The sequence below is a fragment of the Salvelinus alpinus genome, chromosome 9, assembly GCF_045679555.1.
Source record: "Salvelinus alpinus chromosome 9, SLU_Salpinus.1, whole genome shotgun sequence".
NCBI lineage: Eukaryota > Metazoa > Chordata > Actinopteri > Salmoniformes > Salmonidae > Salvelinus > Salvelinus alpinus.
In genome coordinates this window covers 37271373-37342968 of record NC_092094.1, presented here as the reverse complement: position 1 = coordinate 37342968, position 71596 = coordinate 37271373, and the positions used below count along the sequence as shown (strand labels likewise).

Sequence of the window (71596 nt, the reverse complement as noted above, 5' to 3'; positions counted from 1 at the left end):
CGCACAAAATGGCGGCCTTGTGAAAGTTAGTGCGCCTGTGCATTGAAGGGGGGCGGTGGCGAGAGGGTGGGTGTAAACCGTTCTAAACATTGAATTATGGGGATTGGCCATGTGGGGCGCTACTTTTGAAATACAGTACACCGTCATGAATATATCATTTATGAGGTTATTTGTCATAAATCTGATTGAATTTCTAACTTCATACGAATGTCAATGTCTGTTTTATGATCTTCACAGGCAGTTAAAAGCGGTTGTCACAGGCTGTATTCTATATTTATTCAACAGGCCTATAATAAACACTCCAAATGTGTAGTTGTACCCAAATTATTAAAAACCTATACATTTTATTGAGCCATTCAATTTTGTCATCAATAATTTCCAGATTTTTCTATCAGTTTGAACAATCATTTAAGTATGTATACCCCGTGCCAAACACCAAGGCTACAATATATAGTTCGTATCACATTTGATGCCAGGCAAGATATTTGCTCGACAATATAACAAATATGTATATTTTAAAGCTGCAGTCATAAGGTAAATACATATAATTTGTTTCTATTAGCACTGTATCTATTCATTCTTAAAGTATTTAATCTCAAGTCTAATTAAACCTCGCTCCACTGTAACTTGAGCCACTTATACATTGAAGAAGCCACTGAAGTCCATTGTTATTTTGAAGTGCTATATAATAAAACTGATCAATCTGCAAACTTAATAATGTACAGTGAATGCCGGTTCTCATCACACCCTGATTCCACTCTATATGGCCAGCACTTTGGTGCTTACATTTCATTCTCTATTGTCATAGATTTGGTGGGCACTGTCATCTGTGATCTTTGTGATATGACTTTCTTTAAGCACGTACTGATGAAACTGTCACTTAATATATATTTTTTAAAGTCTACAAACGCTCTACATTTATTCACTCTGTGATAGGGTTGGATCCTATATGCTACTTTTATTATTGTCCTGTAAATGGTTCAGTGCCTATAATTTAGGCTGTGTGTGTAGAATGGGGCATAAAGGAAATGACCTCTATTACTAAATTACTACTAGATTATAGTGATAAGGAAAACAGCATACACATTTGGCTTGTGTATTCATTTGCCTATAACTAATCCGAATTCCATTATGCTTACATAAAAAAGAGAATATTTCAAAATGAGAAGATCCTGCCATGGAAAAGACGACTGGGTGGACATAAAGTGGAAAGGAGGGGAAATAACTCACACCATGCAGCAGGACACCTTCAGCTGCGGGGTCTTTGTAATGCAGGTTTGATAGTTATATTTTCAATAATGAATGGTTAACTGTTATGTGACAATTAGGTCAAAAATTATATTTTAGTTTTTGGTGTAGATGGCCAAGGAAGTTGCACAGAACTTCCCCAACATCCCCTCCCAAATTAATATGGAACCTTCAAAAACACATGGAGCAACTGTGAAAAGAAATGACTGAGGATATACCAAAAATGTCTGGAATGTAATGACATTTAATTCAAAGTAAATGTCAATTCTTTATTTGTATGTAGTTGTGTCGGACAGCCATATGTTCAGTTCATGCCTATGATTTCAGAGTTCAACAAAGCCAACAACTGCTTCATGTGTGCCACTGATAAAGAACCTGTATGTGGCCCAAAGACTGACTGGGTTAGTAACTTTATTTAACATGTTAATAATCTTTTGACAACAGTGACGGCATGTAAGACAATTTATGATATAACACAATGGATGGCTAATTCGTCATTCGTCATACTACATTGATATTTGATATGATTTATAACGTGTTATGCTTTGTTTTGTTTTAGATTGAATGTTTTGCATGCCAACGGTGGTTCCATGTGCTGTAACTAGGAATGAAGACAAAATAGTTCAACAGAGTAAAGAACACAAACTGGAAGTGCAGTCTTTGTTGTTGAAAATGTATGCTATACCCCATCCACACTGAAGAGGCTCTGGGATAAAGAGAAAGTTAACACTGTGAAATGTCACTGTGAAATGTTTCATACTTATTTGAAGTTAAGTGTCTGTTGACATGTTGGAAAATATTAAAGGTCTACAAATTCTGTTGAATTTGTCAATATTATATTTTTATTCATTGATTTACTGGCCACCATTACTGTGGTTACATGTTCAGGATATGTATTGACCAGCAAACCCACTGCAGCCTACCTCACTAGCTCACTCTCCATCCCTGCTTTGGACAATTAATAGCATGACTCTCGTACTTTGCCCTTTTCCTTTATGGTTGATATTAACGACGAAAGGAGATATTATCTGTCTCTCTCCTACTGTGTACCGGTGTTAAATACTGTGGGGGAAAAAAACTGGGAAAATAAGTAATTATTATGGATAAATATTAAAGAAAAGGGTAAACACAACACTGGACTGAACCCCCTAATTGTCAAACTAATATTAATGTACAACAATATAGAAGAGACATAACTAGAGGTTATGCAATGTGGGTGTATATCCACGGCAGCTTCTTAGGTGTGTAATTGACATGACCAAGGAGCTATTGAAATGTAAAACTATGAAAAATGTACGTTAAACCGTGTGATTTTACAGTTCACAAGCAAGAGTGTGCAATATAGAAGGGTACATTCTGCACCATGTTTGAAGTCAGTAGGTCACATGACCAAGGAGTGATTGAAATTCATTTTTTTTTTTTTTTAATTCATGTAAAATCTTGTGAGATGAAAATGGACTAACTAAAGGGTGTGCAATATAGAAGGGTAGTCAGTGAACATACTGAACCTTGTTTGAAGTCATCAGGTCACATGACCAAGGAGCTATTGGAATTTTACATTTGGAAAAATTAATGTAAAAACGTGTGAGATGAAAATGGACTAACTAAAGGATGTGCAATATGTAGACCCACTGAGTGGACATTCTGAACCTTGATTGAAGTCATTAGGTCACATGACCAAGGAGCTATTGAAATTTTACATTTTGAAAAATTTATGTAAAGTCTTGTGAGATGAAAATGGACAAACTAAAGGGTGTGCAATATAGAAGGGTAATCAGTGGACATACTGAACCTTGTTTGAAGTCATTAGGTCACATGACCAAGGAGCGATTGAAATTTTAAATTTGGTAAAATTCATGTAAAAACGTGTGAGATGAAACTGGACAAACTAAAGGGTGTGCAATATAAAAGGGTAGTAGGTGGACATTATGAAACTTGTTTGAGTCCAGTAGGTCATATGACCAATGAGCTATTGAAATTAAAAAATGTAAATAAATAATTTAAAATAGTGCGAGATGTAAAAAAAAAAAAATGTGTGCAATGTGTGTCTATGCCATCGGGTTAGCTAGAACCAGTTTTGAAAGTTTTAGGAGTAGTGGTTAAATAGCTATTGAAATTTGAACATTTTGATTTGTCACTATGTTGACGGTCCCTAACTGCTGTTGGTGGACGTAAAGAAAACTAAAGGCGAATATCCAATCTGAAACTGTCTTTACCTCGGTTACAATCTGCTAGCTAAAACCATATGTTGGTTCCCACCAAATAACACAGCCACGAAGCTATACAAATTAGCTTTTTGGTATTCATTTAAGGTTGGGGTTAAGCATAAGGTGAGCAGTGTGGTTAAGGTTAGGTTTAAAATCAATTGTAGAAATGGGCGGGGTTTAGCCATAATTATGATTTTTGTGGCTGTGTTAACTAGTGATAACCTTGTATGTTTGTGTGGCTAAAATGTGATATACCAACTTATTTCAACGTGGTTAGAAATAGGCTATATTATGTTTTAATGTGATGTGATTTCCATGGCAAAGTCATTTGAATACATTCCAGGGTCAACCACACATACATACACACACACACACACAGGGCAGGGCACGTCATCGTTGATAAATGATTCTGAAAACCCATTTGTTATTGTTGCAGCATCCTCTATGCTGATTTACTTTTGCCGGTGGCTACTTGCGCTTTTGAACATCGCTTCGGAGGCTGCTAGCCCATCTGCAGTAGCAGCTACATGTATGTAGAGGAACGATGATGATGCAGGACCTATGCAATGACTAGGCTACTGTCTTTAAATCAAGAATGGTGTTAACCTTTTGATCACCAAATAGATAGGATGCTGGATCTTATTCGGTTTGATATCAGAGCATTGCTTGATAATCTGTTTGTGTAGGCTACATCAGGAGCGTCTGTAGAATATACAATCTCTATAGCCTATATTTGACAGGCAGGTGCTTGTTTGCTGCGATGGTTCGGATGATGGAGTCTCAGTGCGAGTATTTCATGTATTTCCCCGCGGTGCCAATCTCCGACCTTTCGGACCCGGCCCGTTACAGAACCCTACCCCGGCGCAGTCACCTCTACCTCGGTGAGACGGTCCGCTTCCTCCTGGTGCTCCGGTGCAGGGACGCGTCCAGCGGAGAGACACCGACAGGCCCGGGGATTGGGATAGTGGGATGTGGGGGAGGTGTTGCTGGGTTCGGCTCGGAGACCCCAAGTGTCCGGGCATGGAGGGAGCTGGCGGGTTCTTTGTGCGCGGTGGCCAGCGTCAGCCCCGGAGAGAGCAGGCACCGGTCGCATCATCTCCACCACGATTACCAGAGCAGCGGTGACGAGGGCACGGAGGAGGCCGAGGATGAGTACGGGGCTCCGGCTTTGACAGGCAGGGTGGATGCGAGATGCCGGGGCTTCAGGGACTGCAGGCCGCTTCTCATCCACAACAGCACGGGGAGTGGGGTTCGGGAGTTCCGCAGGGCGCCGTTGCAGGTATGGAGATCATTATGGGTTATGGGGATCGTTATGGGTTATTTGGTATTGTGTGTGTTTGTTGTGTAACTTTGGTGTCCTAGATTTTGATATGAACATTTTTGATAGGAATCTACTTATGTCTTTCTTTCTTTCTTTCTTTCTTTCTATATGCCCTTCTAAGGGAATTCATCTCTGTATCTGCCCCTATCGGTCTATTCTGCACTAACCCCTTACCTTAGCTATATTTACTCTGACCTGCTCTCACAAGTCACCTCAGAATGCAAACTGACAGTTTTTTTTAACGGATGGCCTCTCATCTCTATTCTGTAATCTGCATCATAACATCAACACCCAGCAGCATCCGCACTGTATATTGGCTGACATACTGGGAACTTTCTTATACACCCCATATTAGTGTCAGTATAGAAATTATTTCTATTTTCTACTTCTATGATAGAACCTAACATGACATCATAAGGGGTTGGTTGGTTGGTTGGTCAGTCAAGAGTCTTTCCTACTGGCCTGTGGAGATGTGTGATTTCTATAGGTAAAGTCCCTTCGTTTGAATGAGTATCATAGAGTTGTAGCTAGCTAGTAAAGTATCAGCAGCAACATCACAGATCACACTAACTAAATCCACTACTGTACTGTTGTATCATAGGCATGGAGATCAGAAAACATCTACAGTATTTGTGTCTGCCTCTGTCTTTTGTTGACCCCGTGACAATAGTGTGTGTGTGTGTGTGAGAGGAGAACAATAGGAACTCCCTGTGTTGTCTCTTAATGACTGACTGAAGATGGAGAGGCATTTTGGAGAGACAAAATGCCTCTCCATCTTCAGTCAGTCATTAAGAGACAACACAGGGACCTCTCTCTGTGACTGCAGTAAATAGAGCATGGGTAATATTCACCCTCTGTCTCTTTCTCTGCCTCTTGTCTTCTTCCATCTCTCTTTTTTTGTCTTTCTTTTCCCCTCTTACTTCCTCCCTACCTCTCACTCTGCTGTCTGTCTCTCTCCCTCTCCCTCCCCCTTTCTCCCCCTCACTCCCCCCTCTTTCTCCTCTAGTCTCCATTGGACGAACCTGTTGTGTTGACTGATGAGGTCATCTTCCCCCTGACCGTGTCATTAGACAAACTTCCCGTCAACACCCTCAAAGTCAAGGTGAGAGGTCAGACTAATTCTGTGTGTGCCAAATGGCACTCTTTTCCCTATGTAGTGCACTACTTTTTATTGCACTATATAGGGAATATTCAATTTGGGATGCAGCCTCAGTGTTCCATTAATGCTTTACATTTTGCGTAAAGAAATTGCATTCATACAGTACCCTTGGAAGGCTTGGTTTTAAATCAAGTGTGAAAAGTGAACAATGACAGCTTTTAAGGGGCTCATTATCTGCATATTGTGTGTGTGTTTGTGTGTGTGTGTGTGTCCAGGTGATGGTGACAGTGTGGAAGAGAGAGGCAGAGAAAGCGGAGGTTCAGGAACATGGCTACCTTAGCATCCTACAGCAGCGAGTCCCCACACACACCTTCAGACAAGACCTTAACACCTTCAAAGCACAGGGTACACAAAAACACACATACACACACACTTGTCAACACCTCATCACTGACAAAGCCATCCTACACTCTCTTTGACCATATTAGATATGGATATGAATCAGTTATCTATGTTTATTGACTTAATAAAGCATCTCAGATTTAACTCAGCACCCCCCCTCTCCTCAGTGAGCACCACTCTGACAGTGCTACCGCCCCCTACTGTTCGCTGTAAGCAGATGACTGTCTCTGGGAAGCATCTCACTGTGCTCAAAGGTATGAGGGCCAGATGGCCAGTACTGACAACTCATTTGAGAGTCAATACTAGTTCCACTGACACAATAATTGGATTAGATAGATGGATTAGATTGATGTTACTTAAACTGCTGCCTCCTGACCATATTTCTCCTCTCTCTCCGTATCCACCTATTCCCATTTCAACACTTTTCTTTCCCCCTCTCTTCTCTTCTCTCCCCACTTTCCAGTATTAAATGAGTGTTCTCAGGAGGAGGTGACTGTGAGGGACATCAGGATTCTGCCAAACTTCAATGCCTCCTACCTGCCCATGATGCCAGATGGATCTGTGATGCTTGTTGACAACGTGTGGTACGACTGTGTGTGTGAGAGGGAAAGGGGGGCGGGAGGGGGGTCTGTGTATGTGTGTAACTGTTTTATTTGTGCATTGTGTTGACTGGACAATGTTTGTACCCTACATTGTAAATTGGTGTCCACACATAGTGTCTTTACTGGTACATCTAATTATTGTCTTCCTCACATCCGTGATGTTATATTTTGTCTATCCTTCCAGCCACCAGTCAGGAGAGGTTGCCATGGAGTCGTTCTGCAGGATGGAGAGTGTAGCCTGTCGACTACCCAGCATGCTCAGCGCCCTGGAGGAATACGACTTCCTGTTCCAGCTGCAGCTCAGCGACATGCCCCAGGATGACTCCAAAGAGGTGTGTGAGTGAGTGAGTGAGTGAGTGAGTGAGTGAGTGAGTGAGTGAGTGAGTGAGTGAGTGAGTGAATTTGGTCAGTTCCCCAAAAAGTAACTTTTGTCACCTCAGAGTGTGATGTGTCACTATGTGTTTATTCAGGGTCTTGAAGTTCCTCTAGTAGCAGTGCTTCAGTGGTCAACTCCCAAGATGCCCTTCACCAACTGCATCTACACACACTACAGGTGCCACTGAATTGCATGTTTGTTGCATGTGCACAATGTCACTTCACTACTCATCTCTGTCTGGCCTACAACTGTTTATGATGTTGCTACCATCCACCCAGAAACGTCAGTTTTCTTAGATTAGTTTATTAACTCTCCTTCCCTTCCCTTTTCTCTCCTCCATCCATCCCACTTTCCCTCCAGACTGCCCAGTATCCGGTTGGACCGTCCCAGGTTTGTGATGACCGCCAGTAGCCCCAGCACCGTGCAGACCAAGGACCAGTTTAGGGTCAGATACACTCTGCTCAACAACCTGCAAGACTTCCTGGCTGTACGTCTGGTCTGGACACCTGAGGGTGAGGGGGGTGTGTGTGGAGGCTCTGGACAGCCGAGGAAGGAAGATTCCTTGACAAATGTACAATCATTGTGACCAATTAGTTTATTAAGTTGTTTTTGCCAATGGTGACGGGTGTCTTATTTCTGTGAAGAACAGTTTTCAAGCACCTTTCCATTTTCTCAGTTTCTTCTCTCCTTTCTCTACCCCCTTTCCCCTCCTTCACCTCCCCCTCCAGGTCGTGGGCAGAGTGAGGATGCAGCGTTGGGGGCTGTAGTGTGTCACTCCCCCCTCAGTAACCTGGGCCACTGTCGGAAAGGCTGCACTCTCTCCTTCACTGTCGCCTTCCAGATACTCAAGGCAGGACTCTACGAGGTACAATACACACTGGATGGGGATACACTATTCGGGTGTGTCTGATGATAAAAAAACATTGTATACTGAACAAATATGTGAAGTCAACATGTTAAGTGCTGGCCTCATGTGTCATGAGCTGAAATAAAAGATCCCCAAAATTTGACATATGCACAAAAAGCTTATTTTTCAAAAGTTCTAACTAGCAGGTGTGTAAACAAATTTGTGGACAAAATAAGCTTTTTGTGCATCTGGAACATTTCTGGGATCTTTTATTTCAGCTCATGAAACATGGGATCAACACTTTACATGTTGTGTTTTTACAATTTTTGTTCAGTGTAGTAATAATCATTATTATTATCTTATCCTTTCTCCTCTACATCCTTCTCTCGCTCTATAGCTGAGTCAACATATGAAGCTGAAGCTGCAGTTCACAGCATCTGTCTCCAACCCTCCTCCCGACGCCCGCCCTCTCTCCCGTAAGAACCTAGAGAATCTACAGAGCCTATAGAATGGCATGAAGGACAATCTATACACTATGACATGTTAATGAAGGACAATAGGCTATGATACATTAATGCGTCATTTTTGGAGACACCTTTAAATATGCATATCGATAATGTTAATCAGAAATTGTGAAAACTAGATTTTTCTGTTCTATTTTTGCTTGTTATGTTGCCATGCATGTTGCTAGACTACTATTGCTATTGTATCTGCATGATTCTAAATGTACAGTGCCTTCGGAAAATATTCAGACCCCTTGACTTTTTCCAAATTTTGTTATGTTACAGCCTTATTCTAAAATGATTAAATAAATAAAAATCTCAGCAATCTACACACAATACCCCATAATGACAGAGCGAATAATTTTTTTTGAAATATTTGCAAATACTTATGTAAATGTGATGTTTCCATTTTTTTAATTTTTTTTTATAAATTAGCAAAAATTACGAAAAACCTGTTTTTGCTTTGTCATTATGGGGTATTGTGTGTAGATTGATGAGGGTGGAAAACCAATTGAATCCATTTTAGAATAATGCTGTAACCTAACAAAATTTGGAAAAAGTCAAGGGGTCTGAATTCTTTCCAAAGGCACTGTTGTTTTTATTGTATGTTTAAAAAAAATCCTCAGTAGAGCTCTGAGATAACTTTAATGAAAAGCGCTATAGAAATTATACACATTTTTTACTATTATTAGTAAATGACAAATCCTTTTTTAACATGAACTGAAGGAAAACAAAGAGCAACTGTATCTGTGTTTCTAGGTAAGAACAGTCCATCCAGCCCTGCAGTCAGAGACCTACTGGATAGACACCAGGCCAGTCTGGGACGATCACAGAGCTTCTCTCATCAACAACCGTCACGCTCTCACATCATGAGGTTAGCAGGGAGGATACACACACACACACACAGTCATTATGTGTCCTCTGTACACTTATTTATTGTATCACATGCATCTTTAAGCTCATACTGGTGTGTCTGTGTTTCAGGACTGGCAGTGCGATGGAAAGGCGAGCCATCACCCCTCCGGTGGGCTCTCCTGTAGGTCGGCCCCTCTACCTGCCCCCCCAGGAGAAAGCTGTGCTTTCATTGGACAAGATCGCTAAGAGGGAGTGCAAAGTCCTGGTGCTGGACCCAATCAGCTAGGAGAGGGAGGGAGATGAGAGGTGAAGAGGGAAGGGAAGATACAAGATGTGGGGTGAGGGAGGATGGGGGGGAGAGAGAGGATAGGGTGGAGAGAGAATAAGAGATAGATAAGATGAATGGAGAGAGAAGAATGTTGACAATGGTAGGTGAGCGAAAGATGCAGATAGAGAAAAATTTGTGTGACGATGAGGGCCTAAGATCTAAACTGAGGATGAGGCAGAAGCCACAGTATTATCTAAATGTAACTGATTTGATCTCTAACACTCATGCTGCTACTGATGTGTGAACCATAGAAGTAGTTTATTCTATTTCTATGGTCAGAACAACAAACCTGTTGGGGTGTGAAGAGAACCCATGTGAAACCATGTCGCCTTCTGTGAGGTCACAGTGGTCATTTTGATGACATTAGAACAGACTCCTCTCTTTGGGTCGAATGAAAAACAACATGAGAACATTTGTAATTTAGCCTTTCTTTATGGTTAGTTCTATCTGGTATCCTTGGGACGTCCCTGCCCTAACCATAACCCCCACCCTTACCTAACTCTAATCTTAACTCTCACCTTAACTGTTTTAAATTTAAACTTCAATGGGGTGACGTCAGAATTGTGATGTCCCAAGGATCCCGTTTAGACTTTTCCCTTGATTCATTTCTTATTTAGATAGAACTATCCTTTTTAAGGAGAAATACTACTGTACAGTTATCTCAAATACTGTATGTTATACTTTGCTAAATGCTGCCAGTTATGCAAGATATACAGAACATTATTGCACTGTACAAACTTCACTGTCCATGATGCCTTTTACAGTGTTCAGCTCTATTTATTTATTATTCTGATCTCTTACTCTTTCCTCCCCCTTTCTTGGCTCAGTGTCAGTATAGTAATATCAGCAATGTCATACTTTTTAAGCTGCTGCTTGTGAAAGCATGTTTTGATTGTTTTTAAAGACTTTTGTTAATATTGACAGTTTAAAATGCTCAGGCACTTTAATTGAAGTCGCTTTACAGTGAATCAATGCTGCTCCCTGTTGTGGAAACTCTGTGGGATGCATCTCAATAGTCTTAGGGGGTGTGCGCCCATCTTCTTTCCTCCATCTAAGTACACTGACATTAAGAAACTGGAAAGGTGGAAGCTAAGTCCTAGTCTGCCTCTCGCTCAGCAAAGATGGAGGAGAAAAGGACAGGATAATAGGAGAGGAGGCCACTATATCCTATTGAGATGCAGCCGGTATTCTTTTCTGCTATTGTTGATTCCTGGTTTACATTAGGAGAGGAGAGTGAACTACCTGATCTCTGTGTATCGCTGCATCTCATCAATATCATTAAATCCCATCAGCAGCACTACACTGTGTCATTTTAAACTGAGGCGAGTATGTAGTGCCTTCAAACTCAACTCTGGACCTCGAAGCCAGTTCCACTGCATTTTTTCATCGTTCCCCTCTAATCAGGGACTGATCTTGACCTGGAACACCAGGTGTGTGCAATTAATTATCAGGTAGAAAAGAAAAACAACAGGCTCCGGACCTCGTAAGGTAAGAGTTGAATACCCCTGGTGTAGTGTATAGGCCAGGGGTGTCAAACTCACACCTAGTGTCTGCTGGTTTTTGTTTTTTCATTTCAATTAAGCCCTAGACAACCAGCTGAGGGGAGTTCCTTACTAATTAGTGACCTTAATTCATCAATCAAGTATAAGTGATGCTCGAAAACCCGCGGACACTCGGCCCTCCGTGAAATGAGTTTGACACGTGGTATAGGCTATACAATAGTGCAGGGGTACTGAACTCTTACCCTACGAGGTCCAGAGCCTGCTGGTTTTCTGTTTTACCTAATTGCACACACCTGGTGTCCCAGTTGTACATCAGTCCCTGATTTAAAGGGTAACAATTAAAAAACTGGCTTCGAGGTCAATAGTGTAATGAGAACTAGAGTGCAGTCTTAAAAATGACTATGTAAAAAGACAATAACACCATCAAAGCAGTTACGTTTCAGTGTTTAAAAATATTTTTGTAATCATGATTATTATAAACTGAACAAACATTGTGGTTGATAGAGTAAAATCATTATGCTAGTGTGTGCATGTGGCTATAAATGTGTGTCTGTTGGTCTGGAAGTGTGTGTGTCTGTCTACGTGAGTGTGTATTACAGCAGCTCAGATGGCCACACTGTTCTCGGGTGACATGTAGTCGTAGGGCATCTCCAGCTTCTTGTTCCTGTCTGTGATCTCATCAGAAATGGCCCTGAGCTCAGCCTGCACCTTCTCCACCAGCCTGCAAGGAGCGCCACTGCTGAACACAGGCTCACAATACTTACACACAGAGGCACCTAGGAGAGGAAAGAGGGGATGGAGGTAAAAGACAAGATTTTAGTGGATAAGAGACAAGATGTGTGTGTGGATTGTACATAGTCGGCAGAGGGCTGGGACATCAGTCATCAGAAACTGTGTGTGTCTTACGTAGTCTGCTGCGGGCTGGGACAGTAGGGACAGTGATGTGGAGTTGATGTCCGGGAGGATGGAGAGAATCTCATCTTCGGTCAACGTGACTTTGGTCTGGGGAGGGGGGTGCATCATGGAGGCTGGGCAGTTAGGCATCCACATGTCAATATCTACCTGGGAACAAGCTCACTACTTTTATAGCTCACTACTTTTCACCAGAGCCCATATGTGTCTCAAGTGAAGATTTAGCCATAAGTACTGTATTGATTGATACAGTTTATTGGTAAATCATGTTGATGTATGGATTACCTAAGTGAAGTTGATGGCTGAGCAGCTGTATATCACCATGGTAACAAACTGACAAGAGTTCTGGTTTGGTTTGGTTTGGTTTGGTTTGGAATTACTGTGGGCAACCTGAGAGGGGTAAAAAGGTATTCAGTCATATACTGAACAAAAATATCAACACAACAGGTAAAGTGTTGGTCCCATGTTCCATGAGCTGAAATAAAACATCCCATAAATTTTCCAAAATCCACAGAAAGCTTATTTCTCTTAAATTGTGTGCACAAATTTGTTTACATCCCTGTTAGTAAGCATTTCTCCATTGCCAAGATAATATCCATCCACCTGACAGGTGTGGCATATCAAGAAGATGATTAAACAGCATGGTCATTACAAAGGTGCACCTTGCACTGGGGACAATAAAAGGCCACAGGATCTCCACATCTGGCTTCTTCATCTGCAGGATCGTCTGAGACCAGTCACCCAAACAGCTAATGAAACTGGGGGTTTGGACAACCAAATAGTTTCCGACAATTTGTGCAGAAATTGTCTCAGGGAAGCTCATCTGTGTGCTCGTCGTCCTCAGGAGGGTCATGACCTGACTGCAGTTCGGTGTGGTAACCAACTTCAGTGGGCAAATGCTCACCTTCAATGGAGAAGTGTGCCCTTCACGGATGAGTCCCGGTTTCAACTGTACTGGGCAGATAGCGTGTATAGCGTCATGCGGGCGAGCGGTTTGGTGATGTCAATGTTGTGAACAGCGTGCCCCATGGTTGCGGTGGGGTTATGGTACGGGTAGGCATAAACTACGGACAACAAACACAATTGCATTTTATTCATGGCAATTTGAATGCACAGAGATACCATGATGAGATCCTGAGGCCCTTTGTAGTGTCAGTCATCATCTGCCATCACCTCATGTTTCAGCATGATAATGCAAAAATCTGTACATAATTCCTGGGAGCTGAAAATGTCCCAGTTTTTCCATGGTCTGCATACTCAGACATGTCACCCATTAAGCATGTTTGAGAAGCTCTGGATAGACGTGTACAACAGCGTGTTCCAGTTCCCGCCAATATCAAGCAACTTCTCACAGCCATTGAAGTGGAGTGGAGTGAAACACCCTCTCATCACTCATAATTATGTAGGGAGACTTGAACAACACCTCAGAGTGTATAGCGGTGAAGTTTCCTGTTAAGCTATGAATATCAGCTACGTCCAACTTTATCTGTCTATTTGGAATGAGAATCAATGTGTTTACACAGCGGGAAATGCAGAAGTATTTTATTTTTCGCTATGATCAGCTCATCAAAAATGTATGAATACAAACTTGAAGCCTCTGATCACGTCAATTTAGCCCACGGTTGAAACTCCTGGACAGCAGTTGTGAGTAGCCTGATTGTCCATTGCATATAGTCAATTTTACTTTGACCTGTCCTGTTTTTAGGATATGGTGTTTGTTAACATGTCAGCCCGTTTTTTATTTGATTGGGCGCCATTTAGGTTAGGCTATTTGATCTGAGAAACTTGCACGATGTAAAATGTGTAATTTTATCTCCAGCCTGTAGGCTACAGAAAAGGCTACATTGTCTTTCTACCATAGGCTAGATCTGCTACATGATTTGTTAGATAATTCTGGAGCGCCATAGCAATGAGTTTTTTCAACAGCACCCTGGAGAGGCGCGCTGGGAATTGGCAATATTTTGCGCCCCTGCCTTTGACATAGTGGGCACTGGTTATCACAGGGCGGCTTCAGCACTCACATAAAAAGCCAATATGTCACTGGTTGAGAGAAATTGTTATTGTTTTAGGGCAGAATTAGTCTGTGAGTTTTTATATGTTGGAGGTGCGTCTTGGTCAGCCGCCCGCATCAATCTGCCTAATGGGTGGGTCCGGTCTTGGATTCAATATAGCTTCAAAAATTATCTCCCGATATGTAACTATACATTTTATTCCCCATCACTACAATATAACGTTGTGGATAAAGTTTGGAAGGAAAAATTGAGATTTTGTTGTAAAAAAATGTATTATCCTTTAACAAAACAATTTTACAACATATATCAATATCAAAATAATTTCCATATGAACACATTTTTTATAATTCATTCTAAGTTAAATTAACTTCTCCCCAACTTGTCTCATTGAGTCAGAACAAAGTTTTGGCCAACTCAAAATGTGAATTTCACGCGACAAGGCTGTGGAACTAGTTACAAAAGAAATATTTTTACAGTGTATATTGGAGATATAAAACTGTGCCAATTGTCATTCATAGTGCTGCCACTACTACATTGCAAATCATGAATCCAAATACAGCACAGTGGATGACAAACTCCATAACAACAAAGGAAAGAGGAGAATTGAAACCAGGTCTACCGCGGCCAGACAGAGATACTGACCACTATACTAACACGGATTGGCCCCTCGCAATCAAATAACCAAAAATTATTCTGACACCGCTCAGTCAGAGAGGCAGAACCAATGGGAATTACAATTTATAATAGAAAGTCTGACATCACGTATCTCCCCACCTGAATTAGGAAGAGTTCTTCTTCCATACATTTTATATATGTATTTTTGTAACTTCAGTGTAAGTACACTAAATAAGGTAAATATATTAGCTGCCTGTATGAAGCAAATTATTTTTTATTTAATTTATTTATTTAACCTTTATTTAACCAGGTAGGCTAGTTGAGAACAAGTTCGCATTTGCAACTGCGACCTGGCCAAGATAAAGCATAGCAATTCGACACATACAACAACACAGAGTTACACATGGAATAAACAAAACATAGTCAATAATACAGTAAGAACAAAAGAAAACAAAAAGTCTATATACAGTAAGTGCAAATGAGGTAAGATAAGGGAGTTAAGGCAATAAATAGGCAATGATGGCGAAGTAATTACAATATAGCAATTACACACTGGAATGGTAGATGTGCAGAAGATGAATGTGCAAGTAGAGATACTGGGGTGCAAAGGAGCAAGATAAATAAATACAGTATGGGATGAGGTAGGTAGATAGATGGGCTGTTTACAGATGGGCTATGTACAGGTGCAGTGATCTGTGAGCTGCTCTGACAGCTGGCGCGTAAAGCTAGTGAGGGAGATAGGAGTCTCCAGCTTCAGAGATTTTTGCAGTTCGTTCCAGTCATTGGCAGCAGAGAACTGGAAGGAAAGACCAGTGAGATATACCTGCTGGAGCGCGTGCTACGAGTGGGTGCTGCTATGGTGACCAGTGAGCTGAGAAGGCGGAGCTTTACCTAGCAGAGAATTGTAGATCACCTAGAGCCAGTGGGTTTGGCGACGAGTATGAAGCGAGGGCCAACCAACGAGAGCATACTGGTCGCAATGGTGGGTAGTGTATGGGGCTTTGGTGACAAAACGGATGGCACTGTGATAGACTGCATCCAGTTTGTTGAGTAGAGTGTTGGAGGCTATATTATAGATGACATCACCGAAGTCGAGGATCGGTAGGATGGTCAGTTTTACGAGGGTATGTTTGGCAGCATGAGTGAAGGATGCTTTGTTGCGATATAGGAAGCCGATTCTAGATTGAATTTTAATTATATTAGTAAGCAATGTTTTACAATTGGTTTAAACAGAATTGTAGTAGTAGTAGAAATAAACAGTAGTAGTATTAGAAATAAACAGTTAACCTATACATCTAATCCTGTAGTTGCAGGGAATTTATTCCAGCACTAAATGGCGATGCTCAATATCATAATTTTCATTAAAGGAATAACATTTTAATGCTGAGATTTCATTGATGAAGTACTAAGAAGAAAAGGTAATTGATTGAAAGTGATAAGGGTCTAGCAAACTGCGTAACGGGTAACTTGTGGGTAATATGATAAGGATGTTAGGGAAAAAGAAATTCCTCCCCGTCGGGGAATTGAACCCCGGTCTCCCGCGTGACAGGCGGGGATACTGACCACTATACTAACGAGGAGTGACCTATCTCCATTCAGATTAGTTGACTTTTTAAATTTGCATAAAGTAAAAGGCGTTTAGTATGTAAATAATTTATATTTGTCATTCTCCAAATAAAACCATTATATATGGAATGGGATACAAAAATGCGGGTCCATGATCCTGGAGGACAAAACACGTAAATGTACAACAATGACGCATAAGACAGTGTGTGGCCAAAGCTATAATAACTAGTTTCCGTAGTGTAGTGGTTATCACGTTCGCCTCACACGCGAAAGGTCCCCGGTTCGAAACCGGGCGGAAACAATATTGTTGATCAGTCGATTTATATCTATTACATTTTTAACGAAACTATTAGTGAAGTGACTAGCTGGAAATGGCAGCTTGCACCGATGCGACCAATTCACATTTTTACTCGCAATGTCAAAGGGTCACAAAATGCGACTAGATGCCCACGTGAGGGTAGCCTCGTGATATCTTTCAATATTGGCCACCATACATTTTATATTTTTGTGATATATATAACTATAACTGACAAGTATGAGTGGTTTAGGTTCATTTCCCCATCCTTTGTGGGCTCAGTCAAGTAGTAGAAGGGCGCATTTGCCGATGTACTTTTAGCTGATGTTTACCCTGCAAGCTACTGGCAGAAAATTGTACAGTTGACTAAACATAGTAATAAGTAGACCCAATGTACTATTTTCTCCAACCCAACGTAACCTACCTAACAAAGTTAGCAAACATTGCCCTTTTTTCAACATTGTTTTTAATAGTGTTTAATCGCGATTGCTGCTGACAGACATGATAGGATACATTGATTGATGAACCATGTCAAATTGGCTAGCTAATAACAGATCACATCAATATGGCTAGTTAACAACCTAACTTTCAGCGGATAAACAAGATGGCTATATTTGCTTGCCATCTATAGTGGCGATGACAGTAGTCCGACTGACCATTTATCAGGAGGAGGATTTGTTGACGTCAAGCGCTTTCCAAAATCCTAATCTCTGATGAAACTAGCTACATGCCAAATGGATAGGCTACCCTGTGTATCTGAAAATGGGTCAATAACGTGATATGCATATTTTGGTGTCTGATTTAAATATTTTCCAAAATCAACAACCAATTTATACACATGTTATGTTATGTAACTATGCCCTTTCTCTTTTATTGAGTCTTAAAAGAGTTAATGGTTAAATGTGAAAAAACTAACTTTCGGTGTTCTAAAGTTTAGAAAAAAGTTATACTTTTTATTTTATTTTTTATACTGTCCGAAGACAAATACAATCTATATAAATGTTAATAAAACATCTAAAATCATAACACAACTGTCAAACGATTATTCTGACTTTTTTTTAGGGGCTATTGCACTATACGTCTGTATGGGTAAGACAGTTTAGGCAGAAAGGTTTTAAATACTTTAAATACTTTTGTCCGGAAAAATAGCCTTCATGATTATCATTCGGTGCGACGGTCATAAAGTCACAATTTTGCATCAAATCACATGATGGTACTCGTGTGACATCATGAAGATGCCTGTGAGCTTCCCTTTGGTGAAGAATAAAGGTTATTTCCACTCCCTGTCAGGTTTACCCCAAAAATCTGATCATTCGGTGAGGACCGGTGAAAACATTTTTTTGGGGGGGGATTATCTGAAAATCGTCTATTTTATTTCGATACTCAAGATACATACTTGATGTCAAAGTCAAGTGTTCACATGGGTGCAAAAGCAGTTGCCTCTAATACATGTTTATGTAAGAAAAATCATATGTGTAACCAAAATGATCATTCAAGTCACCAGAAATTCCGGTTACACCATATGACTAAACGGTTTCACTGAATGATGTCAATATGTTTGTCTTTGTATTAAGTTATCTATTAATCTATATATTCATCTATATACACATCTCCTTTTAAGTAAAAACACAAGTGTTTGTAGGATAAAGGAGTTGTCAGTTTATTTTATGTATTGTAGTGCACATCAAGCAGCTAATACTGAAAATATGTTTAAGTAAATAACTACTATCCTATCTATATATACAGTACCAGTCAAAAGTTTGGACACAACTATTCATTCAAGGGTTTTTCTTTATTTTTACTATTTTCTACATCGTAGAATAATAGTGAAGATATCAAAACTATGAAATAACACATATGGAATCACGTAGTAACCAATAAAGTGTTAATCTTTGCTTTGATGACAGCTTTGCACATTCTTGACATTCTCAATTTGCAGATGCCTTTATCGTCAGGACACAGATTACTGCTGACTCAGTTGTAAATTGGCCACAGAAATCCAGGTGTTCTACTTTGGGGGGAGTGGACAGCAGGCTACAATCCATACAATTGTGGTGTACAAATCAGAGGGAAGCCAGTCCTACGCCACCATATCTGTCTCCCTTAGACATGATAAGAGAGCAGTATGGGCTAACCTGGAGCCTGTCCTAAGAGATGTCAAGAACAAGAATCCACAAATCATGACACTCCACATGATGAGTGATGGTCCCGTCAGCCAATACAGAAACAAGGAGAACATGTACCTACTCAGCACTCTGCCGTATATTCACAGTTTCAAACAAATCAACTGGAACTTTTCTGAAAATTCCAGGAGAAGGGGGCACCAGATGGCGTGGGTGGGGCTGTGAAACGTTGTGCAGACAAACACATTCAACGGGGGAGGATGTGCAGACTCCCAAGGAGCTCTTCGAACTACTCAAGAAGAGTGGATCGAGCATTAAGTTATTTTGGATTACAGATGTCACTAATTGCGGTGAAGCTGTGCCAAACAACTTCGCTGGAGTTAAAGGAACCATGAAAAGGGCTTTATAAATACGTTTTATTGATTTATTGATTGATTGAGGTCACCTCCACAGTGGCAGGGAAAATAAAACACAGTGAAGTGTCTTGCTTCTGCAGCAGACCAAGCAACACCTGTTTCAGTGCTGTAGAAGTGAACTTCAATGAAGAACAACATAAGGAGAAAACCATCACTGATGAACAGCAAGATGAAGCTGCAGCTTTGGCCAAGTCAACGCTGAAAGTCTAGGCAGTTTTGTCATTGTCAGCTATGAAGACCGCCCCTTTGTAGGCCAGGTGCTGAAGGTGATTGGGAGGAAGTGCAAATCACTTGTATGCAGGAGCATGGAGTGAGGAATGTTTTTGTCTGGCCCCCTGTGCCAGACATTACCTTCTACTATATGAAGGAGATGTGAATTCAATGATCAGTGAGCCCGAGCCCTTCAGCTCAAGAGCATCTCGGCTGTCTGACACAGACTGGGCTGCTTTCATGTCACACTAGTGCAACAACATCAAACACACTGTTTTAAGAATGCAAGTTTTATTATTTTCAACTTCAATGAGTTAGTGTTACAACCTTTGCTACAAAGTTATAATTTCTTTGTCTTTAATGTTTGAATCTTATGAATTGTTTACACAAACTTTTTTAATTCTCATTTTTAATCTTGCACTGTTCTGCACAAACTTAATCACATCTGTTTATGTTTTAATATTAGAAATATAAAAACTTTATTGTCCACGCAATGTATGTTTTTAGAAGATATTGCGCAAACATTTAACTTTTTCTTAATATTGTAATGTAGAATAACACTTTTTTATGCATTTTATATTTTAATGTTTGAATGTTGAATTACTGTATTTCAGTATCTTTAATATACATTTATTACAATGATTCTTAACACTATTTTTAACATTGTTTGAAAAAATCATCATAAAGCACCATTTTAATCCTGTTTTTAGAAGTTCATTGTCATGTTCATGATTAAATGTTTCTGTGTGATACTCATTTGAGTCACCTTTGTGATATTTCACTAAGCATTAAAGGCATCATTGTTGTTGAATAAGAAACCATGTTTACTTGTTATGTGTGTGTGTTTGATTAAGAGGGAAATAGAGAGAGATCTGCCCAAAAAATTACACCATAACAAAATACTCATGCGGTGTGACCGGCAATGATCATTCGGTATAACTAGTGTTATTAATGTTTAAAAAACTATTCAAATATGTTATTGTTTAAAAAATCCAGAAAGAAGCTCAGTCTATAAGAGAAAAATTAATTTCTGTAAAATGTTATGGTTTTCTCATTTATTTAACAGAAGTTGTAGTTGACAGTCATTCAAAATGAGGGGTGGTCCAGTGAAAAGTGAAAAAACAAAGATACAGTATAATTTATATATATTTTTATTTCATGGTGGCACCGAATGACTTTTTAGGAGGTCAATTTAACAATAGCATAAAAAAACGTGTTTTGCGACAAGCTCTGAATGTGAATGTGCACTCAAGGGTACATTAAACGTATCTCAAATTAAATAGTTTTCCCTTTTCAAATGTTTTCACTTTTGAAAACCTTATACGTCATTAACCCAAATACATTATTGATGTTTACTGATCATGAAAAACATGCAGTTACTTGCTGTATAACTTTGATAGAGCTAAATGCAGTGTATAAAATCTGCTGTCTCAGCCACTGCCTGACACCTAGGGAGTACCCCAAGGCTCAATCCTAGGCCCCACGCTCTTCTCAATTTACACCAACAACATAGCTCAGGCAGTAGGAAGCTCTCTCATCCATTTATATGCAGATGATACAGTCTTATACTCAGCTGGCCCCTCCCCGGATATTGTGTTAAATGCTCTACAACAGGGCTTTCTTAGTGTCCAACAAGCTTTCTCTACCCTTAACCTTGTTCTGAACACCTCCAAAACAAAGGTCATGTTTTCACAACATTCACATTTTCTTCTGACGTCACTTCCTCTTGAACTTGCAGACGTGTTGCTGTGCGTTTTGTTGCCAACCTTACTTTGCTAGCTGACAACTTTACGGTTTTTAATTACCGTTTATATTTTTAGTTTTTCCCTCACAACTTTTTTCCCTCATTCAACTTTTTCACTCCGGACGCTTTATCTGGACATGGTTCGTCAGCACCTTCAACAGCCGAAGCTAAGTAGTAACATTAACATGATGCCTTCTAATTGCAGTCGCTGTACTTATAATATACAGGAGAACGATCGCCTTACGGCGAGGATAGCTGTGCTGCAAGCCCAGTTTCAGACGCAATCGTTAGGCAAGGGTAATTTCAGTGTAGGAAAGGATGAAACAGCGTCTGTGCCACCAGTAAGTACAGATAGTAGTATAAATCCCCCCGCACAGTCCCCGCAGCCGGACAACTTTCTCATGGCTTCTGGAGGGAAATGCTGTAGGAATGCTCAACTGGTGTCGCTCATTCAGCCGACAGAAATTTTCAACCGGTTTTCCCCATTAAGTAGCGAGTCGGAGTCTGAGGCCGAGTCTTCTCTTGTCTCTACTCCTCCCGTTACGGGGTCTGAGACGCCGAAGCTTCCCACCATTAGCTCTGACAAATTGAAAACCCTAGTCATTGGCGACTCCATTACCCGCAGTATTAGACTTAAAACGAATCACCCAGCGATCATACACTGTTTACCAGGGGGCAGGGCTACCGACGTTAAGGCTAATCTGAAGATGGTGCTGGCTAAAGCTAAAACTGGCGAGTGTAGAGAGTATAGAGATATTGTTATCCACGTCGGTACCAACGATGTTAGGATGAAACAGTCAGAGGTCACCAAGCGCAACATAGCTTCAGCATGTAAATCAGCTAGAAAGATGTGTCGGCATCGAGTAATTGTCTCTGGCCCCCTCCCAGTTAGGGGGAGTGATGAGCTCTACAGCAGAGTCTCACAACTCAATCGCTGGTTGAAAACTGTTTTCTGCCCCTCCCAAATGATAGAATTTGTAGATAATTGGCCCTCTTTCTGGGACTCACCCACAAACAGGACCAAGCCTGGCCTGCTGAGGAGTGACGGACTCCATCCTAGCTGGAGGGATGCTCTCATCTTATCTACCAACATAGACAGGGCTCTAACTCCTCTAGCTCCACAATGAAATAGGGTGCAGGCCAGGCAGCAGGCTGTTAGCCAACCTGCCAGCTTAGTGGAGTCTGCCACTAGCATAGTCAGTGTAGTCAGCTCAGCTATCCCCATTGAGACTGTGTCTGTGCCTCGACCTAGGTTGGGCAAAACTAAACATGGCGGTGTTCGCCTTAGCAATCTCACTAGGATAAAGACCTCCTCCATTCCTGCCATTATTGAAAGAGATCGTGATACCTCACATCTCAAAATAGGGCTACTTAATGTTAGATCCCTCTCTTCAAAGGCAGTTATAGTCAATGAACTAATCACTGATCATAATCTTGATGTGATTGGCCTGACTGAAACATGGCTTAAGCCTGATGAATTTACTGTGTTAAATGAGGCCTCACCTCCTGGTTACACTAGTGACCATATCCCCCGTGCATCCCGCAAAGGCGGAGGTGTTGCTAACATTTACGATAGCAAATTTCAATTTACAAAAAAAAAATGACGTTTTCGTCTTTTGAGCTTCTAGTCATGAAATCTATGCAGCCTACTCAATCACTTTTTATAGCTACTGTTGACAGGCCACCTGGGCCATATACAGCGTTCCTCACTGAGTTCCCTGAATTCCTATCGGACCTTGTAGTCATAGCAGATAATATTCTAATTTTTGGTGATTTTAATATTCATATGGAAAAGTCCACAGACCCACTCCAAAAGGCTTTTGGAGCCATCATCGACTCAGTGGGTTTTGTCCAACATGTCTCTGGACCTACTCACTGCCACAGTCATACTCTGGACCTAGTTTTGTCCCATGGAATAAATGTTGTGGATCTTAATGTTTTTCCTCATAATCCTGGACTATCGGACCACCATTTTATTACGTTTGCAATCGCAACAAATAATCTGCTCAGACCCCAACCAAGGAGCATCAAAAGTCGTGCTATAAATTCTCAGACAACACAAAGATTTCTTGATGCCCTTCCAGACTCCTTCTGCTTACCCAAGGACGTCAGAGGACAAAAATCAGTTAACCACCTAACTGAGGAACTCAATTTAACCTTGCGCAATACCCTAGATGCAGTTGCACCCCTAAAAACTAAAAACATTTGTCATAAGAAACTAGCTCCCTGGTATACAGAAAATACCCGAGCTCTGAAGCAAGCTTCCAGAAAATTGGAACGGAAATGGCGCCACACCAAACTGGAAGTCTTCCGACTAGCTTGGAAAGACAGTACCGTGCAGTATCGAAGAGCCCTCACTGCTGCTCGATCATCCTACTTTTCCAACTTAATTGAGGAAAATAAGAACAATCCAAAATTTATTTTTGATACTGTTGCAAAGCTAACTAAAAATCAGCATTCCCCAAGTGAGGATGGCTTTCACTTCAGCAGTAATAAATTCATGAACTTCTTTGAGGAAAAGATCATGATCATTAGAAAGCAAATTACGGACTCCTCTTTAAATCTGCGTATCCTCCAAAGCTTAGCTGTCCTGAGTCTGCACAACTCTGCCAGGACCTAGGATCAAGAGAGACACTTAAGTGTTTTAGTACTATATCTCTTGACACAATGATGAAAATAATCATGGCCTCTAAACCTTCAAGCTGCATACTGGATCCTATTCCAACTAAACTACTGAAAGAGCTGCTTCATGTGCTTGGCCCTCCTATGTTGAACATAATAAACGGCTCTCTATCCACCGGATGTGTACCAAACTCACTAAAAGTGGCAGTAATAAAGCCTCTCTTGAAAAAGCCAAACCTTGACCCAGAAAATATAATAAACTATCGGCCTATATCGAATCTTCCATTCCTCTCAAAATCTTTAGAAAAAGCTGTTGCGCAGCAACTCACTGCCTTCCTGAAGACAAACAATGTATACGAAATGCTTCAGTCTGGTTTTAGACCCCATCATAGCACTGAGACTGCACTTGTGAAGGTGGTAAATGACCTTTTAATGGCGTCAGACCGAGGCTCTGCATCTGTCCTCGTGCTACTAGACCTTAGTGCTGCCTTTGATACCATCGATCACCACATTCTTTTGGAGAGACTGGAAACCCAAATTGGTCTACACGGACAAGTTCTGGCCTGGTTTAGATCTTATCTGTCGGAAAGATATCAGTTTGTCTCTGTGAATGGTTTGTCCTCTGACAAATCAACTGTACATTTCGGTGTTCCTCAAGGTTCCGTTTTAGGACCACTATTGTTTTCACTATATATTTTACCTCTTGGGGATGTCATTCGAAAACATAATGTTAACTTTCACTGCTATGCGGATGACACACAGCTGTACATTTCAATGAAACATGGTGAAGCCCCAAAATTGCCCTCGCTAGAAGCCTGTGTTTCAGACATAAGGAAGTGGATGGCTGAAAACGTTCTACTTTTAAACTCAGACAAAACAGAGATGCTTGTTCTAGGTCCCAAGAAACAAAGAGATATTCTGTTAAATCTGACAATTGATCTTGATGGTTGTAAAGTCGTCTCAAATAAAACTGTGAAGGACCTCGGCATTACTCTGGACCCTGATCTCTCTTTTGACGAACATATCAAGACTGTTTCAAGGACAGCTTTTTTCCATCTACGTAACATTGCAAAAATCTGAAATTTTCTGTCCAAAAATGATGCAGAAAAATTAATCCATGCTTTTGTTACTTCTAGGTTAGACTACTGCAATGCTCTACTTTCCGGCTACCCGGATAAAGCACTAAATAAACTTCAGTTAGTGCTAAATACGGCTGCTAGAATTCTGACTACAACCAAGAAATTTGATCATATTACTCCAGTGCTAGCTTCCCTACACTGGCTTCCTGTTAAAGGCAAGGGCTGATTTCAAAGTTTTACTGTTAACCTATAAAGCGTTACATGGGCTTGCTCCTACCTATCTTTCCGAGTTGGTCCTGCCGTACATACCTACACGTACGCTACGGTCACAAGACGCAGGCCTCCTAATTGTCCCTAGAATTTCTAAGCAAACAGCTGGAGGCAGGGCTTTCTCCTATAGATCTCCAGTTTTATGGAATAGTCTGCCTACCCATGTGAGAGACGCAGACTCGGTCTCAACCTTTAAGTCTTTACTGAAGACTTATCTCTTCAGTAGGTCATATGATTGAGTGTAGTCTGGCCCAGGAGTGTGAAGGTGAACGGAAAGGCTCTGGAGCAACGAACCGCCCTTGCTGTCTCTGCCTGGCCGGTTCCCCTCTCTCCACTGGGATTCTCTGCCTCTAACCCTATTACAGGGGCTGAGTCACTGGCTTACTGGTGCTCTTTCATGCCGTCCCTAGGAGGGGTGCGTCACTTGAGTGGGTTGAGTTATTGAGGTGATCTTCCTGTCTGGGTTGGCGCCCCCCCTTGGTTTGTGCTGTGGTGGAGATCTTTGTGGGCTATACTCGGCCTTGTCTCAGGATGGTAAGTTGGTGGTTGAAGATATCCCTCTGGTGGTGTGGGGGCTGTGCTTTGGCAAAGTGGGTGGGGTTATATCCTTCCTGTTTGGCCCTGTCCGGGGGTATCTTCGGATGGGGCCACAGTGTCTCCTGACCCCTCCTGTCTCAGCCTCCAGTATTTATGCTGCAGTAGTTTATGTGTTGGGGGGCTAGGGTCAGTTGGCTATATCTGGAGTAATTCTCCTGTCTTATCCGGTGTCCTGTGTGAATTTAAGTATGCTCTCTCTAATTCTCTCCTTCTCTCTTTCTTTCTCTCTCTTCGAGGACCTGAGCCATAGGACCATGCGTCAGGACTACCGGGCATGATGACTCCTTGCTGTCCCCAGTCCACCTGGCCTTGCTGCTGTTCCAGTTTCAACTGTTCTGCCTGCGGCTATGGAACCCTGACCTGTCCACCGGACGTGCTACCTGTCCCAGACCTGCTGTTTTCAACTCCCTAGAGACCGCAGGAGCGGTAGAGATACTCTTAATGATCGGCTATGAAAAGCCAACTGACATTTACTCCTGATTATTATTTGACCATGCTGGTCATTTATGAACATTTGAACATCTTGGCCATGTTCTGTTATAATCTCCACCCGGCACAGCCAGAAGAGGACTGGCCACCCCTCATAGCCTGGTTCCTCTCTAGGTTTCTTCCTAGGTTTTGGCCTTTCTAGGGAGTTTTTCCTAGCCGCCGCGCTTCTACACCTGCATTGCTTGCTGTTTGGGGTTTTAGGCTGGGTTTCTGTACAGCACTTCGAGATATTAGCTGATGTACGAAGGGCTATATAAAATAAACTTGATTTGATTTGATTTGATGTGGTTTGGTAAGAAGAATGCCCCTCTTCCCACAGGTGTTATTACTACCTCTGAGGGTTTAGAGCTTGAGGTAGTCACCGCTTACAAGTACTTGGGAGTATGGCTAGACGGTGCACTGTCCTTCTCTCAGCACATATCAAAGCTGCAGGCTAAAGTTAAATCTAGACTTGGTTTCCTCTATCGTAATCGCTCCTCTTTCACCCCAGCTGCCAAACTAACTTTGATTCAGATGACCATCCTACCCATGCTAGATTACGGAGACATAATTTATAGATCTGCAGGTAAGGGTGCTCTCTAGCGGCTAGATGTTCTTTACCATTCGGCCATCAAATTTGCTACCAATGCTCCTTATAGGACGCGTCACTGCACTCTATACTCTTCTGTAAACTGGTCATCTCTGTATACCCATTGCAAGACCCACTGGTTGATGCTTATTTATAAAACCCTCTTAGGCCTCACTCCCCCTATCTGAGATATCTACTGCAGCCCTCATTCTCCACATACAACACCCGTTCTGCCAGTCACATTCTGTTATAGGTCCCCAAAGCGCACACATCCCTGGGTTGCTCCTCTTTTTAGTTCACTGCAGCTAGACTGGAATGAGCTGCAACAAACACTCAAACTGGACAGTTTTATCTCAATCTCTTCATTCAAAAACTCAAGCATGGGCACTCTTACTGACAGTTGTGGCTGCTTTGTATGATGTATTGTTGTCTCTACCTTCTTGACCTTTGTGCTGTTGACTTTTCCCAATAATGTTTGTACCATGTTTTTGTGCTGCTACCATGTTGAGTTGCTAACATGTTGTTGTCATGCTGTGTTGTCATGTGTTGCTGCCTTGTCAAGTTGTTGTCTTAGGTCTCTCTTTATGTAGTGTTGTGTGTCTCTCTTGTTTTGATGTGTTTTTTGTCCCATATATATATATTGTATTTATTTTTTAAATCCCAGGCCCCTTCCCCGCAGGAGGCCTTTTGCCTTTTGGTAGGCAGTCATTGTAAATAAAAATGTGTTCTTAAATTAACTGACTTGCCTATTTAAATAAATACAAAAAATTAAATAATAAAAATGTGGAAACCTCATGTGGACCGCAATGTGACGTTTTAATTGATATCCACCTAACGGAATGAGAAAATGTTTCCGCCCGGTCTCGAACCGGGGACCTTTCGCGTGTTAGGCGAACGTGATAACCACTACACTACGGAAACTGTTTTAAGTAGCGACACATAATGATTCTGGTCACAACCCCACTACCCTTAATAGTCAGGTGAGATACTAAACCCTATAGAAATTGAACATATTGTAAGTATGACCATTTTTTAAATATATAAAATGGTTAAACGCTAGTAAGGAAGGGCAAAAGTCTGGCCTCTCCGTCGGGGAATAGAACACCAGTGTGACAGGCATGGATACAGACAAGGTTGAGTGGACTGGAATTAAATTGGCCAGTTCCGAAGCCTTTCAGGTTGCTTTGATATTGAGGTGTAACCTTCAAACAAAACCACAACTGAATATGATTACAATTTTGGCTACTATTGCATGTTAGGTGTCCTTCAACAACTTTGAAGACGTTCATCTGGGTGATATACACTGGAAACAAAACAAGTCGAAACTGGGAAGATTGCCCAATAAGAAACACAAAACATTTTAAAGTGTTTTATGTTATGTGCCCTGAACATGACCATGATATGTCTAATGATTTTTCTGAAAGACCTCGGACCGGGGTAGTAGGCGCAAAACAGGAGAATACAGGCTCCGTGCATCTTGAGCGAAACATTATAGGGCGGGGAAGTTGTACCACTGTCGGAGAATTGAACCCCGGGCTCCTGCGGGCCGTTGCGTGAGACAGTTGCCACAACACTTGGCCATAGCAATGCCTAGTTAACTCACTCAATAGGTAAGAAAAATGTATACTAACAAGCGATTATACAATGGGGCCGTAACTACGTGGATCATTTAGACAATCGTCACAACTGTTTATAAACGGTGCTCTTCTGACGAAGGGATGTGTTAACATGTGAGCTACACAGCTAGCTAGATGAACTAGACTTTTTCTGGGCAAGATGACGAACCGTCAGCACAACTCTGTTTGTTTAGTACCAAAATGTAAAAAGAAAGTTTTAATTTGTTACATTTTACATACAATTTCCTTGTTCACCTGTTGTGTGTGTTGGTTGTGGAACTTTGGTGTCCTAGGAATTTATTTATCTGTGTCTTTCTTTTCTATATGTCCAGTGCCAGATTAATGCAGGGGTTTACCAGGGCTGAAGCCCCTGGGCCCAGGCCCATGGGGGGCACCAAGAGGAAGCAAATGTAAAAAATGTTTTAACAAAAAGGAAATATATACTGTATATATTATATGTAGTATATATTATGTACTTTTTTTACTGCAACTGCCAACCACAGGATGACTCAGGAGCCCACTCTCAATGAGTGTAGACAGCCTGCTGCTGTCTAATGCAGCTCTGCTAATCATCAGATGGGATAGGAGATAGGGGTCCCACATGGGTAACTGGGGGGCTCTGCCTTGATTAATACATGTTTGTAAAATAAACTGCATAATAAATAAATGTAAATAAATGTGACTTGTCAATTGTGTGAGTTAGGGGCTGGGCAAAACTTCAGTCTCGTGAACAAGGTCTTCACATTTTTCATAGAGATAAGCGATTCATAGAGTACCCTTGGAAGGTTTTAAAAGAAGTGTGAACAATGACATCTTTGAGGGGCTCATTATCTGCATTATTGTGTGTGTTTGTCCAGGTGATGGTGAGGGTGTGGAAGAGAGAGGCGGTGGTTCAGGAAAATGGCTACCTTAGCATCCTACAGCAGTGAGTCCCCACACACACACCTTCAGACAAGACCTTAACTAACACCTTCAAAGCACAGGGTACACACACACACACAAACACACACACACACACACTTGTCAACACCGCATCACTGACAAAGCCATGCTACACTCTCTTTGGTCATATTAGCTATGGATATCAAATCAAATTTTATTTGTCACATACACATGGTTAGCAGATGTTAATGCGAGTGTAGCGAAATGCTTGTGCTTCTAGTTCCGACCATGCAGTAATATCTAACAAGTAATCTAACCTAACAATTCCACAACAACTACCTTATACACACAAGTGTAAAGGAATGAATAAGAATATGTACATAAAAATATATGAATGAGTGATGGCCGAACGGCATAGGCAAGATGCAGTAGATGGTATAGAGTACAGTATATACATATGAGATGAGTAATGTAGGGTATGTAAACATTATATAAAGTGGCATTGTTTAAAGTGGCTAGTGATACATTTATGAATCAGTTATCTATGTTTATTGACTTAAAGCATCTCAAATTTAACTCAGCACCCCCTCTCTCCTCCTCAGTTAGCACCACTCTAACAGTGCTACCGCCCCCTACTGTTCGCTGTAAGCAGATGACTGTCTCTGGGAAGCATCTCACTGTGCTCAAAGGTATGAGGGCCAGATGGCCAGTACTGACAACTCATTTGAGAGTCAATACTAGTTCCACTGACGCAATAATTGGATTAGATAGATGGATTAGATTGATGTTACTTAAACTGCTGCCTCCTGACCATATTTCTCCTCTCTCTCCATATCCACCTATTCCCATTTCAACCCTTTTCTTTCCCCCTCTCCTCCCCCCTTTCTCAGTATTAAATGAGTGTTCTCTGGAGGAGGTGACTGAAGGATGTGAGGATTCTGCCAAACTTCAACTCCTCCTACCTGCCCATGATGCCAGATGGATATGTGATGCTTGTTGACAACGTGTGGTACGACTGTGTGTGTGTGTGGGCTGAGGGGAGTAACTTTTATTTGTGCATTGTGTTGACTGGACAATGTTAGTACCCTACATTATAAGTTGGTGTCCACACATAAGGCACGATCCTGGCTCAGTTGACATGCCGGTAAGTGAAATCAAACAGCTGATTGAGCTGTCATGTGACCTAATTCTGCAGACAATACATTCACGGGTCACTATGGAGGAGTTTTGGTTCCTGACTCAAAGGGAATACCCTGCTGTCTCTCTCTGAGCAGTAATGTAGCGTTCAAAACTGGGAACTCCTTCTTCAGAGCGTTCAAGACAACTGGGAACTTGGAAAAACGAGCTCAGACTGAAAAATCGTTTTGAACGGTCATCCAACTTGGGAACTGGCCTTTTTCTAGCGCTCCGACATTCCGACCTGAAGATCACTGACGTCATGATGTGACCTCGTTTTTTTCTGAGTTACTAGTAGTCTTGAAATCACCATAAAACTCATGGTACCCTTTGCCAGCTCATATCTGTGTGAAGCTGGATTCAGTGCTCTCGTCTGCATTAAAACCAAATATCGATCCAGGTTGGATGTGACAGCAGAGATGAGGTGTGCACTGTCGACCACGCCCCCTGACTTTGAGAAGCTCTAACGCGACATGCATCAAGCACACCCATCTTATTAGGGATGGTGAGATAAAATACATTATGTCAGACAAATTTGCAAATGACTGTCATAGCCCCACATAAAAAAAGTTAACACTGGCTGTTAATTGAAAAAATGCACATTGTTGGGGGTCGCAATCATTTTCAGATATCAAAATGGGGTCGTGGTCCAAAAAATGTTGGGAACCCCTGGCTTCTAACATTGATCGCGCTGCAGAGATGGAATGTTGGTCGTATGTGTTTGCCCGTTAGCCGGGAGCTTTGGAATACAAGTGTGAATCCTTAGCCCAGGGCTAAAGCTTTGCCCAGGGTGACCAAATGCTGTATGAACACAGGATAAGCTAGTCTGGGGCTAAGAACAATACAGTGTGAAATGGCCTATAGTGTCTTCGCTAGTACATCTAACTTGTCTTCCTCACATCCGTGATGTCATATCTTGTCTATCCTCCCAGCCACCAGAGGTTGCCATGGCATTGTTCTGCAGGATAGAGTGTGGCCTGTCACCCAGCATGGTCAGCACCCTGGAGGAACAAGACTTCCTGTTCTAGCTGCAGCTCATCAACTTGCCACCGGACGACTCCAAAGAGGTGTGTGTGAGAAAGAGAGATACATTACTGAGCCTGTCCGCCCCAATTAAGGTGCCACCAGCAGCTTTTACGCCTCGTCTGGAAACCCGAGGGTGAGGGATGTGTGGAAGTGGAGGTTCTGGACAGCTGAGGAAGGAAGGTATCTAGACAAACGTACCATCATTGTGACCAATTAGTTTATTAAGTCGTTGAATTGTTTTTGACACTTGTGGCAGGCTATCTTATTTCTGTGAAGAACAGTTTTCAAACACCTTTCCATTTTCTCGGTTTCTTCTCTCTTTTCTCTACTCTCTTGCCCTTTCCCTCCATTACGTTTCCTCCAGACATGACGCTTGGCATTCAGGCCAAAGTGTTCTATCTTGGTTTCATCAGACCAGAGAATGTTTCTCATGGTCTTAGAGTCTTTTAGGTGCCTTTTGGCAACCTCCAAGCATGCTGTCATGTGCTTTTACTGAGGAGTGCAGTTTTTATTTGTTGGCTTTATGTATGCTATTTTTATATAGTTGTCAATGAAAATATACGTAACTTTTCAGGTTTGTATCATTTTCATTTAGATTTGGATTACATTTTGATTAACCGGATGGCAATGATTTTGAGATATGAAGACATTATTATAAATAAAATTAAACTGTTCCACGAAAATGTGCATAGGAAAACCATAACTGGCAAGCAGATTGGTAGAAATTGTCAAATAAATTGGTTATTCTACACAAGAAAGTTGCAGACTCCTCATGTAGCCTATTACCAGCAACTTTAGGAGAGTAATTGCAGAATCTGCGAAAGCCAGCAGGAGCGGGAGGAGAATGGTTGGGTGGCAGTATTGAGTAGCTTGGATGAAAATGTGCCCAGAGTAAACTGCCTGCTACTCAGGCTCAGAGGCTAAGATATGCATATTATATATTAACACTCTGAAGTTTCTAAAACTGTTTGAATGATGTCTGTGAGTATAACAGAACTCATATGGCAGGCAAAAACCTGAGAAAAAAATTCAACCAGTAAGTGGGAAATCTGAGGTTGTAGGTTTGCCTATCCAATATACAGTGAGATATTGGTCATTTTGCACTTCCTAAGGCTTCCACTAGATGTCAAAAGTCTTTAGAACCTTGTTTGATGCTTCTACTGTGAAGAATGAGGGAAGGAGAGCTCTTTGAGTCAGGTGTCTGGCACGAGCTGAACATGCGCAGTCACGTGAGAGCGACCTGCATTCCATCGCATTCGGAAGACAAAGGAATTCTCCGGTTGAAACATTATTGAAGATTTATGTTAAAAACATCCTAAAGATTGATTCTATACATCGTTTGACATGTTTCTACGAACTGTAATGGAATTGTTTGACTTTTCGTCTGACCTGCGCGTCATGAATGTGGATTACTGGACTGAACGCGCGAACAAAATGAAGGTATTTGGACATAAATTATGGACTATATCGAACAAAACAAACATTTATTGTGGAACTGTGATTCCTGGGAGTGCATTCTGATGAAGATCATCAAAGGTAAGTGAATATTTATAATGCTATTTCTGACTTCTGTTGACTCCAAAAAATGGCAGATATCTATGGCTTATTTGGGCTCTGAGCGCTGTACTCAGATTATAGCATGGTGTGCCTCTTCCGTAAAGTTTTTCTGAAATCTGACACAGCGGTTGCATTAGGGAGAAGTTTATCTAAAGTTCCATGTTTAATACTTGTATCTTTTATCAATGTTTATTATGAGTATTTCTGTAAATTGATGTGGCTCTCTGCAAAATCACCGGATGTTTTGGAGGCAAAACATTACTGAACATAACGCGCCAATGTAAACTAAGAGTTTTGGATATAAATATGAACTTTATCGAACAAAGCATACATGTATTGTGTAACATGAAGTCCTGTGAGTATCATCTGATGAAGATCATCAAAGGTTAGTGATTAATTCTATCTCTATTTCTGATTTTTGTGACTCCTCTCTTTGGCTGGAAAAATGGCTGTGTTTTTCTGTGACTTGGCTCTGACCTAACATAATCGTTTGTGGTGCTTTCGCCGAAAAGCCTATTTGAAATCGGACACTGTGGTGGGATTAACAAGAAGTGTATCTTTAAAAAGGTGTAAAATACTTGTTTGTCTGAGGAATTTTAATTATGAGATTTCTGTTTTTGAATTTGGCGCCCTGCACTTTCACTGGCTGTTGTCATATCGATCCCGTTAACGGGATCTCAGCCGTAAGAAGTTTTAAGGTATTTTCTTCTGGTTATCTAGATCTCTGGCTTTGTCTTGAGTCATTTGTGTCTTATTTCATCAAACCGTAAGCTTAAAGCATCAGACAAGCTCAATGTATATGTTTGATTTTACTAAAACACATAGGGAGTGTCTATATATGGAAAGTCAAAACATTTTGAGCAGTCAATTGGTCGAAAGAACAGACTGCTTTCGGGGACAGCCCTAGTCCAAATCAATGTATTTGAAACGGAGCACGGAGGGCACTTCTCGAAAGCGTACTCTGTTTGTACATATTTTGAAGCATGCATCAATGCAAGCTAAAAGGAAGTCGGCAGACCTGCAAACCTCGTAGCGTGTGCACGTTTTTTCATCTGGAGCTGAAACATGGAGAGAGGGGAGGAAGAGTGCAGTTTAAAGGTTTATCATTAATAACTGACACAATTATATAATGAATACATATTAGAATAATACATAATAGTTAATGTATTGTGACTGGTTAGTGTTTTAATTACTCAACAAGTAGTGCCCCAAGGTGGGATCGAATAGTGTTTCAAAAGAAGCAGAAAATGTAAAATAAGGTCACCAAAATGTCCTTTACGGCTATACACTTATGGCTGCTGACTGGATGAAACAAATGATATTACTAAACTTAAGCAATGTTTTACAAATTGGTAATAAACTGAATTTTAGTAGTAGTAGGAGAAGTAAACGTTTAACCTGTAATTGTAATCATGTAGTTGCAGTGTAATATTCCACCACTAGATGGCGATGCTCAATATCATAATTTTCCATCAAAGGAAATATATATTTTTTAAAGCTGACAATTGATGAAATACTGAGAGGAAAATGCACAACTTGTGGTTAATATGCCTCTTGTCACTACAGGGGGTGCTGTTTCAACTTCGACATTTAGCGTTCCCAAATTAAACTGCCTCGTACTCAATTCTTGCTCGTACAATATGCATATTATTATTACTATTGGATAGAAAACACTCTCTAGTTTCTAAAACCGTTTGAATTATTTCTCTGAGTGAAACAGAAGTCATTTTGCAGCTCACTTCCTGTCAAGAAGTGAGATTTCTGAAATTGAGGTCTCTGTTCCAGGGTCGGTTTATAAATTCCCTTATAAGGTATGGGGCTACATGCACTGCATACGCCTTCCCCTAGATGTCAGTAAGCGGTGAGACTTTGAATGGAGCGGATAGCACCATCTGGGGGAGTATAAAACCTCTTGGAACGGAAGTATCGACCTTTTCAACCGGGCGCCTGACGCATGAAGGACATCTGCATGGCTTCTTCAAAAGCTTTCGGTTTAGCAGTTCTTTATCTCCGGCTCTGATTTAATTTGTTTTTTGTCTTAAAAACTTCTTAAGGTAGTTAATTTAAACCGACTTATAGCAGTTTATTGCGATTTTCCTGGATTTCTTTGTGATTCGCTTTCACGAGTTGGACACCTCTCCAGTGGGTGGCTAACGTTAGCGGCTATTTCGACAGGACAAGAGGACATCTTTCAACCCAAAGACGATTGTTCTGGAGAAAGGACACCTTGCCCAAGATTCTGATGGAAGCTCAGCTAATAGTAAGCAGTCTTTATGCTGTTAATTCGTATTTATGTTGACAAATGTCAAATAATAATTCCGCCATGAATTATGGTGCGGTCTCGCTTTAGCGCACGCTGTATTGCGCAGTAACGTTAATTTTAAAAATCTAACACAGCGATTGCATTAAGAACTAATTTATCTTTCATTTGCTGTCCAACTTGTATTTTTTAGTCAAGTTTATGAATAGTTTTCGATTAGAATAGGTGCTTCTCCAAGATGGCGCCGGACAGATTGCTCTATGTTTTGGCCACTATTCTCATTGTGTCTCAAGTGTCTTTTGCTAACGTGGTTAGCTAATAGATTTACATATTGTGTCTTCCCTGTAAAACATTTTAAAAATCAGAAATGATGGCTGTATTCACAAGATGTGTATCTTTCATCTGGTGTCTTGGACTTGTGATTTAATGATATTTAGATGCTAGTATTTACTTGTGACGCTATGCTAGGCTATGCTAGTCAGCTTTTTTACTGTGGGGGGTGCTCCCGGATCCGGGATGAGTACCAAGTAAAAGTTAATATGTTCAGGATGGGAGGAAAAAAAATACAAAGTTACCTAGTTAGAGAAATGTACGTTAAGCCTCTTAATTATTTCAGTCCGATTTGACTTATTTTACGAAGTCAGCATGGCTTAACATAGTTTCTTTCGTTTATGACCTCGACATTGTTGCTGGATAGATACTTTCATATCTAACATACTGGCGATGCTAGCTAGCTAATTAGCCTCATACCTGGATGCCTCACTCTAGTTCCCGAGAGAGCAGCATACTGGTAAGTCAACTTTGTAATCATCTTTAAAGTTGTTTTACATGCAATCGTACAAGCTAGATAGATAGATATTTTGTTAAAAAGCCTGTTGTCATTCCTTTGTTGTTTCTTTGGAACTAGCTAAGTTATCACTAGCTAGTTAGATGGATACTAATGTGATGTACAGGAGGCTACAGTAACGTTACAGTATTACTGAACAACAACAATATAGCCTTGTCACTACTAGTTGGCAAGTTCCAATTCTCTAGGCCGTCCAATCACAAACCTGAAGCCCCCTGTCCCCAGCAGGAAAGACCAGGAAAAAGTGTTGGCTATAGTGTTGGCTAAGGTACAACTTCCTATTGAGGAAATGTAAGACAACTCCGTGTCATATTTAGAGTTACTGACATGAATAGATGCATATACAAGCAATCTATCAAATGTATTTTATAAAGCCCAATTTACATCAGCAGTTGTCACAAAGTGCTTATACAGATACCCAGCCTAAATCCCCAAAGAGCAAGCAATGCAGACGTAGAAGCACAGTGGCTAGGAAAAACTCCCTAGAAAGGTAGGAACCTAGGAAGAAACCTAGAGGTACCTGACTTTGAGGGGTGGCCAGTCCTCTTCTGGCTGTGCTGGTGGAGATTATAAAAGAGGACAGCCATTTAGCTAGATTATTCTTCAAGATGTTTAAACGTTCATAGATGACCAGCAGTGTCAAATAATAGAGGGTTATAGAGGGTGCAATAGTTCAGCACCTCAGGAGTAAATGCCAGTTGGCTCTTCATAGCTGAGCATTTAGAGGTTGAGAGAGACAGTAGGTCCGGTAGAGAGAGACAGGATCTAACAGCGGGTCTGGGACAAGTTAGTACCTCCGGTGAGCCTTGAGCAGGTCAGGGTTCCATAGCTGCAGACAGAAATAGCAGACTGGATCAGCAGCATGACTAGGTGGACTGGATACAGGGACAGCCAGGAGTCGTCAGGCCAGGTAGTCCTGAGGCATGGTCCTAGAGCTCATGTCCTGCATCCTTTATTTAACTTGAGTGTAGACTAAGCCATAGAGGTTTGTAACTTCACATGATTTAGCCTAGTTGTCAATCCAGATCTTAATATTTGATATCCTTTTTACTGTACACTGTTGATAGTCATTTTCCCCAAGCGAATCACTGAATGGCCTACCACATACTAAAAGGATGTGGTCAGGTTGACACTTCTAAGTCATAATAACACAGAACACACACACACACATCAGATTGCAAGGGCAAGTACAATGAGCAGTTGGGAATTAATTTGTTATATTATATTTATTATGGGTCCCCATTAGCTTAATGATTTTGTTTAATGAGCTTCATTATTTCTAATAACCTACACTTTCTTGTTCTGAACTTGTAACGCGAGTAGGACGGGTGTAGTTTTGTGACAATGATCAAGAGCTGCTGCTTACTGATTTGACAGATCCAACACAGTTACACCTCCGACACGGCCAAAACATCCGCTATGTGGTGTCGGCTATCACCGGTTAACACTTGATCTGATTGAATCTAGGCCTTACAGTCATTTATTTAGTCTATTTAGTTGTATGATTATTGTCAGTTAAGAAAATTGTGCCTCTTTTAGATCTGCCACCCCCAGCAGTTCAGCTGCAGTCACAGCAGTCCTCTGCTGTGGTATTTAATTTACCGGCTGTACCAGTTCCTACTACACTGGCCGTTAAAGGGAGAAACTTTTGAGGATTCCCAGATGAATACAGGTAATTCAGAATTATATTGCATATGCTCACTCACACCAACAGATGTACACACAGACATGTTGTTGATAAGTATACTTACTGTCACTTTGTGCATCTCTCTTTCAGATCTGTCATGCACTCCACCACTGGCTGACAGCCTCACCTAGAAGTGCATACACTGGGCCTATCAAGACTGACAAAGCAGAGATGGGTGGCTGAAAAGGAAAAACAAAACAACATGCACACACACACACACACATACACACACATACACACACACACACACACACACACGTTATCCACAATGTAAATAAGTTGTAATTGTTTATTTAATGTTTGCTCTATTATATTTTAGTATTGGAGATATCTACTCCTATATATCCATTATCAATATCTGCATAATTACTCTAAATATCTATCAAATCAAAGTGTGATTGATAATATTGTAAAAGACTATGTGTACAGTTTTAGGAAATTCTGTGTACTTTTTTCTGAGTTGAAAAACATGCCTCCCTCTCACACACACACACTAGACCCAATGTAAATAAATTGCAATAACTTGTTTATTTTATGTATGCTCCATTTTATTTGAGGAAAATATCTGCAATAAAGTACATTCACAGTTAAAGCAATGTCTTTGGTTTATTGGATATTTCTCCTAATACAATGTGTGACCAGAAGGAAGTCGGAAGACCTGCAACCATTGGACTGTGCAGGTTTTGTCATCTGGAGCTGAAAAATAGAGAGATGCGGAGAGATAGGGAGGAAGAGTGCAGTTTAAAGGTTTATCAATTCTATACAATTCTATAATGAATACATATTAGAATAATACATAATAGAGTGATCAATAGTTACTGCATTGTGATTGTTTAGTAATAGTTACTGCATTGTGATTGTTTAGTAATAGTTACTGCATTGTGATTGTTTAGTAATAGTTACTGCATTGTGATTGTTTAGTAATAGTTACTGCATTGTGATTGTTTAGTAATAGTTACTGCATTGTGATTGTTTAGTAATAGTTACTGCATTGTGATTGTTTAGTAATAGTTACTGCATTGTGATTGTTTAGTAATAGTTACTAAACAATCACCACATATACCTCATATATACATATATACACCCACATATACCTCATATATACATTAACACACAGAAACCGCAAATCCTCCATATAATTAATTTCATAGGCCTAATAGTACTGTAGAGCTCTTTTTACTTGCACATAATATAGCTGGGTCACCCTGTCCTGTCCTTAGGGGTCCACCACCCTGCAGCGCCCCAACCCAACACACCCCATTCATCTTTAGGATCTTAGTGAAACATTCATTTATTGGTTTCAGGTGTGAGGCCAGAGTGACAACCCACAGGATGACAGACCCCCAGGGCCAGAACTGAGCAGCCCAGCAGGTAGAGATGGCCTAAATAGGCATCTCCCTTGACGTGGGATGGTTTTCAATGCAGACTCCTTTAATCTTACTGTATTCCATATAAGGCATCCAGACCTTATGAAGGTTGGCCAGTATACCCTTAATCTTGTAATAAATCAAATCTAGTGATACATAACTTGACATTGTGGGAGGATAACCAACCTTCCAATGAAAGGCAGTGCATTTCTTAGCCGCTATAAATGCTTGGTTACAGAGTTTCTTCAGATAACAGTCTCCAGTATCAACATTTCCAAGCAAACAGAAACAGGGAGAAGGGAGAATCTGTAGACATGCTGAGATAAAATAACATATTCTTTGCCAGAATTCAGCCAGAATTCAGCCAAGCTTCACAAGACCAAACCATATACAAATACATCCCCTTTGTGTTTTTTGACAGATTTTTGTTGGGGATTTTTTTATTTTGCTAATTAGGCACGGACAACGATTTTAGGAGGTTAACACAAAGTGTGTGGGTTGGGAATATAAATAAAATCAGCCACACAGAAAAGAACAGATAAAGTGTTTAACTTTCAAATTTGCTTAAAGTAAAAGGCAATCAGTATGTAAATTATTTATATTTTCCAAAGGAAACCACTATATGTGGGGAAAATCACGACACAGGAATGGGATAGGAAAATGTTAGTCCGTGATACTATAGAGAAAAACAAATAAATATACCAAGACAATCGAGATCAGAGTGTAGGGTAATCACCGGTTTCCGTAGTGTAGTGGTTATCACGTTCGCCTCACACGCGAAAGGTCCCCGGTTCGAAACCGGGCGGAAACACATTTTTGTGCCTAGTAGAATTATATCTACTCAATTTTCAACAAAACCATTAGTGAAATGGTAGCTTACACCGATGGGACCAATCTTTTTTTTAAACTCGCAATGTCAAATGGTCACGTAAGTGTAGCCTCATGATATCTCAATAATGGCCACCGTAATTTGGATATTTTAGTGATATAACATTTAAAAAAGTGAACTATACCTGACAAGTATGAGTGGTTTAGGTAAATTTCCCCATCCTTTGTGGGCTCAGTCAAGTTACTTTTAGCTGATGTTTACCCTGCAAGCTACTGGCAGAAACTTTGTACAGTTGGCTAAACATAGTGATAAGTAGACCTAATGCACTTTTTTCTCCAACCCAACCTAGCGAAGTGAGCAAACATGGTCCCCTTTTCAACATTGCTTTTTAGTGTTTAATCACAATTGCTGCTGATAGGCTACACTGATTGATGAACCATGTCAAATTGGCTAGCTAATAACAGATCACATCAATATGGCTAGTTAACAAGCTAACATTCGGGGGATAAACAAGATGGCTATATTTGCTTGCCATCTATAGTGGTGCTGACAGTAGTCAGACTGACAACTTTACCAGGATAAGGACTTGCTGATTTCAAGTGCTTTCCAAAATCAAATAACATTTTATTTGTCACATGCGCCAAATACAACACTACCTTGATATACTTGCAAGACCTTAACCAACAATGTAGTTCAAGAAATAGAGTTAATAAAATATTTACTATATAAACTAAAGTTTAAAATCAAATCAAATCAATCAAAAGGTAACACAATAAATGTACATAACAATAACGAGGCTACATACAGGGGGTACCGAGTCAATGTGCCGGGGTACAGGGTAACCGAGGTAATTTGTAAAGTGACTATGCAAGATAATAAACAGAGAGTAGCAGCAGTGTAAAAACAAAAAGGGGGGGTTCAATCTAAATAGTCTGGGTGGCCATTTGATTAGTTTAGTTGTTCAGCAGTCTTATTGCTTGGGGGTAGAAGCTGTTAAGGAGTCTTTTGATCCTAGATTTGGTGCTCCGGTACCTCTTGCTGTGTGGTAGCAGAGAGAACAGTCTATGACTGGAGGGTGACTGGAGTCTTAAGAAAATTTTCGGACCTTCCTCTGACACCGTCTAGTATATAGGTCATGGATGTCAGGAAACTTAGCCCCAGTGATGTACTGGGCCGTACACACTACCCTCTGTAGTGCCTTGTGGTCAGATGCCAAGCAGTTGCCATACCAGGCGGTAATGCAACCGGTCAGGATGCTCTTGATGGTGCAACTGTATAACTTTTTGAGGATCTAGGGACCCATGCCAAATCTTTTCAGTCTCCTGAGGGGGAAAAGGTGTTGTCGTGCCCTTTTCACAACTGTCTTGGTGTGTTTGGACCATGATAGTTTGTTGGCGATGTGGACACCAAGAAACTTGAAACTGTCGACCCTCTCCACTTTAGTCCTGTCGATGTTAAAGGGGGCCTGTTCGCCCCTCCTTTTCCTATAGTCCACGATCAGCTCCTTTGTCTTGCTCACATTGAGATAGATAAAGCTAGCTACATGCCAAATGGATAGGCTACCCTCATGTATCTGAAAATACATAATTGATGTTTACTGATCATGAAAAACATGCAGTTGCTTGCTGTATAACTCTGATATAGCTAAATGTGGAATAATCGGAAATGTGTAGTTCTGACTATGTTCTTCAAGAAGTAATGATATTAAAACCAAACAGTTAAAATGTATTTAATTAACAATACCTTGAAAAATGCACATAGCCAATGCACCGCATTGTGACGTTTTATTGATAACTACCTAATGGCATGAAAATATGTTTCCGCCCGGTCTCGAACCGGGGACCTTTCGCGTGTTAGGCGAACGTGATAACCACTACACTACGGAAACTGTTAGAAGTTGTAGGAACGTGATAACTACTACAGTACGGAAACAAGCAGAAGTAGTAGCAAAGAATGATCGTGGCCACAACCCCACCACCCATAATAGACAAGCGGGATACTGAACCCTATGGAAATTGAACACACAGTATGGCCAGAGATGACAAACTAAATAAAATAGTTCAACGGCAGTAAGGAAGGGCAAAAGTTTGGAATGGGCAGTGAGTTCCATGGCAAAGTCATTTGAATTAATTTCAGGAATTTCAGGGTCAACCACACACACTCACAGGGCAGGGCACGTTATCGTTGATAACTGTATCTGAAAACCCATTTGTTATTGTTGCAGCATTGTCTATGCTGATTTACTTTTGCCCGTGGCTTCTTCGCATAATTGAACATCGCTTCGGAGGCTGCTAGCCCATCTGCAGTAGCAGCTACACTACATGGCCAAAGGAGTGGATTTGGCTATTTCAGCAACACCCGTTTCTGACAGGTGTATAAAATCAAGCACACAGCCATGCAATCTCCATATACAAACATTGACAGTAGAATGGCCTGTACTGAAGAGCTGCCCCGGTCAACTGTAAGTGCTGTAATTGTGAAGTGGAAACGTCTAGGAGCAACAACGGCTCAGCCGCGAAGTGGTAGGCCGCACAAGCTCACAGAACAGGACCGCCGAGTACTAAAGCACCTAAAAATCGTCAGCAAGGAAGCAAGTCCCCACAACAATGTTTCAACATGTAGTGGAAAGTCTTCCCAGAAGAGTGGAGGCTGTTAGAGCAGCAAAGGGGGGACAAACTCCATATTAATGCCCAGGATTTTGGAATGAGATGTTCGACGAGTAGGTGTCCACATACTTTTCCTGCGGTGCCAATCTCCGACCTGTCGGACCCGGCCCATTACAGAACCCTACCCCAGCGCAGTCACCTATACCTGGGCTCGACGGACCGCTTCCTCCTGGTGCTCCGGTGCAGGGTTCACTTCCAGCAGAGCGACACCGATGGGGAACGGGACAGTGGGAGGTGAGGGATGTGTTGCTGGATTCGGCTCGGAGACTCAGAGTAGCCGGGTATGGAGGGAGCTGGCCGAGTCTCTGTGCGCCGTGGCCAGCGTAAGCCCCGGATAGAGCAGGTACTGGTCTCATCATCTCCACCACGACTACCAGAGCAGCAGGGATGAGTATGGGGTTCCGGCTATGACAGGCTGGGTGAATGCGAGATCCTAGGGCTTAAGGGACTGCAATCCACTTCTCATCCATAACACCATGGGGAGTGGGGGTCAGGAGTTCCGTAGGGCGGGTATGGAGATCATTATGGGTTATTTGATATTGTGTGTGTTGGTTGTGTAACTTTGGTGTCCTAGGAATCTATTTATCTGTGTATTTCTTTTCTATATGTCCAGTGCCAGATTAATGCAGGGGCTTACCAGGGCTGAAGCCCCTGGGGCCAGGCCCATGGGGGGCACCAAGAGGAAGCAAATGTAAAACTTTTTTTAATTTTTTACAAAAATAAAATATATATTGTATATATTATATGTAGTATATATATATATATTTTTTTTTTTACTGCAACAGCCAACCTCAGGATGACTCAGGAGCCCACTCACAATGAGTGTAGACAGCCTGCCTCTGTCTAATGCAGCTCTGCTACTCATCAGATGGGGTAGGAGAGGAGATAGGGGTCCCACATGGGTAACTGGGGGGCTCTGCCTTGATTAATACATGTTTGTAAAATAAACTGCACAATAAATAAATGTAAATAAATGTGACTTGTCAATTGTGTGAGTTAGGGGCTGGGCAAAACTTCAGTCTCGTGAACAAGGTCTTCACATTTTTCATAGAGATAAGCGATTCATAGATTACCCTTGGAAGGTTTTAAAAGAAGTGTGAACAATGACATCTTTTCGGGGCTCATTATCTGCATATTGTGTGTGTTTGTCCAGGTGATGGTGAGGGTGTGGAAGAGAGAGGCGGTGGTTCAGGAAAATGGCTACCTTAGCATCCTACAGCAGTGAGTCCCCACACACACACACACCTGCAGACAAGACCTGAACACCTTCAAAGCACAGTGTACACACACCCACACTTGTCAACACCACATCATTGACAAAGCCATGCTACACTCTCTTTGGCCATATTAGATATGGATATGAATCAGTTATCTATGTTAATTGATTTAAAGCATCTCAGACTTAACTCAGCACCCCCTCTCTTCCTCAGTGAGCACTGCTCTGACAGTGCTACCACCCCAAATGTTTATTTTTTATTTTTTTAACTGCAAGTCTGTTAAGAACAAATTCTTATTTACAATGACTGCCTACCCCAGCCAAACCCTAACCCGGGCGACGCTGGGCCAATTGTGCACCGCCCTATGGGACTCCCAATCACGGCCAGTTGTGATGCAGCCTGGAATCGATCCAGGGTCTGTAGTGATGCCTCTAGCAGTGAGATGCAGTGCCTTAGACTGCTGCGCCATCATGGAGACCCTGTTTGCTGTAAGCAGATGACTGTCTTTGGGAAGCACCTCACCATGCTCAAAGGTATGAGGGCCAGATGGCCAGTACTGACAACTCATTTGAGAGTCAATACTAGTTCCACTGACACAATAATTGGATTAGATAGATAGATTAATGTTACCTAAACTGCTGCCTCTTGACCTTATTTCTCTTCTCTCTCGCCTTCTCTTCCTTTTCCCATTTCAACTCTTTTCTTTCCCCCTCTCTTCTCTCCACTTTTCCAGTATTAAATTAGTGTTCTCTGGAGGAGGTGACTGTGAAGGATGTGAGGATTCTGCCAAACATCGACTCCTCCTACCTGCCCATGATGCCAGGAGGATATGTGATGCTTGTCGACAATGTGTGGTACGACTGCGTTTTGGGAGGGGGCTGTTTCCAGTTGAAGTCGGAAGTTTACATATACCTTAGCCAAATTCAATTAAACTCAGTTTTTCACAATTCCTTGCATTTAATCAGAGTAAAAATTCCCTGTCTTAGGTCAGTTAGGATCACCACTTTATTTTAAGAATGTGAAATGTCAGAATAATAGTAGAGAGAATGATTTATTTCAGCTTTCATTTCTTTCATCACATTCCCAGTAGGTCAGAAGTTTACATACACTCAATTAGTATTTGGTAGCATTGCCTTTAAATTGTTTAACTTGGGTCAAACGTTTCGGGTAGCCTTCCACAAGCTTCCCACAATAAGTTGGGTGAGTTTTGACCCATTCCTCCTGACAGAGCTGGTGTAACTGAGTCAGGTTTGTAGGCCTCCTTTCTCGCACACGCTTTTTCAGTTCTGCCCACAAATGTTCTATAGGATTGAGGTCAGGGCTTTGTGATGGCCATTCCAATACCTTGACTTGGTTGTCCTTTAGCCAATTTGCCACAACTTTGGAAGTATGCTTGGGGTCATTGTCCATTTGGAAGACCCATTTGCGACCAAGCTTTAACTTCCTGACTGATGTCTTGAGATGTTGCTTCAAAATATCCACATAATTTTCTTTCCTCATGATGCCATCTATTTTGTGAAGTGCACCAGGCCCTCCTGCAGCAAAGCACCCCCACAACTTAATGCTGCCAACCCCGTGCTTCACGGTTGGGATGGTGTTCTTCAGCTTGCAAGCCTCCCCCTTTTTCCTCCAAACATAACAATGGTCATTATGGCCAAACAGTTCTATTTTTGTTTCATCAGACCAGAGGACATTTCTCCAAAAAGTACAATCTTTGTCCCCATGTGCAGTTGCAAACCGTAGTCTGGCTTTTTTATAGCGGTTTTGGAGCAGTGGCTTCTTCCTTGCTGAGTGGCCTTTCAGGTTATGTCGATATCGGACTATTTTTTACTGTGGATATAGATACTTTTGTACCTGGTTCCTCCAGCATCTTCACAAGGTCCTTTGCTGTTGTTCTGGGATTGATTTGCACTTTTCGCACCAAAGTACGTTCATCTCTAGGAGACAGAACGTGTCTCCTTCCTGAGCGGTATGATGGCTGCGTCGTCCCATGGTGTTTATACTTGCGTGCTATTGTTTGTACAGATGAATGCGGTACCTTCAGGCGTTTGGAAATTGCTGCCAAGGATGAACCAGACTTGTGGAGGTCTACAATTTTTTTCTCTCAGGTCTTTCCTGATTTCTTTTGATTTTCCCATGATGTCAAGCAAGAGGCACTGAGTTTGAAGGTAGGCCTTGAAATACATCCACAGGTACACCTCCAATTGACTCAAATTATGTCAATTAGCCTATCAGAAGCTTCTAAAGTCATGACATAATTATCTGGAATTTTCCAAGCTGTTTAAAGGCAGTCAATTTAGTGTATGTCAACTTCTGACCAACAGGAATTGTGATACAGTGAATTATAAGTGAAATAATCTGTCTGTAAACAATTATTCGAAAAATAACTTGTGTCATGCACAAAGTAGATGTTCTAACCGACTTGCCAGAACTATAGTTTGTTATAAAGAAATTTGTGGAGTGGTTGAAAAATGAGTTTTAATGACTCCAACCTAAGTGTATGTAAACTTCCAACTTCAACTGTATGTGTGTAACTGTTTTATTTGTGCATTGTGTTGACTGGACAATGTTAGTACCCTACATTATAAGTTGGTGTCCACACATAAGACACGATCCTGGCTCAGTTGACATGCCGGTAAGTGAAATCAAACAGCTGATCAAGCTGTCATGCGAGCAAATGTTGCAGACAATACATTCACGGGTTACTATGGAGGAGTTGGTTCCTGACTCAAAAGGAATACCCTGCTGTCTCCCTCTGAGCAGTAATGGTGACAGGCAGCCCTATCTTATTTCTGGGAAGAACAGTTTTCAAACACCTTTCCATTTTCTCTACCCTCCTCCCCCATCCCTTTCCCCTTCTTCACCTCCCCACTCCTCCAGGTCGAGGGTGCAGCATTGGGGGCTGTAGTGTGTCACTCCCCCCTCTGTAACCTGGGCCACTGTTGGAAAGGTTGCACTCTCTCCTTCACTGTCACCTTCCAGATATTCAAGGCAGGAGGACTCTGTGAGATACGGTACACACTGGATGGGGACACACACCGTATGTGTGTGTGTGTGTGTGTGTGTGTGTGTGTGTGTGTGTGTGTCTGGTGATACATTTTTTGTAGTAATAATCATTATTATTGTCATCCTTTCTCTCTCTATAGCTGAGTCAACATATGAAGCTGCAGTTTACAGCAGAGAGAATAGGAGATAGATAAGGTGACTGAATGGAGGGAGTGTTGACAATTGGAGAGGAGAAAAAGAGAGCGAAAGATGCAGATTGAGAGAAATGAGTGTGAAGATGAGGGCCTAAGATCTAAACTGAGGATGAGGCAGAAGCCACAGTATTATCTAAATGTCACTGATTTGATCTGTAACACTCATGCTGCTACTGATGTGTGAACCATAGAAGTAGTTTATTCTATTTCTATGGTCAGAACAACAAACCTGTTGGGGTGTGAAGAGAACCCATGTGAAACCATGTGGCCTTCTGTGAGGTGATTATTCTACAATGTAGAAAATAGTACAAATAAAGAAAACCCTTGAATGAGTAGGTGTGTCTAAACTTTTGACTGGTACTGTGTGTATGTATATATATATATATTATCGTTCAAAAGTTTGGGGTCACTTAGAAATGTCCTTGCTTTTGAAAGAAAAGACCATTCTTTTGGGGTCACAAGTCCTCAACTGGCAGCTTCATTAAATAGTACCCGCAAAACACCAGTCTCAACGTCAACAGTGAAGAGGCGACTCCGGGATGCTGGCCTTCTAGGCAGAGTTGCAAAGAAAAAGCCATATCTCAGACTGGCCAATAAAAAAAGATTAAGATGGGCAAAAGCACACAGACACTGGACAGAGGAACACTGCCTAGAAGGCCATCATCCCGGAGTCGCCTCTTCACTGTTGACGTTGAGACTGGTGTTTTGCGGGTACTATTTAATGAAGCTGCCAGTTGAGGACTTGTGAGGCGTCTGTTTCTCAAACTAGACACTATACATATACACACACATATATATATACACATATATGTGTGTATGTGTATATATATATGTGTATATATATATACAGTGGGGAGAACAAGTATTTGATACACTGCCGATTTTGCAGGTTTTCCTACTTACAAAGCATGTAGAGGTCTGTCATTTTTATCATAGGTACACTTCAACTGTGAGAGACGGAATCTAAAACAAAAATCCAGAAAATCACATTGTATGATTTTTAAGTAATTAATTTGCATTTTATTGCATGACATAAGTATTTGATCACCTACCAACCAGTAAGAATTCCGGCTCTCACAGACCTGTTAGTTTTTCTTTAAGAAGCCCTCCTGTTCTCCACTCATTACCTGTATTAACTGCACCTGTTTGAACTCGTTACCTGTATAAAAGACACCTGTCCACACACTCAATCAAACAGACTCCAACCTCTCCACAATGGCCAAGACCAGAGAGCTGTGTAAGGACATCAGGGATAAATTGTAGACCTGTACAAGGCTGGGATGGGCTACAGGACAATAGGCAAGCAGCTTGGTGAGAAGGCAACAACTGTTGGCACAATTATTAGAAAATGGAAGAAGTTCAAGATGACGGTCAATCACCCTCGGTCTGGGGCTCCATGCAAGATCTCACCTCGTGGGGCATCAATGATCATGAGGAATGTGAGGGATCAGCCCAGAACTACACGGCAGGACCTGGTCAATGACCTGAAGAGAGCTGGGACCACAGTCTCAAAGAAAACCATTAGTAACACACTACGCCGTCATGGATTAAAATCCTGCAGCGCACGCAAGGTCCCCCTGCTCAAGCCAGCGCATGTCCAGGCCCGTCTGAAGTTTGCCAATGACCATCTGGATGATCCAGAGGAGGAATGGGAGAAGGTCATGTGGTCTGATGAGACAAAAATAGAGCTTTTTGCTCTAAACTCCACTCGCCGTGTTTGGAGGAATAGAAGGATGAGTACAACCCCAAGAACACCATCCCAACCGTGAAGCATGGAGGTGGAAACATCATTCTTTGGGGATGCTTTTCTGCAAAGGGGACAGGACGACTGCACCGTATTGAGGGGAGGATGGACGGGGCCATGTATCGCGAGATCTTGACCAACAACCTCCTTCCCTCAGTAAGAGCATTGAAGATGGGTCGTGGCTGGGTCTTCCAGCATGACAACGACCTGAAACACACAGCCAGGGCAACTAAGGAGTGGCTCCGTAAGAAGCATCTCAAGGTCCTGGAGTGGCCTAGCCAGTCTCCAGACCTGAACCCAATAGAAAATCTTTGGAGGGAGCCGAAAGTCCGTATTGCCCAGCGACAGCCCCGAAACCTGAAGGATCTGGAGAAGGTCTGTATGGAGGAGTGGGCCAAAATCCCTGCTGCAGTGTGTGCAAACCTGGTGAAGAACTACAGGAAACGTATGATCTCTGTAATTACAAACTAAGGTTTCTGTACCAAATATTAAGTTCTGCTTTTCTGATGTATCAAATACTTATGTCATGCAATAAAATGCCAATTAATTACTTAAAAATCATACAATGTGATTTTCTGGATTTTTGTTTTAGATTCCTTCTCTCACAGTTGAAGTGTACCTATGATAAAAATTACAGACCTCTACATGCTTTGTAAGTAGGAAAACCTGCAAAATCGTCAGTGTATCAAATACTTGTTCTCCCCACTGTACATATATGTGTGTGTGTGTGTGTGTGTGTGTTTTGTACTGTGTACTGTGTACAAAACATTAGGAACACCTGCTCTTTCCATGACAGACTGACCAGGTTAATCCAGGTGAAAGCTATGATCTTTTATTGATGTCACTTGTTAAATTCACTTCAATCAGTGTATATGCAGGGGAGGAGACATGTTAAAGAAATCATTTTAAACATAACAGGTGGAAGCTAAGTCCTAGTCAACCTCTCGCTCAGCAAAGATGGAGGAGAAAAGGACAGGATAATAGGAGAGGAGGCTACAATATACTATTGAGATGCAGCCGGTATTATTTTCTGCTGTTGTTGTTGATTCCTGGTTTACATTAGGAGAGGAGAGTGAACTACCTGATCGCTGTGTTTAGCTGCTTTTCATCAAAACCATTAAACCCGTGCAGCACTAACACCGTCAAAGCGTGATTCATAGAAACTGAAGAAACATTGTGGTTAATAGAGTTAAATCATTATAGAGCAGGTTTTAACACTTTTTTTTAACCTTAAGCTGTCATTTATGTTTGTGCATGTGGCTGGAAGTGTGTGTGTGTGCGCGCGCCTTGGGGTCCGTGTGTGCATGTGTGGATTGGTTGGTTCTTCTATCCTTGTGGGGACCTAAAATCACGAGGACAAAGGCTATTTTAAATGGAGGGTTAGGGAAAATAGGACTTTGAATGGAAATTAATTTTAGGTCCCTACGAGGATAGAACATAACGTGTGTGCATGCGTGTCTGTGTGGGTGTATTCACAGCAGCTCAGATGGCCACACTGTTCTCGATGCGGTCGGGGGACATGTAGTCGTAGGGCAGCTCCAGCTTCTTGTTCCTGTCTGTGATCTCATCAGAAATGGCCCTGAGCTCGGCCTGCACCTTCTCCACCAGCCTGTGAGGAGCGCCACTGCTGAACACAGGCTCACGATACTGACACAGAGGCACCTAGGAGAGGAAAGAAGAGATGGATGTAAAAGACAAGATTTTAGCAGATAAGAGACACAAGATTATGCAATAACAACAAATAATCTGCTCTCAAATGAGTTGTCAGTACTTCAAATGCAAAAGTCCACAGACCCACTCCAAAATACTTTGAGCCATCTACGACTCAGTGGGTTTTGTCCAATGTGTCCGGGCCTACGCATTGCCACAGTCATACCCTGTATCTAGTTTTGTCCCATGGAATTAATATTGTGGATCTAAAATGTTTTTCTTCATTATCCTGCACTATCGGACCACCATTTTATTACTTTTGCAATCGCAACAAATAATCTGCTCAGACCCCAACCAAGGATTATCAAAAGCCATGCTATAAATTCTTGGACAACCCAACGATTCCTAGATGCCCTTCCAGACTTCCTCCACCTACCCAAGGACGTTGGAGTACAAAAATCTGTTAACCACCTAACTGAGGATCCAAATTTAACCTTGCGTAATACCCTAGATGCAGTCGCACTTATAAAACAAAAAACATTTGTTAAAGAAATGAGCTCCTTGGCAAATACTAGAGCCCGCAAGCAAGCTTCCAGAATATTGGAACTGAAATGGTGCTCCACCAAACTGGAAGTCTTCCAACTAGCTTGGAAAGACAACTCCGTGCAGTATCTAAGAGCCCTCGATCAGCCTACTTCTCCAACCGAATTGAGGAGAATAGAAATACAAATTGTGTTTTTGATTCTGTCGCAAAGCTAACTAAAAAGGAGCATCCCCCAAGGGAGTATGGCCTTCATTTAAGCAATGTTGAATTCATGAACTTTGACGAAAAGATCATGATCATTAGAAAGCAAATTACGGACTCCTTGAATCTGCGTAATTGAGTTGGCCTGAGTCTTCACAGAACTGCCAGAACCTAGGATCAATGGAGACACTCAAGTTCTTTGACACATTCAAAAAAGTAGTCATGGCCTCTAAACCTTCCAGCTGCCTACTGGACCCTAATTCCAACTAAACTACTGAAAGAGCTACTTCCTGTGCTTGGCCCTCCTATGTTGAACATATTAAAAAGCTCCGTATCCTCCGGATGTGTACCAAATTCATTAAAAGTGGCAGTAATAAAGCCTCTCCTGAAAAAACCAAACCTTGACCTGGAAAATGTAAACTCTTTTCCTATACAGTGGCAAGAAAAAGTATGTGAACCCTTTGGAAATATCTGGATTTCTGCATAAATTGGTCATAAAATTTGATCTGATCTTCATCTAGGTCACAACAATAGACAAACACAGTCTGCTTAAACTAATAACACACAATTATACGTTTTCATGTATTTATTGAACACACAGTGTAAACATTCACAGTGCAGGGTAGGAAAAGTATGTGAACCTTTAGATGTAATAACTGGTTGACCCTCCTTTTGGCAGCAATAACCTCAACCAAACATTTTCTGTAGTTGCTGATCAGACCTGCACAATGGTCAGTAAGAGTTTTGGACCATTCCTCTTTTCAAAACTGTTTCAGTTCAGCAATATTCTTGGGATGTCTGGTGTGAACTGCTCTCTTGAGGTCATACCACAGCATCTCAATCGGGTTGAGGTCAGGACTCTGACTGGGCCACTACAGAAGGCGCATTTTCTTCTGTTGAAGCCATTCTGTTGTTGATTTACTTCTGTGTTTTGGGTCGTTGTCCTGTTGCATCACCCAACTTCTGTTGAGCTTCAATTGGCGGACAGATAGCCTAACATTCCCCTGCAAAATGTCTTGATAAACTTGGGAATACATTTTTCTGTTGATAATAGCAACCTGAGGTAGCAAAGCAACCCCAAACCACGATGCTCACTCCACCATACTTTACATTTTGGATGGGATTTTTTTCCTCCACACATAGTGTTGTGTGTTCCTTCCAAAACAACCCAACTGTAGTTTCATCTGTCCACAGAATATTTTGCCCGTAGCGCTGTGGAACATCGAGGTGCACTTTTGCAAATTTCAGACATGTAGCAATGTTTTTTTGGACAGCAGTGGTTTCTTCCGTGGTGTCCTCCCATGAACACCATTCTTGTTTGTGTTTTACGTATCGTAGACTCGTCAACAGAGATGTTAGCGTGTTCCAAAGATTTCTGTAAGTCTTTAGCTGACACTCTAGGATTCTTCTTAACCTCATTGAGCATTCTGTGCTGTGCTCTTGCAGTTATCTTTGCAGGACGGCCACTCCTAGGGAGTGTAGCAACAGTGCTGAACTTTCTCCATTTATAGACAAGACGACAAATGTATTACCGTGGACTGATGAACATCAAGGCTTTTAGAGATACTTTTGTAACCCTTTCCAGCTTTATGCAAGTCAACAATTCTTAATCTTAGGTCTTCTGAGATCTCTTTTGTTCGGGGCATGGGTCACATCAGGCAATGCTTCTTGTGAATAGCAAACTCAAATTTTGTGAGTGTTTTTTATAGGGCAAGGCAGCTATAACCAACATCTCCAATCTCGTCTCATTGATTGGACTCCAGGTTAGCTGACTCCTGACTCCAATTAGCTTTTGGAGAAGGCATTAGACTAGGGGTTCACATACTTTTCCCAACCTACACTGTGAATGTTTAAATTCTGTATTCAAGAAAAAATACAATAATTTGTGTGTTATTAGTTTAAGCACACTATGTTTGTCTATTGTTGTGACTTAGATGAAGATCAGATAAAAATTTGATGACCAATTTATGCAGAAATCCAGGTAATTCCAAAGGGTTCACATACTTTTTCTTGCCACTGTATCCCATTCCCCTCAAAATGTTTTCAAAAAGCTGTTGTGCAGCACCATATGCCTTCCTGAATACAAATAATGTATACGAAACACTCCAGTCTGGTTTTAGACCCCATCATAGTACTGAGACTGCACTCGTGAAGGTGGTAAATGACCTTTTAATGGCGTCAGACCAAGGCTCTGCATCTGTCCTCGTGCTCCGAGACCTTATTCCCGCTTTTGACACCAACGATCACCACATTCTTTTGGAGAGATTGGAAACCCTAATTAGACTACACGGACAAGTTCTTGCCTGGTTTAGATCTTATCTGTCGGAAAGATATCAGTTCGTCTCTGGGATGGTTTGTCCTCTGACAAATCAATTGTACGTTTTGGTGTTCCCCAAGGTTCCGTTTTAGGACAACTATTGTTTTCATTATATATTCTACCTCTTGGTGATGTCATTCGGAAATACAATGTCAACTTTCACTGCTATGCGGCTGACACACAAATGTATATTTCGATGAAACATGGTGAAGCCCCAAAATTGCCTACCCTGGAAGCCTGTGTTTCAGACATAAGGAAGTGGATGGCGGGAAATGTTTTAGATTTAAACTCGTACAAAACGGAGATGCTAGTTCTAGGTCCCAAGAAACAAAGAGATCTGCTGTTTTGATCTGTGAAGGACCTCAATGTTACTATGGACCCTGATCTCTCTTGACGAACATATCAAGACTTTCAACGGCAGCTTTTTTCCATCTTCGTAACATTGCAAAAATCTGAAACTTTTTGTCCAAAACGGATGCAGAAAAGCTCATCCATGCTTTTGTCACTTCTAGATTAGACTACTGCAATGCTCTACTCTCCGGCTACCCAGATAAAGCACTAAATAAACTTCAGTTAGTGCTAATTACAGCTGCTAGAATCTTGACTGGAACCAAAAATGTAATCATATTACTCTAGTGCTAGCCCCTGCCGTACATACCTACACGTTCGCTATGGTCACAAGACTCAGACCTCCTTATTATCCCTAGAATTTCTAAGCAAACAGCTAGAGGCAGGGCTTTCTCCTATAGAGCTCAATTTTTATGGAATGGTCTGCCTATCCATGTGAGAGACGCAGACTCTGTCTCAACCTTTTAAGTCTTTACTGAAGACTTATCTCTTCAGTAAAGACTTAAAAGGTTGAGACAGAGTCTGCGTCTCTCACATGGATAGGCAGACCATTCCATAAAAATTGAGCTCTATAGGAGAAAGCCCTGCCTCTAGCTGTTTGCTTAGAAATTCTAGGGACAATAAGGAGGTCTGAGTCTTGTGACCATAGCGAACGTGTAGGTACTGAAGACTTATCTCTTCAGTAGGTCCTAGGATTGTCTTGCCTACCCTCAGGCACGTGCGGTGGAGAAGATCTTCGTGGGCTATACTCAGCCTTGTGTCAGGGTAGTAAGTTCGTGGTCTGTTTATCTCTAGGTGTGTGTGGGGGCAGGGGTTATATCCCACCCAAAGTGCACCCTCTACCCTCTGGGATTATTATTTGACCCTGCTGGCAATCTATGAACATTTGAACATCTTGAATAACGATCTGGCCTTAATGGCCACCCCTCAGAGCCTGGTTCTTCTCTAGGTTTCTTTCTAGGTTCCTGCCTTTCTAGGGAGTTTTACTTAGCCACCGTGCTTCTACATCTGCATTACTAGCAGCTTGGGGTTTTGGGCTGGGTTTCTGTATAAGCACATTGAGACATCTGCTGATGTAAAAAGGGCGTTATAAATAAATGAAATTGATGAAGATGTGTGTGTATTGTACATACAGCGCCTTCGGAAACTATTCAGACCCTTTGAGTTTTTCCACATTTTATTATGTTATAGCCTTATTCTAAAATGTACTAAATAATTATTTTTCTTCATCAATCTACACACAATAGCCCATAATGACAAAGCAAAAACAGATTTCAATAAATTTTTGCTAATTTATTAAATATAAAAAACAGAAATACCTTATTTAAGTATAAGCATTCAGTATAAGTATTCAGACCCTTTGCTATTAGACTCGAAATTGAGCTCAGGACAATCCTGTTTCCATTGATCATCCTTGAAATGTTTCTACAACTTGATTGGAGTCCACTGCTGGTAAATTCAATTGATTGGACATGATTTGGAAAGGCACACACCTGTCTATTTAAGGTCCCACAGTTGACGATGCATGTCAGAGTAAAAACCAAGCCATGAGGTCAAAGGAATTGTCTGTAGAGCTCCGAGACAGGTTTGTGTCGAGGCACAGATATGTACCAAAAGATTTTTGCAGCATTGAAGGTCACCAAGAAGGTCCCCAAGAACACAGTGGCCTCCATTATTCTTAAATGAAAGAAGTTTGGAACCACCAAGAATCTTCCTAGAGCTGGCTGCCCGGCCAAACTGAGCAATATGGGGAGAAAGGCCTTGGTCAGGGAGGTGACCAAGAACCCGATGATCACTCTGAGAGAGCTACAGTTCCTCTGTGGAGATGGGAGAACATTCCAGAAGGACAACCATTTCTGCAGCACTCCACCAATCAGGCCTTTATGGTAGAGTGGCCAGACGGAAGCCATTCCTCAGTAAAAGGCACATGACAGCCCGTTTGGAGTTTGCCAAAGGCACCTAAAAACTTTCAGACCATGGGAAACAAGATTCCCTGGTCTGATGAAACCAAGATTGAACTCTTTGGCCAGCATTCCAAGCGTCACGTCTGGAGGAAACCTGGCACCATCCCTACGGTGAAGCATGGTGGTGGTAGCATCTTTCTGTGGGGATGATTTTCAGGGGCAGGGACTGGGAGACTAGTCAGGATCGAGGGAAAGATGAACGAAGTAAAGTACAGAGCGATCCTTGATGAAAACCTGCTTCAGAGCGTTCAGGACCTCAGACTTCCAACAGGACAACGACCCTAAGCACAGAGCCAAGACAACGTAGGAGTGGCTTCAGGACAAGTCTCTGAATGTCCTTGAATGGCCCAGCCAGAGCCCGGACTTGGACCCGATCGAACATCTCCGGAGAGACCTGAAAATAGCTGTGCAGCGACGATCCCCATCCAACCTGACAGAACTTCAGAGGATCTGCAGAGAAAAATGGGAAAAACTCCCCAAATGCAGGTGTGCCAAGCTTGTAGCGTCATACCCAAGAAGACTTGAGGCTTTAATCGCTGCCAAAGGTGCTTCAACAAAGTACTGAGTAATGGGTCTGAATACTTATGTAAATGTGATATTTCCGTTTTTTTAATACATTTGCAAAAATTTCTAAAAAACTGTTTTTGCTTTGTCATTATGGGGTATTGTGTGTAGATTGGTGAGGGAAAAATACAATTGAATCAATTTTAGAATAAGGCTGTAACGTAACAAAATGTGGAAAAGGTCAAGGGGTCTAAATAATTTCCGAATGCACTGTAGTCTGCAGCGGGCTGGGACAGTAGGGGCAGAGTAATGAGGAGGCTGCAGGTGGAGTTGGTGTACGGGAGGATGGAGAGACATCTTGTGATAAGAGACATAAGATGATATTGGAGTGGACTGGGTGAAATTCAGAGTGATAGAGGGTATTTGGATCGTACATAGTCAGTATTGGGCTGGGACATCAGTCATCAGAAACTGTGTGTGTGTGTCTTACGTAGTCGGCAGCGGGCTGGGACAGTAGGAACAGAGTGATGAGGAGGTTGCAGGTGGAGTTGACGTCCGGGAGGATGGAGAGAATCTCGTCTTCCGTCAACATGCCTTTGGTCTGGGGAGGGGGGTGCATCATGGAGGCTGGGCAGTTGGGCATCCACAGGTCAAAATCCACCTGGAGGGAACAAGAACGGGAATCGGTAACACCTAGTTTGTGTCACAAATGATACCATATTTCCTTTAGAGCACACTACTTTTGACCAGAGCCCATACAGTATGTGTCTTATGTGAAGATTTGGACCTACGTACTGTATTGATTGATGGGTACAGTTTATTGGTTAATCATGTTGAGGGGTTAATTACCTGAGAGAAGTTGACAGCAGCGTGCAGCGCAGAGCAGCAGTATATAACCATGGTAACAAACTGAGAGAGTTCTGGTTTGGTTTGGAATGACTGTGGGCAACCTGAGGGAACCAGGAGGGGGAACAATGTAGTCAGTTAGTTATATAGTCAGTTCATTTCAGTTGACAATCAAAAAATGCACAGCCATAGACTTTGAGAAACCACTTCTCATGTACGCAGTCGGCGTTTCAATTAATCCCAAAGGTGTTTGATGGGGTTGAGGTCAGGGCTCTGTGCAGGCCAATCAAGTTCTTCCACATCGATCTTGACAAACCATTTCTGTATGGACCTCGTTTTGTGCACAGGGGAATTGTCATGCTGAAACAGGAAAAGGCCTTCCCCAAACTGTTGCCACAAAGTTGGTAGCACAGCATCGTCTTGAATGTCATTGTGTGCTGTAGCGTTAAGTGTAACGGCTGTCGTAGTCGTTCTCCTCCTCAGACGAGGAGGAGCATGGATCGGACCAAGATGCAGAGTAGTTAGGGTTCATTATTAAATGAAAAATCAACAAAACACAACACCAACAAACGTGACAAACCCGAAACAGTCCTGTGTGGCCCAAACACAGTCACAGGAACAAGCACCCACAAAACACAAGTGAAACCCAGGCTGCCTAAGTATGATTCTCAATCAGGGACAACGATTGACAGCTGTCTCTGATTGAGAATCATACCAGGCCGAACACCAAATCCCAACATAGAAAATCAACCATAGACCAACCCACCCAACTCACGCCCTGACCAACTAAAATAAATACAAGACAAAGGAAAACAGGTCAGGAACGTGACATTAAGATTTCCCTTCACTGGAACTAAAGGGCCTAGCCCGAACCATGAAAAACAGCCGCAGACCATTTTTCCTCCTCCACCAAACGTTACAGTTGGCACTATGGTAGCGTTCTCCTGCCATCCGCCAAACCCAGACTCGTCCGTCAAATTGCCAGATGGTGAAGCGTGATTCATCATTCCACAGAACGCATTTCCACTGCTCCAGAGTCCAATGGCGGTGAGCGTTTACACCACTCCAGCCGACGCTTGGCATTTCACATTGTGATCTTAGGCTTGTGTGTGGCTGCCAAACCCATATCATGAAGTTCCTGACGAACAGTTCTTGTGCTGATGTTGCTTACAGAGGCAGTTTGGAACTCGGTAGTGAGTGTTGCAACCAATGACAGACTTTTACGCGCTATACGCTTCAGCACTCGGCTGTCCCGTTCTGTGAGCTTATGTGGCCTACCACTTTGTGGTTTGTATATGGAGATTGCATGGTTGTGTGCTCAATTTTATACACCTGTCAGCAAGGGGTGTAGCTGAAATAGCCGAATACCCTAATTTGAAGGGGTGTCCACGTACTTGTGTGAGCGTGTGTGTGTGTGTGTGTGTGTGTGTGTGTGTGTGTGTGTGTGTGTGTGTGTGTGTGTGTGTGTGTGTGTGTGTGTGTGTGTGTGTGTGTGTGTGTGTGTGTGTGTGTGTGTGTGTATATATAGTGTAAATTATTGAACAGTACCTTTTACTTTTTTATTGAACAGTAAGTTTCACATAGGGTGTTATTGGTAGAACACACACACCGACCTGAGTGAGGGAGCTGTAGGAAGCCATGTGTGTAGATCTCAGTGATCCAGCTCTGCAGCTCAGAGTCCTGCTCCACATCCTGGTCTCCAAGGTAATACATATCCACCCAGCCACTCACAAATCTGCCACATCGTCACACAAAACACAACAGTAATGATGGTGCTTGTAAAAAGGAAGTGTGTTGTATGTGTGTGTACCTGTACAGTGTGTGCCAGATTATGAGAATTGATGTAAATTAATTGTGTGCATGACTGTATTTCTGTGTGTGTGTGTGTGCGTGTGAGTGCATGTGTGTGTACCTGTGCAGTGCGTTCAACACTCGCAGTGCATCGTGTGCGTAGTAGCTGCGTGTGTGTGTGTGCATGCCTGCGTGAATATGTGTACCTGTGCAGTGCGTTCCACACTCGCAGTGCGTCATGTGCATAGTAGCAGTGTTTGAGTGTGTGTATCCCTCTGTCTGCCAGGTCATCAGGGACACACAGGGAGCGGTAACGCAGACGCTCTGTGGCTCGAGACAACAGTACAGGCAACGCCTCCAGACCACAGCCTACGTTCTGACACACAACAGGAACATGCAATTTTGTGGTTATAAACTAGCAAACATTTATAGGCATATGTACAAAGAAAATGTGTGTACTAAAACATTGCAACTCACACAAACATTTCAAGACACACGATCATACCTTGTCAAACACTCCGTTGGCAGCCAGTAGAGAGGCCCTGGCTTGGATGTTGATCTGTAGTGTGGTTTTTATGTGAGGCATCAACAACTGCAACAATAATAATAATAATAACAACAGTCAGATTCTGGCTCATGGCAGCTCTATAAATTTCAATTCCAACTGCAAGGTACTAGAGAAACAGATGTGAGCTCACAAGACTTCTGGATGGTTCAGGAGGTTAACTAAACTTTCACCTACGCAGCCTGGTCTATACGTAACAAGTAAACGTAAATCCGGGACACTCAAATTAGTATGATATGTTACGTTTGGTATGTTTATGTAGGATTGAAGGTTATTTAAGGCAAAACGAAAGGAGGTTGTTTGTTCGGGGTGGATGGGTGGGCGTATAACACAAATGTCTAGCAACCCAGAAGTTGCATGTTCAAGTCTCATCATGGACAATTTTAGCAACTTTGCAAATGCTTACTACTTTTTAGCTGTTTGATAACTACTTAGCATGTCAGCTAACCCTTCCCCTAACCTTAACCCAGGTAATGTTAGCCACCTAGCCAATGTTAGCGTTAGACACCCTGCTACCTAGCTAACTTTAGCCACAACAAATTGGAATTCATAACCAGTAGAGGCTGGTGGGAGGAGCTATAGGAGGACGGACTCATTGTAATGGCTGAAATGGAACGGAGTCAAACGTGGTTTCCATATGTTTGGCGTGTTTTTCGTTCCATTAATTCCATTCCAGCCATTACAATGAGCCTGTCCTCCTATAACTCCAACCACCAGCCTCCACTGTTCGTAACATATCATAACTATTGCAAATTTGTAACATATTGTAGGAATTGCAATTCGTAACATATCATACTAAATGGAGGGAGACATATTTACGTTTACTATGTTACATCTAAACATCCAGGTTGCAGCATGTTTCACCGATCTACTGAGTGGTGGTGTACTTATTAGAACTTTACCTGTTGTATTTACTATTTACCTGTTTATTACATACTATTTACCTGGTGTAGAGGGTGTACTTCTGGCAGCTGCCTGAGGGTGGCAGTGCAACACACCTCTCCCAGCAGGTGGGTTCTGAGGAAGTGAGAGGAAAGCTGGTGGCACTGGAAGTCTGAGCAGCGCACCCAGGTCTTAGCCAACAGCCAATCAGGGCCAGGGTCAGAGGGCAGGAACACTGGGTTCTGAGGACCAGGGGCCTGCTGCAGCTGTGGGTATAATTAGTGGTACAATAGTTTCAGAATTGTACATTTTTGTAGTAGCAGTAACAGTAGTAGTAGTAGTACTAGTAGAATCAAACTAGTAATAGCATCCCCCTCTGGATTAATAAAGTGATCTACTTTATTACTGCCTGTCAGTATGTACATTACCAGTCAAAAGTTTAGATACACCTACTCATTCCAGAGTTCTTCTTTATTTTTACTATTTTCTACGTTGTATAATAATAGTGAAGACATCAAAAAACTATGAAATAACACATGGAATCATGTAGTAACCAAAAAAGTGTTAAACAAATCAAAATATATTTTACATTTTAGATTCTTCAAAGTAGCCACCCTTGATGACAGCTTTGCACACTCTTGGCATTCTCTCAACCAGCTTCATGAAGCAGTCACCTGGAATATATTTCAGTTGACAGGTGTGCCTTGTTAGAAGTTAATTTGTGGAATTTCTTTCCTTAATGCGTTTGAGCCAATCAGTTGTGTTGTGACAAGGTAGGGGTGGTATATATATGATATCCCTATTTGGTAAAAGACCAAGTCCATATTATGGCAAGAACAGCTCAAATAAGCAAAGAGAAACGACAGTCCATCATTACATTAAGACATGAAAGTCAGTCAATCCGGAAAATTTCAAGAACTTTGAAAGTTTCTTCAAGTGCTGTGATGAAACTGGCTCTCATGAGAACCGCCACAGGAAAGGAACACCCAGAGTTACCTCTGCTTTTTACATTTTTTAAGCTTTATTTAACTAGGCAAGTCAATTAAGAACAAATTCTTATTTACAATGACCCCGGCCAAACCCTAACCCGGACGACGCTGGGCCAATTGTGCGACGCCCTATGGGACTCCTAATCATGGCCGGTTGTGATAACAGCCTGGAATCGAACCAGGGTCTGTAATTGATTCTAATACTACTGCTGCCTCGCACTGAGATCCAGTGCCTTAGACCGCTGCGCCACTCGGGAGTCCAAGACAGCTGCTGCAGAGGATAAGTTCATTACCAGCCTCAGAAGTTGCAGCCCAAATAAATGCTTCACAGAGTTCAAGTAACGGACACATCTCTGTTCAGAGGAGACTGCGTGAATCAGGCCTTCATGGTAGAATTGCTGCAAAGAGACCACTACTAAAGGACACCAATAAGAAAAAAAATTGCTTGGGCCAAGAAACACCAGCAATAGACAGACCGCTGGAGTCCAAATTTTTGGTTCAAACCGCCGTGGCTTTGTGAGACTCAGAGTAGATGAACGGATGATCTCTGCATGTTCCCACTGTGAAACGTGGGGGTGCTTTGCTGGTGACACTGTCAGTGATTTATTTAGAATTCAAGGCACACTTAACCAGCATGGCTACCTCAGCATTCTGCAGCGATACGCCATCCCATCTGGTTTGCGCTTTGTGAGACTTTCATTTGTTTTTCAACAGGACAATGACCCAACACACCTCCATGCTGTGTAAGGGCTATTTGACCAAGAAGGAGAGTGATGGAGTGCTGCATCAGAGGACCTGGTGTCCACAATCACCCTACCTCAACCCAATTGAGATGGTTTGGGATGAGTTGGACCGCAGAGTGAAGGAAAAGCATCCAACAAGTGCTCAGCATATGTGGGAACTCCTTCAAGACTGTTGGAAAAGCATTCCAGGTGAAGCTGGTTGAGAGAATGCTAAGAGTGTGCAAAGGTGTCATCAAGGCAAAGGGTAGCTACTTTGAAGAATCTAAAATACAAAAAATATTTTGATTTGTTTACCACTTTTTTGATTACTACATGATTCCATATGTGTTATTTCATAGTTTTGATGTCTTCACTATTATTCTACAATGTAGAAAATAGTAAAAATAAATAAAAACTCTGGAATTAGTAGGTCTGTCCAACCTTTGACTGGTACTGTATGTATGTATGTATTTATGCCAGCCAGCCAGCCAAAGACATGATTGGACCGGACTCACTTGGATGGCGATGGGTTTGAGCTCCCCCTGCTGGTTGAGGTGCAGAAGGACTAGCGGGGCGGCGAGAAACTGCTGCTTCCCATTGATTACGTTGGCCGGGACACCTTCCAACATCTCGTAGTCCAGCAGGAAAATAGACCCTCTCTGCCGTGAACGCACAAAGGTGAAGTTTGAAGGTTCACACAGTGCAAACCCAACACACACCTGTGTGGTCCAGTGGTTGCTGCCGCTGACCCCGATACACGTATGCCAGAGTCAGCATGTGGTCAAATACAGCCCACTGCTCTTTGACTGTCGCGTTCCATCTTTCCAGAGCTTTGCAATCTCTTCAATAAAAGCTCAAAATAAAAAAAACACTCACCAGCAGACATAGACACACACACACACCTCTAGCTCCTGTTCCAGTGAGGATCCGTCAGGAAGGAAGGGGCAGAGAATGTCAGAGTTGATTGACAGGTTGGGAGGGAGGAGGCGTGTCTGTCGCACCATGAGAGGGTTACAGCCGTTCAAACACTGGTAGCCAAAGAACCAGTCCTCAGCCCAATGGGCCTGCACATACTCTTCAAGAGAGGGGGAGGGAGAGAAAAGAGAAGGAAATCAAGGGTTGGGGGGTTAAAGAGAGAGAAAGGACAGACAGTGAGAATTGGCGTGCGTGTGTGTGCGTGTGCGTGTGTGTGTATGACATACTAGCGACAGTATTCTGGCTCCCATTGTGGCTGAACATGGTCTCCAGCTCAGTAAAGCTACTCCAGGATTCAGCTCTCTCAGCAAAACCCCTTAGATACTGCAGATTGATGCCTGGGCTGAGAGGACAAATACAATGTGAAGGGGAAGACCAAATGTTGAGGTGAGGACAAACAGAATGTGGATGGCAGACAGAATGTGGAGGGCAAATAGAATGTGGAGGGCAGACAAAACGTTGAGAGCAAAGGGCTGACCTCTGGCGTGTGTAGCTGAGGTTTGGTCCCAGTTCCTTCAGACTGGTCATGTCCACACAGTGAGGGACCCCCTCAGCAAACGTCCTCCACCTACAGGGCAGACCACCACATGACATCAAACTATTGGTACTAAAGGCAAACTCACTTGACTCGTGTAAGAGCGGCTTTGTGTGAATGAGCCTTAATGTTCTACCTTCACACCTCCATAATGCTAACACCGATTTTAGAACGTTATTAACACTAAACCCAGTGAACACCGACTGACGCAAGACCTCCATGGGTTTTGAAAAGTGGGGCGGCAGGTAGCCTAGTGGTTAGAGTGTTGGGCCAGTAGCTGAAAGGTTGCTGGATCGAATCCCTGAGCTGACAAGGTAAAAATCTGTTGTCCTGCCCCTGAACAAGGCAGTTAACCTACTGTTCCGCGATAGGCCTTCATTGTAAATAAGAATTTGTTCTAAACTGACTTGCCTAGTTAAATAAAGTTTTAAAAAATGTGGTTGAACTTTGGTCAGTCTGCCCTGGCATTGATTTCAACATCCACAGTGATTTTGGTCAGGTCCAAACCGGCCTTGATTTGGCCCTAACTTGGTTCAGATGTGGTCTGGTCCAGACCAGCCTTGATTTGGCCCCCCCAAAAATCAGATGTGGTCCGGTCCAGACCAGCCTTGATTTGGCTCAAAGAAAAATCTGATTTGGTCCGGTCTGGACCAGCCTTGATTTGGACGAAGATTTGTTCCGATTTGGTTCCGACCTGCCTTGATTTGGCCCAAGCATAGACTTATCCCACTGAGCACACCACACGTAATTTCAACATGGAAATGTGGGTAATATTTGATTGAGACGTTGATCAATGACATTTCAACCTTTATTCACCCACTCAAAAAGGACTGCCAGAAGTTTGTTATCACTATGCTTTCAACCATCTAAAGCACAACCAAATTCCAATGAAAAACTATGTCTGATCTTTAGTTTAGTTGTTATCTGAATGTGTTATCATTGCGCTTTCAACGATTTAAAAGGACAACATACAATGTCAGATATTTTGTATTTATACAACAACTTAATGTGTTATGACTTGCAGTTGAAATTACATTTAAAGTGCATGGTACAAGTGATCAATGCTGTTCGAGATTCTGTGTAGATTATTATAGCAATTGTGAATATTTCCACAGACCTGCGACCTTTGCACGCTATGGTGAACATGCACACTTTCTACGATTACATAAGAAGACATTTATAGTTAAAGTAACCTCAATGTACAGTGCATTCAGAATGTATTCAGACCTTCTAACTTTTTACATTACACACAATACCCCATAATGACCAAGCGAAAACAGGTTTAGATTTTTAGCAAATGTATAAAAAATAAAAAACAGAAATACCTTATTTACATAAGTATTCAGACCCTTTGCTGTGACACTTGAAATTGAGCTCAGGTGCATCCTGTTTCCATTGATCATACTTGAGATGTTTCTACAATTTGATTGGAGTTCACCTTAGGTAAATTGATTGGACATCATTTGGAAAGGCACACACCTGTTTACATAAGGTCCCACAGTTGACAGTGCAAAAACCAAGCCATGAGGTCGAAGGAATTGTCCGTAGAGCGCGAGACAGGATTGTGTCAGGGAGGTGACCAAGAACCAGATGGTCAATCTGACAGAGCTCCAGAGGTCCTCTGTGGAGATGGGAGAACCTTCCAGAAGGACAACCATCTCTGCAGCACTCCACCAATCATGCCTTTATGGTAGAGTGGCAAGACGGGAAGCCACTCCTCAGTAAAAGGCATATGACAGCCCGCTTGTAGTTTGCCAAAAGGCACTCTCAGACCATGAGAAACAAGATTCTCTGGTCTGATGAAACCAAGATTGAACTCTTTGGCCTGCCAAGCTTGTAGCGTCATACGCAAGAAGACTCGAGGCTGTAATCTCTGTCAAAGGTGTTTCAACAAAGTACTGAGTAAAGGGTCTGAATACTTTTCATGTTTAACAAATTTGGCAAAAATTCCCAAAATGTGTTTTTGCTTTGTTATTATGGGTTATTGTGTGTAGATTGATGAGTGAAAAAAACAATTTAATCAATTTTAGAATAAGGCTGTAAAATAAGAATATGTTGAAAAAGTCAAGCGGTCTGAATACTTTCCGAATGCACTGTAAATACTGTATGTCTGGGTTTGATTAGATCAGCATGAACATTAAAATCTGATGCAATCTGAGCCTGATGAGCCATATATTAAATACATTTTATGAGCCCTACATTAACGACATTTAAAGAGCCCAAGCCCAAAAAAGCCCAAATGAATGTGCCGTTATCCAATACATTTACTGTATGATATAGGCTACTGTACATTACACAAGACAGAAAAACATACAAGCCCATAGATGTAGCTAGCTATATGTTCTCTTAGGTAAATACGTGAAACCAGCTCCAGTAGGCAAATATTTTTTAGTGTGAACTGTATTATTGTGCTGTATTGTATTATACTGTATTATATGGACTGGAAATATGCACAGTGGCAACCTGCCATTCACGGCAGAGCCCCACCTGTTTTGAGCCCCACATGTTTGTTGCCTGTTTTGCATGCTATTTTGGCATTAATACGTGTCACTAAGTTTGCAAACAATTTTGTTTTCTTGAGTAAGGCAGCTCCAAAATGCAGGTGTTTCAGCCTAGCTCAGTGCGTTCTGTGGTGGGGCAGCCAGTGGAAAATATGTGTGTGTAGGGGTTGGTAATGTTCTCTAGTTGCGTCGTGATTGGCTCAGTGTTCTGTCACTCATGAGTCACGACGTCATCGCAAAATCTATGGGGAGAGCTCGAAAATTCAAGCCGCTTGGGTGCTGCCGTAGATTTACATTAGAAGTGCACATCCAAGAATGCTCAAGGTCATTGGCCACAGATAAAATGATGGCATATCACATTATATCTACCATAGCTTTGATTGGACTGTTCATGTCAACATCATACTTTTAAAATCTTAGCTAGCAAGCTAGCAGTCATCGTCATGAATCAAGTCGACAATCTACTGGCAAATCCTTTTCAATCATGTCATATGAAGAGAAATTATAGATAAAAGCTATTTGTGCTCATCGACCATTTGACAGAAACATTACACAACAAGTTGGAAATCGCAATTCAACAATGAGTGGTTTGGAAGGAATCCGTGGCTAATTGCAAGCATTGCAAAGCAATCACTAGCCTGCTATTCAATTGAGTGGGTGTGTGGTCCAAGTCTGGGTTTAAGGGTCTCTTTTCCAAGATTAAAAGGATAAACATTCAAAATTGCCCATGCTGTCAATCCAGCATGACTTTTGCCGTGCTCAAAACAACTGGAAGCTCGGAACTGGGAAATCTCAGGCTTCAGTGAGTTCAAGACAACTTTAAACTCTGAAAAAAACTAGCCCCGACTGGGAAAATACGTTTTGAACGGTCATCCAACTAGGAATTGCAAGTCGGGAACTCGGGCCTCTTTCTAGAGCTCCGACCTGAAGATCACTGACGTCATGATTCAACCTTGTTTTTTTCAGAGGTCCCAGTTGTCCTGAAATCATCCTAAATGCAGAGAATGCCAGACTTTGATGACAAAGTTTGATGACAAAATTTGCCTACAAGAAGGACTGCCGCACCACCTTCCTGTTAAAGTGAGCACAGCACAACAAGGTGAGTCCAAACATTTATTGTATGCTGCTGCATAAATTATGTAATATGCCAGAGAGATATGCATATTGTCTGTAGCTAAGAAAGTAATACTAAGTGTATGTTGTGTAGTTAGCTGTTAGTAGCCTATGTGCCTCACCCTAATAATTTGGTCCCTTTCCCCCTCATAACTTAGCCTACTGTTCTGACTTGGTGGTGCACATGAAGCCTATATTCTGTTTTAGAGAAATGTCAACATTGAATATTGTAAGAGCTTTCATTGTCTGCTTATATGCCCCCTTTATTTATCCTACAGTTTTGACTTGATGTACTGGGAGAATACTGTAAGAACGGTCCATGTTCTGAATTCTGTCGCTGTACATTTCAAAAGTGCTGAACAAATAATCCGCTGAAAGCCAGGTGTAGCGGTGGTAAGGATTCACTCCATGGTGCTGAAAAGAAAGCTCTGCTGTTGGGACAGCTCTATGTAGGACCTAACAGTTGTGGGCACCGTTTGTCACCGCTATAGTGCAATTAATGCATTGTTTAGTGTAGTGTTGTGTTGTGTAGTGGCTTTGCTGGCATGCATCTAAAAAAAATGTGGGGACTTTGCACCACCAAGATTTACATGCTAAAATTGCCACTGATTACGGACATGGTTCAAACCATGAACCATGAACCATGAAAACGCAGAAGAGAACATGTGATTCTGGTGAAGCGCATGTGTCTAGCAAATATGATTAGAACTTTGAAATATAATAGGGACTATTGTATAATTAGTAAGCTGACAGTGCATTCGGAAAGTATTCAGACCCCTTGACTATTTCCACATTTAGCTATGTTACAGCCTTGTTCTAAAATTGATTAAATCGTTTTTTCCCTCATCAATCTACACACAATACCTCATAATGACAAAGCAAAAACTGTTTTTTAGAAATTTTTGCAAATGTATATAAAAAAACGGAAATATCACATTTACATAAGTATTCAGAGCCTTTACTCAGTATTTTGTTGAAGCACCTTTGGCAGCGATTACAGCCTTGAGTCTTCTTGGGTATGACGCTAAAAGCTTGGCACACCTGTATTTGGGAAGTTTCTCTAATTCTTCTCTGCAGATCCTATCAAGCTCTATCAGGTTGGATGGGGAATGTCGCTGCACAGCTATTTTCAGGTCTCTCCAGAGAAAAAGTTACCATAATGAGATGATAGGTCTACATGCATTGTGAACTGCGCTCCATACTGATGGGCTGTCTGTCCCCACCCTGAGTCCCGATTCATCATGCAGAAGCCATAGAGAAGCCAGATTTGGACATCGCATATCATTTAACTGTTCCATTTCACGCCATGCTGTTAATATAAATAATTTATTATAATTTACCATTTTAACCAAGAATGTAAAAAAAAATGAATGCGCAAATATTGTACGATCCAGGTGTGCCAAGCTCTTAGAGACTTACCCTGAAAGACTCAGAGCTGTAGTCGCTGCACATGATTCTAACATGTGTTGACTCAGGGGTGTGAATACTTATGTAAATGAGACATTTCTGTATTTCATTTTCAATAAATTGCCAACATTTCTAAAAACATGTTTTCACTTTGTCCTTATCTATTGTGTGTAGATGGATAAGAACAAATATCTATTTAATCAATTTTGAATTCAGGCTGTAACACAACAAAATGTTGAATAAGTCAAGGGGTATGAATACTTTCTGAAGGCGCTGTAAGTGACAGATGGGAGCGATCTCCCTTTTGCTGTTTTAATTGGAAATATAACTTTTGAATGTGTCAATGTTTTCTTTATTGACATGTAGGTGTAAGATAAATTATGTACGGTTTAAATTTGTCCATAGAAACAACTACCCAAAGAATAATTTTCAATGTGGTGACTTCAACGTCTGTAAAATATGTATTTTCAACACCCGTAAAATAAGTTTTATCAACGTCCATATGATACGTATTTCCAACGTCTTTTCAAATCCTTTTGCTCGCTGGGAAGTGCCTGATGGTAGAGTTAGGAGATGTGTTGACAGCGAGCGAAGGAGATGTGTGGGAGAGAAAAGATGATACGAGGAGTGTTGTGTATAGTAAGAGGACTTTTGTTGTGGTTTAGTTGCGATACCTGATGTGCTGCTGTTTAGTGTGCAGATCTTTGAGTCTGTGGTCCTTCAGTGTTTGCACAGTCTCTGAGTTCAACAGACACACTGAGAGAGAGAGAGAGAGAGAGAGAGAGAGAGAGAGAGAGAGAGAGAGAGAGAGAAAATATATGATTCAAATATGAAGGCTACACCACTTCCTCTTTCCATGGTAACGTTACAGTATGTAGTTCTCACAAATTGCCTAGTTCATCAGTGTGACGGAAAGAGCTCTTACTCACACTTCCTGTAATATGTGGTATGACCATGTGATTTTTATTTTATTTTTTATGTTAAAAATGTTAATTTATAAAACACTCTCACTGTCTCCATTCCGTAGCTCCACGTCACCATCTACAGACCGGAGCCACCTGCTACAAGGGAAGTGCTCTGCCCCTTGGTGCTGTAGCCCCGCCCCTTCCTCCTGTCTGTCACACAGCCTCCGGACCTCCACCCTCCTGCAGTGCCAGTCCAGGTCCGGGAAACCCGTCCGAGCCTCCAACCGTAGCCGGACCAGAACTACTCGACCCAGTGCCACCTCTGACCACACTCTGACCACACAGGCCTGGAACAGGGATAATGGGATTTTTTTTTTAGGTAAAGCGCTTTGAAATTGGGTGAAAAGCTATCTAAAATGAAATAATGTTTTATTAGACAACACAAACTGCAGGTTAATATACAGAGAGAGGGGGGACAGAGAGAGGGGGGGGGGAGAAAGAGGAGGAAGAGCAAGGGAGAGTAAGAGAGAGATGGGGGAGCGAGAGAAAGATAGAGGGGAGCAAGGGAGACAGAGAGAACTCACTGATCCAGGTAGGAGGCGGTGCTGGTTGGCCCCAGCGTTCACTGAGATGGGCGGGGTTTCGCCACCCTCTGAGCCAATCAGAGTGAGCCGTAGGATGCTGTATGTTCCAGAGGTGGGGGCTGGTAAGGTATGGACGATCACCTGAAATTCCTCCATGGCACTGGCCATGACAGACGTACACGGACGGACACACACACAAAACCACGTATTTGCATGCACTGAGGAGAGCGGCATTCTTCTGTGTTCGATATTTGAATTGGAAATCATCAGGCCATTACTGCATCTTGTTCATGACTTGTCAACCATGCTGACTTGACATATCACTATCGTACAATACACAATGTGCAGTACAAAAAAATGGCTAAATGCACATTCATTTCAATGATAGGCTTTGATCACGTTGATACCATAATAACAGTCCGTGTTATGAATAGGCCTATTTTACAGTTTTACAATTCATCATGTGTGGTTATGGTAAATAAATATGCAAAGGTGCACTATGCAGAAATTGCCCAATTTCAGTTTGTGACAAAATAACAAATGTATAGTGTAGAAAGTCATTGTACCATCTAAATAGCTGTGACATCTTTTCAATGACCCCAAATATTGTATTTTCAACTTTTGAAGCTGAAAGTAAAAGATGCAAAAATGAAACTTAAGAACGGGAACCGATTTAAGGCTTCTTAGACTTGCTTTCAATGAGAATGACATTGACAAAAAGTTACATATTGCAGCTTTAATTTAACCTATGTATACTTATCATGACTCAATCAACAGTGCAAAGTTGCCTAATAACCCGGTGTTAAGTTCTATTCTCTAAGGGAAACTGAATAATAAGAGACACTTACCTACTGTTTTCCTATGAAGAACACAAACACAGCATACTGCAACTGCCAGTGAGTTCCTTTTCGAAAGACACTTGTTGGTCTCATAGACTAGACGTAACATAGTAAACGAAAATATGGGACATTCAAATTAGTATGATACTGAATGTTACGTTTGGTATTGGTATGGTTACATAAGACAGAAGGTTAGTTGAGGCAAAAAGAAAAGGAGGGTAGTTGGTCGGGGTGGATGGGTGGGCATATAACGCGAATGTCTAGCGACACAAAGGTTGCGTGTTCAAATCTCATCACGGACAACGTTTAGCTAATTAGCAACTTTTAAACTACTTACTACTTTTTACTTTGCAACTACTTAGCATGTTAGCTAACCCTTCCCCTAACCCTTTAACCTAACTCCTAATCTTAAACCTAACCCCTAGCCTAGCTAATGTTATCCAAATTGGAATTTGTAACACATCATACATTTAGCAAATTCGTAACATATTGTAAATTTTGCAAATTTGTAACATATTGTACATTTTGCAAA

General features: G+C 41.8%; 3 protein-coding genes, 1 long non-coding RNA gene and 5 other non-coding genes across 10 annotated transcripts in view; 4 read left to right on the top strand and 5 right to left on the bottom strand.

Annotated features, from left to right (window-relative positions):
- The window catches only part of LOC139584753 (transcriptional repressor CTCF-like), a 19478-nt gene extending 19442 nt beyond the window's left edge, over positions 1-36 (bottom strand). Inside the window, exon 1 of the mRNA XM_071416940.1 lies at positions 1-36. This exon is cut by the window's left edge and continues 138 nt beyond it. The gene's annotated coding sequence lies outside the window, so the exon portion shown is untranslated.
- Positions 37-82: 46 nt separating this feature from the next.
- On the top strand, positions 83-2072 carry LOC139584755 (uncharacterized). The gene is made up of 3 exons (XR_011676821.1): positions 83-1275; positions 1576-1649; positions 1808-2072. It is a non-coding gene; the product is annotated as an uncharacterized lncRNA (long non-coding RNA).
- Positions 2073-3714: 1642 nt separating this feature from the next.
- On the top strand, positions 3715-11791 carry LOC139584754 (trafficking protein particle complex subunit 14-like). The gene is made up of 12 exons (XM_071416942.1): positions 3715-4734; positions 5783-5878; positions 6151-6280; positions 6445-6531; positions 6741-6861; positions 7064-7211; positions 7350-7432; positions 7616-7767; positions 7984-8120; positions 8500-8586; positions 9373-9479; positions 9590-11791. The coding sequence occupies exons 1-12, from the start codon at positions 4216-4218 to the stop codon at positions 9744-9746; spliced, it is 1824 nt and encodes a 607-aa protein (XP_071273043.1). The 5' UTR covers positions 3715-4215; the 3' UTR covers positions 9747-11791.
- Positions 11792-16337: 4546 nt separating this feature from the next.
- On the bottom strand, positions 16338-16409 carry trnad-guc (transfer RNA aspartic acid (anticodon GUC)). Its single transcript has one exon. It is a non-coding gene; the product is annotated as a tRNA-Asp (tRNA).
- Positions 16410-16623: 214 nt separating this feature from the next.
- trnav-cac (transfer RNA valine (anticodon CAC)) lies at positions 16624-16696 on the top strand. Its single transcript has one exon. It is a non-coding gene; the product is annotated as a tRNA-Val (tRNA).
- A 10960-nt stretch (positions 16697-27656) lies between these two features.
- trnav-aac (transfer RNA valine (anticodon AAC)) lies at positions 27657-27729 on the bottom strand. The gene has a single exon. It is a non-coding gene; the product is annotated as a tRNA-Val (tRNA).
- Positions 27730-39964: 12235 nt separating this feature from the next.
- On the top strand, positions 39965-40037 carry trnav-cac (transfer RNA valine (anticodon CAC)). The gene has a single exon. It is a non-coding gene; the product is annotated as a tRNA-Val (tRNA).
- Positions 40038-41870: 1833 nt separating this feature from the next.
- Positions 41871-41943, bottom strand: trnav-aac (transfer RNA valine (anticodon AAC)). The gene has a single exon. It is a non-coding gene; the product is annotated as a tRNA-Val (tRNA).
- Positions 41944-49692: 7749 nt separating this feature from the next.
- LOC139584751 (polyunsaturated fatty acid lipoxygenase ALOX15B) lies at positions 49693-71144 on the bottom strand. 2 transcript variants are annotated; one of them, XM_071416935.1, is made up of 15 exons: positions 71074-71144; positions 70226-70385; positions 69748-69988; positions 69411-69492; positions 63659-63748; positions 63408-63523; positions 63108-63280; positions 62721-62864; positions 60557-60760; positions 59553-59639; positions 59254-59423; positions 58870-58991; positions 57260-57360; positions 56901-57071; positions 49693-50544 (listed from the first exon to the last, which is right to left on the bottom strand). In XM_071416935.1, the coding sequence occupies exons 2-15, from the start codon at positions 70379-70381 to the stop codon at positions 50365-50367; spliced, it is 2037 nt and encodes a 678-aa protein (XP_071273036.1). In that variant the 5' UTR covers positions 70382-70385; positions 71074-71144; the 3' UTR covers positions 49693-50364. The 2 variants fall into 2 exon arrangements, with proteins under 2 accessions (XP_071273036.1, XP_071273035.1); XM_071416934.1 differs by lacking the exon at positions 71074-71144 and adding an exon at positions 70792-70914.
- Between the last annotated feature and the right edge of the window lie 452 nt (positions 71145-71596).

What these genes read in the sequence shown, in the direction of transcription:
- LOC139584754 (XM_071416942.1), top strand. Translation starts at nt 4,216, where the DNA reads ATGGTTCGGATGATGGAGTCTCAGTGCGAGTATTTCATGTATTTCCCC. An exon ending in TCCGCAGGGCGCCGTTGCAG is followed by an intron (nt 4,735 to 5,782) that starts GTATGGAGATCA and finishes TTTCTCCTCTAG; the next exon opens with TCTCCATTGGACGAACCTGT. An exon ending in TCACGCTCTCACATCATGAG is followed by an intron (nt 9,480 to 9,589) that starts GTTAGCAGGGAG and finishes TCTGTGTTTCAG; the next exon opens with GACTGGCAGTGCGATGGAAA.
- LOC139584751 (XM_071416934.1), bottom strand. Translation starts at nt 70,811, where the DNA reads ATGTCACAGCTATTTAGATG. An exon ending in ATGTCACAGCTATTTAGATG is followed by an intron (nt 70,386 to 70,791) that starts GTACAATGACTT and finishes TGTCATGGCCAG; the next exon opens with TGCCATGGAGGAATTTCAGG. An exon ending in CCCAGCCCGCTGCCGACTAC is followed by an intron (nt 50,545 to 56,900) that starts GTAAGACACACA and finishes TTCCTCTCCTAG; the next exon opens with GTGCCTCTGTGTCAGTATCG.